Below are 71,413 nucleotides of genomic sequence, written 5' to 3'. Positions count from 1 at the left end.
AGGCACTATAGATGTCTTGCCACCTTTTGAGGATGGTTGATCACATAAAAATAAAAATTTAAAAAAAAAAAAAAACTCTTGGAATGGAATTGCTTGACCTTCATTTAAACAAAATTTCCAAGTACATTTGTCAAATAGATCTAAGAAAACGCTAGAAAATTAAATCCTATATGTAATTTTAATTTTGGACCATTGATCCAATAACGTGTTTGCTTTTGCATTGTACATAGAGAAACTCCTAGGCTGTGTTTGGTATGCATTCTTAGAACGCATTCTAGATTGATCGAAACACAGATTGGTATGCATTCCTGCTCTAAATTCCTAAAATGGGTTCAAGAACGAGCTTGTTCTTGAATACACGAAAAGCCCCATTCTATGTTCTAAAATGGAGTCGTTCTCTCAACTCGAATGCAATCAAATGAGCAAAAGTGAGAGTGCAAATCTGTAGGTGGCTACTGCCTTTTGAACCTTTTCTCCGCTCCCTTCTCCATCTTTGTCTCCAGTAACTAAAATCTCGATCACATTGCAGTCTTCCAGTACTCTCTCTTTCTGATTCCAAGGTTGGTGTGGCACCTACAACTGAAGATGCAGACAGAGGGATCAACAAGGGTGAAGAAGGCCTTGTGTTTGAGGATGTCCAGACAATGCCTCTTGCACCAGTATCAGATTGAACTACTTCAGGTACTCTCAAACATCTAGTCTGAAGTGTGAATGATTTTTCAATTATCAACTGCACTGGACACAGCTGAGCAGGGCTACCTATCCAAGTGGGTCAGTAAGAAGGAATCTACACACTACAACCAATGAGGGGCGAGAAAAGTAAGTGTGCGGGAGTCCCACTGTTTTTAATATGAGAGGAGGGTATAAAGGAAAAGGCTTATACAGACCAGATGATACAGGAAAAAAATAAATAAATAAAGGACATAAATAATTGTGGTATATATCCCTCTAATGTTAGATGCCATATATCTTCAGCGTTATTGCAAGTAATAATAGATTCAAAGTTCATCACCCCAAAAAAAAAAAAAAATAGATTGGAAGTTCAGATTAGTACACTTTGGTAAGCAATGCTACTGAATTGCTCTCTTTTCTAGGACTGCATGCATTACTTCCCTGGCATATTTAGAACCCATGAAATCCTCTGTTGGGTATCTCCTTAACTGACAAGTGCCAGAGAGAGGAGCCGTGGCAGATGCAGTCAACAAACCAACCCTACCATGAAAAATTCATAGCACTGTTTAATTAACAAGACAATGAACAACAGCAAAAATTTCAATGGGAAACACACAATCAAACTGAAACCTCTTAGGAAGAGAATATACAATAGTGCAGTCAATCAATTGAGGCTAGCCTCAAAGTTTTACCCATATCATATAACAAAACTTCAACAAATTAAAGTAAAAATAAAACACAAAATAAACTATAGGCCCTATTAAATAAATGTTACACACTTATTTTTTTCATTGATCCACGAATTTATTTTCCCTGTTTCTAAAACGAAGAAAGTTGTTGCTAGAGCATCGACATAACAGTTCTCCCCGAGTTGGCTTTGTTCGAAGAAGACGCTAACCAAAGCATTCTTGCGAAAAGTATCTAAGGCTTTCGTTATTTTCCCAATAAAACAGATATCCTTGAGCTTGAAAGTAGAGTTGTTACCCAGAGCTTCATTTACAATCCAGGCGGCAGAATTCTCACTCTTAACTTTGCTTGGTGCAGGGAATGAAGCATTTCGTTCTACGATATCTGTTGCACATTCATTCGCATCAAATTGCACCAACTTAAAAGGATTATGCATTATAAGATCCTTATCATAATAGCGAAGGATATTGTCACTCGGCACAAATTGAAGCTTGGTTGCAATGAAGTCAAACTTGAAATATTTCCCCTTCTTGTTAACGAAGGTTCGATTCATCCTGAGCAAAAACCCTAAGAAATCAGTCTTGCCACTTAAGACCCGAGAAGGGGCGAATTTGACATCTACTAGATTACCGTCTATCTTCGATTCAGGAGGACTTAAAGGCTCAATATTCTTTTCAAATATACCTGACCCACTGGCATTGACAAACCAAAACCTTTTATCATTAATAAGGTTGTGTTTGCTGCCTACTCGAAGTTTCACCATGATCTCATCCGGCAGGTTGAAATGAACTCTCGTCAAAACACCCTTGAACATCCCAACTGTTGGAATGTTGAAATACCCACAGAAGATGGAGTTTCTGTCGATGTTATCAATTGATTTCGCACCTATCTCCTTCTGCTTGAGCTCAGCCACATCTGCTGCAGAATCCCGAAAGATAACTGGGAGGTCATCCTCGTTAATCAGATGGAAATCCCTGACTATAACACTGCCATCAATAAAAAAGTGGGAATCCACCATAAAGCCTCTTAAGGTACTTAGACTCTTAATGAGAAGGGCTGGAGTACTCGGTGTACTATTCATTGTTTCCATGCCAATGCTTAAGCCAGTGCGTTTCTCAAATATTCTTGCAATCGAGGCCAATATCTCATTTGCGGCTACCAAAAAAGTGGCACCGATTTCCTGGTGAAGGATCAGATCATGTAACATCTCAAGAAATCTCAGCACAGATTGTGGATCTCCATTTGCTGGTGGTTCAAGACCATAGTCAACGAACATTCTCTTCATTGAGTTTGTGATTGCAACGATAGTCAGTCGGAACTGTTCAGGATTCCAGTCTTGATCAACCTTCCGTTTCATTAATTCATTAAATGCATCATTCTTCTTCGCCAATTCAGCCTTGGTATTGTCTAGAAGGCACTGCAATTCATTAAGTGCATCATTCTTCTTTGCCAATTCAGCCTTGGTATTGTCCAAGAGGCTTTGCAATTCATTCATCTCTTGCGGCTTTGGAATCACCATTTCTAGAACAAAGGAATCATACTGACATTCAAGAAATTCATCTTCGTCGTCCTCTAACTTTGCGTTCACAAAAAAATTATCATTCGACGACCAACTCATTTCCTATTAAAAAATAAACACAGTCAAGCAATCACAAAGCAATGGGATTGAAATACCTAAAGTAATGCTTAAACACCATGACCAATGTGTTCTGAAGTGAAGTGTGGGGAAGGCATTCTTGTATATAACAAAGTAACAACCAAAGGAGGAATAAAACCACCATGCAAAACAATGTAATCTTTTTTTTTTTTGGATTAAGAGCTTGTATAATAGAGGGGGGGGGGGAATTAGGGGATGGGGATAGGCCCCAAGGTGGTTTGAAAAAAAAACAATGTAATCTTATTCAAACCCAAGAACTAGTATTGGTAGATAATTTGTCACTTAATTTGTTGGCACATCAATTATTCTTTTGTAGTAGGCAAATGGTGCCAACGACTAGTGACTGTTATATGGGATTGTTTAAAACATTTAATATGGCTTGTAGATGATTAAAACAAATTATTTTCAATTAAATGATTGTAGATGACCGTCACATAATATTTTATGTACTTTTCATGTTTAATTGTTTATAAAGTAAGAAAAATTGATCAAAACAAGGAAAAGAACTGAACTCTCGGATCTATCAAGGAGATATGTATTAATATTGTTAACCAGTTGTAGGACCAATTTGACTCATAATTCCAAATTATTTCAACAACACACACATTCAAGATGGAAAATGATACATGCAACTAAGAATTGTGTAAGCTGATAGGAACACTCGACCTATATCTCAATCCATGGATCCAAGTCACATGCAAGATGGAAAATGATACATGCAATGACCAGACTAGGAACTGTGTAAGTTGATTTCATTTTATAAGTACAGATCTAATATTTTCATCTTAAATATTGGAATTTCAAAGTCCAAGATCTTATCTCTTACCCCTTCCTCAGCACCATCCTTTTTTCTGTTGGTCAAAGATCTTATCTCTTAATCTTGCACACTTAACTATTGTATTTTACCATGCAATTCACGCAACATGTGGGAGGAGCGACTCCCATTTGTGTTCCACTTTCATGTTCTTGTCGCGTACTAGGGTTTAACTAGCTGGATGATCAACTGGCCAGGGGTATCTATCTAAGATAGGACAAAACAACCCAGTAACCAAATTTATCAACAAACTCTATAGACACAAGAGAATAAATAAAACAACTGAGTGAGTTAGTACCTTGATGGAAATATTAAGAAAACTATGAGTTTTAGAACTTATCTATCATCTCTGCTACACAAAGCTTATCAATATGACACTTCTTACCTACCCAACATTCTGTCCCATACAGCATGGCCGGTCGAACAACAGTCCTATAGAACTTTCCTCTAAGCTTTAAAGGAATATGTCGGTCACACAGCACTCCAGACGCACCTCTCTACTTCAACCACCCCACTTCAATTCTCTGTGAAACATCATCCTCTATGTTACCATCTTTATTTATGATTGACCCTAGATATCTAAAATAGTCACTTTGTGGTATCTCTCTTTCCTCAATTCGCACCATATCAGTATCCAGCATTGTGTGACTAAGATTACACATCATATATTCCATCTTCGTTCTACTAATCTTAAAGCCTCTTGCTTCCAAGGTTGACCTCCAAAGCTCTAACTTAGAGTTAATCCCTTCTTTTGTTTTCATCCACTAAACGATATCATCGGCGAAGAGCATATACCTTGGGACCTCGTCTTGAATGCTCTAGGTTATATCGTCCATGATAAGCGCAAAAAGGTAAGGGCTTAAGGCTGAACCCTGATGTAATCCAATTGTAATTAGGAATTCCTTGCCCTGACCTCCCACACATCTCACACTAGTCAACACACTCCTATACATATCTTTAATGACATCCACATATTTACTTGACACCCCTCTCTTCACTAGAACATGTTGGATTAGATCTCTAGGGACTCAGTCATAGGCCTTTTCCAGGTCGATAAAGACCATATGGAGATCCTTTATGCTATTCCATATCTTTCCATGAGCCTTCTCAATATGTATTGAGCATTGTACTGTGCTACAAGGTGCTCCCTACAATGGTTGTCGTTAAATATTGTATTGAGCATTGTACTGTGGTAGGATTTGGGTTGTAGCCCAAGCTACCATTTGTACCATGGATGTAGGCACACTGCCGAACCATGTATGCCTTGTCTCTTTATTGTTGTGTGGATATGCATATCTGTGAAGTGCCCTACACGGTGGAATGAATATTGTGAATGTTTGGAAGACCTAACCACATGGTTACAAGTGCATGTGGTTGCGAGGTATGTGCTTGTGATTTGGTGGTTGTGTTGTGGTTATGCACCTGAGTGCTTGTGATGCCAACGAGTGAGTTGAGGAAACGAACGAGTTGGATTTAGTATTTGGACAACACTGATTCACCGCCCTTCAGTGGCCATCTTAGTTCATCAATTGATATCAGAGCTCGATGCTAGTGATAATTTGATCACCAGTTGGATCTCAGTGAACTCAAATGGAGTCAGAATATGATGAAGAAATCAAGGCAGAGGTTGACTTGGAACGAAAGCTTATTGCAGCTCTTGATGAACTGAGGTCCAAAGGAAGAAAGAACTAGAAGACCTCCAAAAGTCTAAGAGATACAACATAGTTCATCATGAAGTTCAAAGGGCAAGTGAAAGAGTCCAAAATTATATTTGAAGAACTTGAGGCTCATCTTGTCAAAAAGGATGAGAACTGCTGTAAATATGAATAGGACAGCACAAGCTTGAGAGTGCAAGAGAAGAGTCCAAGAAGATCTCTGAAGATCTTGAAGTACTCACCTCAAGTGTTGAGAGTTGCAGCAGACTAGAAGAAGAGATCGTCAGTCTGAGAGCACAGTTGGCAGAGTCTGAAAGGCCAAGCACCTCCCATGAGTTGTAAGGAAGAAGCAACAAGCTTGACAAAATTTTGAGCTATTAGAGACCACCTCACATCAAGTTTGGACTAGGCTTTGTTGGAGAAGCATTTACTAGCAAGGGTACAGATATGTTAGTAAAGAAAGAGCAGAAAGAAACAGGCACAGCTAAGAATTCTCTGAGAGCTTCAGAGAAGAGGTAACAACAAAGATAGGGAATGTGAGGCAGACAAAGACTGGCAATACATGGAAACGACAAAGGATGGACCACACTGACTACAATAGAGTTACCCCAAGAGACCAGAGAGAAATATATGGCTCCCACATCATGATAAAGGCTGCCGCTAAGGACCAACTCGCACTTTCATGGTTATTGCTTTAAGTGCAATACCTTAGGCCATAAGGTTTCAATTTGCAAGTTCAATGTGAAGCCAAGAAGTTTTGCATGTACATACTCCTCACCACTAATGGAGCTCTCAGTGAAATGCTACAATTGGCACAACTTTGGACATATAGCAAGGAATTGTAGAATAGTGTTTCCACATAGTATTTTTTTTTTTACAAGAATAGCATGTTTACTTTTCCTTTTTTGGGGCTAATGCATTTCAAGTTACCCTTACATGTTGGTATAGGACATATCATTATGAGAGAGTATTCGAAACCAAGCATCTAGTAGAAAGACTGCTTTAACCGGGCAAGGTCGGGTGCTAAAACCTTCCCATTCTCGTAACCTAACCACTTACCCAGACTCTCTGACCAGACCATATGGAATCAGGTAGCCCTTTCCATTCACTCTGGATAGGGCACTACTCATTGCGTCCTGAGTCCGAATCCTAGGTGGTGACTCTTTTTATTTTAATATATGGCATGAGCCCAAACTCCCATTTTAATAATGAATCTCAATAGTACACCAACCCCCTGTCGCCAAGGGACCCTGAAAGCCAAATGGATCCCGCCCACAAGGCGGATTAAACCCGCATCCCGGAGGTTGCGGTACCCACACATGTCAATTCAGTTGTTAGCAGCAAGCCAAGTGAACAGTAACCAGCACGCCGGCAGCAAGCCAAATGAATTCGGGCTGTTTTAAGGCCAATCACTTTAGGGTCTTATATGCCCTTGGCTCAATGAAGGAAGGTTAGGGAGAGTCTTTGAGTAAGAAGAAAGGGTTTTGGGTGTTTAAGAAGGAGAGAAAGCTCCAAAGAGGTGGAACCCAAGAATCTCCAAGCTTAAATGCTCCATTAATGGTTTCAAGCATTCAAGTGAAGCTTTAGTGAAGTTCATTCAAGAAGACATTCAAGGGTGTTGAATAAGGCTCAAGAAAGAGAAGAGAAGGAGAAGAAGAGGACAAACAAAATTAGGGTATGTGAGAAGCTTCAAGAATCTCAAAGTGACGACTTGGTTGATGCTTCATCAGCAAAGAAGCATCGAAGAGTGTGAGCCCCACAAGGGGAAATCAACATTGGTTGGAGGTAACAATTATAGTTTGTATTCCTACATTTATGTATACTAGTGCGTAGGCAAGATATATAATGAAATGCTTAGCCTAGTTTGAGCTTGTAATAGGGCCATTGTTATTGTCCATTTGTTTGTAAGCATTGAGTCTACCAAGTGGATGCTTGGTAGAGGGGTTGGTGCTCCTTGGTAGTGAGTGCTACCTAAATTGAGGGAGGGTGCTCCTTTATAGTTGTAGCTACATAATTTAGGGGTTGTAGCTCCTTTGTGGTGGGTACCATATAAACTAGGAGTCAATGCTCGTTGTGGTTGGTGTGTATTGTGCAATGTATTGCGGTGGGATTTGGGCATAGTTGTCACGGCGTCTAGACGACCCAAGGCGTTGGAGAGGGTCCAAAATCAAGGTGACACCAACTAGGCGACCAAGGCACCCGCCTAGGCGCCCAAGGCGCCTGGACACCTTGACAACTATGGATTTGGGTCATAACCCATGCTACCATTTGCACCGTAGATGTAGGCACACTGCCAAACTAAATATGACTTGTCTCCTTTATGGTTGTGTGGATATGCATAGGCCCAGCCTGCATCAGCATATCTGTGAAGTGCTCTGCAGGGTGGAATGGATGTTGTGAATGTTTGATAGACCTGGCCACATGGTTGTGAGTCGCATTTGGTTGTGAGGTATGTGAATGTGATTTGGTGGTTATGTTGTGGTTGTACACTTGAGTGCTTGTGTTGCCAACGAGTGAGTTGAAGGAATGAATGAATTGGATTTAGTTTTGGGCACCACTGATTAACAAATCACAACCCTCTCAGTGGCCATCTTATTACAACAAGGAGTACCAATAGGCATCGTCCTTAAGACCATAGACACCTCCTATGCTGAAACCAGGAATGTGTGAATTGCCCTCCAAGAAGCAACAACCTAATGGCTACCAGCAATAGTCGTGTACTCACCTACTACAAACCCCTTGAGAACTTCAAGGCAGTGCACAGGTTATGATGATAAGACAATAAATAGTAAGCGGCAAAGGTTCAAGGAAAAACTCATAAACAAAGCATATTTAGGTCTTCTCATGAGAGAGAGAATGGATGTTGGAATTGAGTGAATGAATTCTGGCCGACCCCTTTATAGAAGGGAGACATCCCTCCAGACAAGTCTGTCTGAAGAGATGCACCCATATCCCATTGTGTATCTATTGGAAATGACTCTCCCACAATACCTGAAGAGATATAGCTATTCAACCCAGATACGACCGCTAGTAAAACGGATACATCTATTCACCTATATCCGACCGTGAAAAAATAGGCATGCCCACATTCAACCTCAACCCAACAAAAGAACACAACCCCTCTGAATTAGAAAATAAAATCGACCGTTGTGGGCGCGTGTGAAAAGAAACCACTGACCCCCACCCCCCGAGACAAGAGAACATAGATAGCTATTCAACCCAGATACGACCGTTAGTAAAATGGATACATCTATTCACCTATATCTGACCGTTAAAAAATAGGCACGCCCACATTCAACCTCAACCCAACAAAAGAACACAACCCCTCTGAATTAGAAAATAAAATCAACCATTGTGGGCGCGTGTGAAAACAAACCACTGACACCCCCGCCCTGAGACAAGAGAACATAGATAGCCTCCCTTCTAGGAACCCTACCCTTATAATTCCTATTCTAATATATGAGCAACGCTCCGCTCTGTTCCACAAGCAATGTGGGACTAAAGAAAGTTCCCACAAGTTTAATTTACATCAATGTGGTCTTGGGTTCAACTCTTGTGGGAGACACACCAAGGAAAAACAATATTTTGAAACTTTATTATAAAAACCAATAAATCCAACAATTTCCCCACAAGTTTCAAAACATATCGGAAAAACAAAATACATAACCTAAGCACTTTAGAATGATAGGACACATCGTTGTAGATGTCTTTCGGACTTGAATCTACACTAGGTCTAACAAGCAATGCTACAGAGTACAGGTGAAGTCCGACTTCTTGAACCTTTTCTCATTGGTGTAGCCAACTGTCATACTAGCCATATCCTACCATCCGACCCTTCAGTCAACTTGGAGTCATGAATGTTTAGAGAATCCGCCCATAAAATTCTCATCAGAGACAGCTTCCCCTGACATCCACTTAGGTCAGCCCCCTAATATGCATCACAATTAACATACCCACATATATAATGAGCTTTTACTTATTAAGAGTTAGGGGCATCATAAATTAAACATTCAAACAGACCCTTCTTTATTCATATTAGTGTTGAGAATCAAAGATGCTCTTTTATTTCAAGAGGCATGTTTCAAGGATATTCACTTCCATGTTTCCTTTCAACTTGGTTATTTAGACTTCGTGAAGACTAATTAAGAAAGCATCTAACGAAATCTAATTGAAAGGTCTATGATTCCTAACGGCAGTCCAGCCATCACCCACTTGCCATTTGTTGTTCTTACTTATATCTATTGTGGGGCTCTGAATCATTGCAGATCAGGTCCAATGCCTTCATTATAGACAAGGCACTACAAGAGACCTGGGTTTTCCTCTAGCGGCCAATTATAAGACAAGTGTGAAGGACAGTCGACAGTGGTTGAAAGGATGGAGAAGCAGTTTGAGGGCTCGAAATGAGGTTAATAACTGCAAATGGATTTTATCTTCGGAAAGATGGAGGTAGAGAACCATCTTGTAGACTGTAGCAAGTATTCAAACCAAGAGATCAGAGGGATGGGCTTTGGACACTAAAATCAATGAAATAAATAATGTATATAAAATAGCTGTACGGGAAGGGGAACATAGCCTATGGAAAACAATCATTGCTCACAAGTAAAGAGTATGGACTTCTTAACTAGGAAATTCTCCATGTGAGATCCACTTGTGGTCCTGGAATGTGTAAGAACATTGTAAAGCACATTTCTTATGGGTGGCACTAGTTCACCAACAATTCAGATGTTTAGGTTTTCTTTTTAACAGATTATTTACTATACTTTTGCCATATTAATATCAATTATGAATGTGAGAAGAAATATTTCAAAATTATCAATAACAACCAAAATATAATTTCAGAAAAAAAAAAATCTAAGAATATTATGATAAGTAGCAGCAAAGAAGTTTATAAGTTTATTGGATGGTTGTTTTCTAAAACATCCCTCAGATGCCTTTTCCTTCTCGATGAATACAGGTAGGATTATCTCAGCATCATACATTCTAGAGAATCGAATCTGATCTAGATTTTTTTTTTGTGTTTTTAGGGCCTCAATCCACATTGCTTATATAATTGACCTTGTGTTGGACTTTCCTATTGTTCATGCTAAGAAATAGAGTTGCATTTCGTTAGCAATGCAGGGGAGTCTGTCATAATTCTTCAATACTTTCACTACACAAGACAAATAGAAGTTTGAGCGGGTGTATCAACGTGCATCAAATTTTAGGTCGGGACAAATGGTTGACAGGCCAAAGAATCTCCTATAGGTATATTTCAAGAACTAGTTGAGGCTTATGGGTACCATGCTGTGGCACCAATCCATCAGAAATTTTATGATAATTTAGAATACAATTATAGGTGAGCAATACAAATTGGAATATTGCTTAACTTTCACTTCATCTTCTAACATTTGCTCCAAACAACTGTTAAAGAATCATCACTGGATAAACAGTTCAATTTTCTGCAGATGAAGCCACAACTCACAAGTTATGCTAGTGTATGCACTTAAAAAGATCTTTCTCCCTAAAGGGGAAGCTGGATCCTTCTTCAAATCCCTCACTCTCAGCCAAAAGCAAGGTATGACAAACAAGAGGAGATCTGTCTTACCTTGCTACTTTTTCTTGCTATCGACTAATGTAATAGAAAGATCCCTAGAAAGTTCTTTTCTCTACAATGAGTCTTGTGATTGAAGGTGAAAATGTGATCTGCTCAATTCAGCAAGAATAGTAAATGTCTCTTCTTTACTAGGACAACTCAAGGTAATGAACTAACCGATTCTGAAGATTATTCTGTTATTTTAGTTTTCTGCTTTCGAAGTCAAAGTGAGACTCTTCACCTATTCTGGTTGATCAATCCAGTCAATGAACTGAGGAGTAGAAGACTACTAAAACCAAGTGACTCACCATTAGCTCCAGGCTTAGCAAGTTCAATCTTAGTGAATTGTTAATATGAGATGTAATGAAAAAATAAACCAACAGAGCCACGAAAAAAGAGACAGATATAGTAATAATATCAATATCTTCATATTTTACTTAAACCAACAGAATCAACGGAACCTCATCCACAGAGACAGATAAACAAAGAAGAGAGTTGAAATCATACCTATACTGTTCGTGCCACTGAAACCAAAATCTCCAACCAGATTGTTTGCAGACAACTGAAGAGAGAAGAGCAGGATATGATAAGAATAAGAAGCAGAGAGGGTTCGTGCGGGGCAGAGGGAGGAGGAGGGTTTGCAGCGATCGGAGGAGGATTTGGTGTTGGTTCCTGCTGGAAAGTAAAGTAACGCCTTTACTAATGGAGAATATACTTTTAGAAAGGCCTTTCCTTTTTATCTTTGTTTTTTTAAATCATAAAACCAAACAAGACTTAATGGGCCGGGTTTCAAAATCTTCAGAACAATGTAACATTTAGTCGAATTAAGTTACTTTTTTTGAGGACTGTTTGTAATATCCTTTTCTTCAATCTGAGGTTTTGTTTGTTTTCTTAAAGGTTCATGGATGTTACACTCTCAGGCTTTTCTTCTGTTCTTAATAGATTCCTTCCCTTGTCATCTCTTCCAACATTGATTTGTTTTTTAATGTGTGCTATAGTTCTTCTGTTTCTGACATATTTACAAAAACAAGAAAGAAACTGGTGAGGAAAAGGAAAACGGTTACACCCCTAAAGTGGATGGTCAAACTTGTTAATTCAAAAATCTGTTAAAAGGGAAGCACAAAATAACAAATGGGTTCCTAAGAGATGCCTCATTATATGAGAGATTGTTTTCCTAAATTTAAATCTGATAGATGGATGCATGATTCAGTGGTCTGGTGATCTTATGAAAAGTTAGAACTTATTGTTAGAAAAACAGCGCAGCAAAATGGAGATTTTGCAGAAGAAAACAAAGAGAAAGCACACACACACAAGACAGAGATTTTTACATGGTTCACCTCCAAGAAGGTAGGCTGCATCCATGGGCTGCGTTTGATGTGCATTCTTGAAATGCATTCTATGTCGATTTCAAATTCATAGATGATTTTTATTTTTTTTTTGGGTAGAACATTCTCAGATGATAAAAACTACTATTTTTATCACCCAAGAATGCTTAATTGACCTCGAATGTATTGCAAAAATGCATACCAAACACAACATAAGAGGCATCTGCATGACTTTTTAAACCCTAGAGCAATAAAAGCTGCAAAAATAAATCTAAACTCAAAACTAATGGGTTCAATCCCTTCCTGAAGATGCATAATTAGTGAAAATGATAAAGATCTAAGGTCATATCAACTTTAAGGGCCTAAACTATTTTAGTGTCATGTGAAAAGTGATGGGGTCTTCCATAAGCATTCCCCCTTATTGTTTTCTTTTTCTTTTCCATTTTTTTTTCCATCCCTCCCTCCCCTGCAGAACAATTTGATTCCTATACAAATTGTACGAGGCTCCCGCCACTGCAGAGTCTACGGAGGGTCATAATGTACGTAGCCTTACCCCTGTTTTCATAAAGAGGCTATTTCTAGATTCAAAACAATATTGTTATTTATTATAAATAAAATATTAGAATCCATTAATTTTGTCCAAGATATTTCCTTTCTCGATTGCCTACAATTTCCACGTGTAAGTTTACTAGTATATATAAAACATACGATAGAGAAATTACATCAAAGGACCACAACATGATGTGGTTTTTTTTTTTTTCTTTCTTTTTGGCAAGGGTTCTCTATTTTATTGCTTATTTTCAAGCTACTTTTTATTCCATAAGGATCAATCCAATTTGATAGTTGACCATGGTCACCTCAAACTTTTAGAATAAATAAGTAATAGTAGATCTGCTATTTTCTTATGGTGTGCAAGGATCTTGAACCCCTCCGTAGCTTGAGCCTTCATAATTTTACCTCTCTTTCATTTCTCGCCATTGGTGGACACCTCCACTAAAACTAAGTACACAACTCTATCTTGTTTCCATTAACTGTATTATGCATGTGAAGCAGAAGTTAAATTTTAAATCTATTTTTGCATTTTAACCTTTTTAAATTTACAATGCTAGTGGTAACCCTCCTTGATCTTATGGACTCATACCTAAATTCCTTCTTTGTAATCCTAATTCTTGGCCCCTTTTGTCTATATCTGGTTAACATGCTGGGGGAACTCTCCATGGTATATAGGCCTCTTCTTCATTAATATTTTCAATATAAGTGCTTAAGTTAAGTAAACACTTTTTTCTTTTGGATTTTAAATAGAATGTTCATTATGGCAGTATAGGAAGCTTTTTCCATGCACGTATCCAATGGCTCTGATTACCATTATCATATTTGGTCCAGAATGGTGATTGTGGAAATGTCTTACTTTTTACTTTAGTTGGAGGCTAAAGTAAAGAGAATTCTTTTGGGTCTCGATCATGCTTGTTCTCTAAGATGGAAGGTCGAAGAAGTTTGGAATGATAACAAGGAAATTTCAACTTTCCTTGCGACTCCATCACACAAAGCTTGGCCTTGACATTTAATTTTTCACCTTGTGAGGATATCTACTTATTTCTCTTGGAAATTTTTTAGTATTAAAGATGATTCAGAAACTATATATTCTTTTAGTTAGGCGTCTAGCTCATAAAAGTACGAGCAGGCAGCTAAATTTTGTGATCTCCTAAAACAGTGTAATATTTCTGAGGGAAAATATCATCCCCCTCCCCTCTAAGTTTGCCTAATATCAATCCAGTACCCAAGTTTTGAAAAATATCTACCCCCTCCCCTACTTTATAAAGATTATATCAACCGTATCCTAAGTATGTAACGGTGTTAAAAAAACATGTGTAAAGACAAAATTACCCTTTTCAATATCTATTGAAAGCATATGTCTTTCTCCCTTGCTAAAAAAAGACTATATTACCCTTTTACTTCTACCAAAAAAAAATCTTTTCCTTTCGCCGGATTGTTGAATGATCGAACTCCAATCCATTCGATCTTTCTTTTGCTTTTCTTTTGTTTATGGTTGGGGACTACAACTAGGAGGTTAATTAATTTGTTTTTTTTCTCTTTAATTACATCCTTTCCCTCAAATCGTTTCATAAGATTTGGATTCTTGGTTTTGTTTCTCTTCTTTTGTTTGGCCTTCCAATGTACTGGGCACGATGGATCTGTCAAATTTCAAGAGGAAGTGAGAGAAAGAAGGAGAGATTCCTCTGAAAAAGTCGAAGGTTTGAACTTTGAAGGTGCTGCAACTGCCTGGTGTTGCTAGTTAAAATCCGGTGTGCTTGGCTCGGGTGACGAAGTTGTGTATTATTTAATATAAGTTTGCAATTTTTTTCCGTTTGAAAATCTAGAAATCTGAATAATAGATTGGATTAGAAAAATGGAAGGCATATGGGTTTGGGATGGAATCAACGTGGGCTGAGGAAGGCTGAGGTCCCAACTTCCCAACTAAGATCTAGAATAAGTGGAGGTGTAGAAACTAGAAAGAGACGCCCTCTTTGAAGTTTGGTTTTTTGTCTTTTTTTTTCGGGGTGCGGTGGTTGTGGGATGGAAGAGATGAGGGTGAAACAGATGACAACGGCGTCAAAGGAAGAGATTAGGGCGAAGCAGGTGACAATGGCGTCGAGGCCTGCATAAACGATGCTTTTCACACATTCTCCTCTCCATGGCTCTTTTGGTTTTGGTTGGGTTTCGTTCCAAGATAAACGGAAACCCGGATCCGGATCTTCCAAAAAGAAACCCAGACGGAGAAACTTGTGAACGGAGAAGAAGAAGAAGAAGTCGGAGAAACCAGCACTCCGCAACGAAGAAGAAACATGTGAACAAAGAAGAAGAAAAATAGAAAAAATAAAGAAAATGGGATTTTATTTTGAGGGAAAAACGAAAAAAAAAAGGGATTTTGGGATTGGAGGGGTAAAATTGAAATTAAAATAACTTAAGGGTAATTTGGGGTTTTAGATAAATTAGACCTGTCCACATCATCAGTTAATGGTCATTTTTAACGGTTAGGGTACGGTTGATATAATCTTTATAAAGTAGGGGAGGGGGTAGATATTTTTCAAAACTTGGGTATTGGATTGATATTAGGCAAACTTAGAGGGGAGGGGGATGATATTTTCCCTATTTCTGATATATCTATTTAAAGCTTTTCTTTGGGGATTGATGTGTGGTTTGTGTGATTACACTTTCATTAAAAAAAAAACATGGCATGAGGCCATTGGGCCTTTAATATTTCTGAAGGGCAAAAGTTGTCCTAGTTCCAACACCTTCCCACCATGGTATGGCACCGATCCTTCAATCAATTAAAATCAAGAGCTGGCATTTGCTAGGAAGTACTTTTTTGTCCGAGAGTGTGGCCTAAGCCAGCACTTCTATATGTCTATCTTTCTCCTCCTTAAAAGAAGGTGGCAGAAGTATTTTTTCATATCGGGAGGAGAGAGACTTTTCATATCGGGAGGAGAGAGATAAACTCATGGGAGTACTAATGTATGCTAAACTCTTGGACAGAGTTATTTTTCTCATTATATATATATATTGGGAAAAGAAACGTAAATTGATCACGCAGCATGGTGTGTACCTACACTGCACAAACAGTGTGAATGACCGGTGTACCCCTGGTCCTTTCCACCTTTCTATGGTGCGCCGATCATTTTGAATGGTTGTGTCCGGGTGTAGGTATACAACGCACTACACGATTGATTATCGTTCTTTATCCCATATATTTTTTAAAAAAATAACTTTGTTCGGATGAATCTGTTTCTGTCTTCATTAAGAAAAAGACATCTCTGCCCCTTGTTATGAAGGGGAGAAAGGGAGATAGACAAAAACTGCTACAATTTTTTTGTCAAAATTTAGATATAGTATACATCTGACTACTGGAGTTGTATCATTGATGGTAATTATACCCATGGTATAAAATCTCGCGAAATATCGGCGAAATATCGCCATATTTCGTGAATCTCGACATGACCGAGATACGAAACACTGCCGAAATATAAAAGTACAATATCTCGTCGATATATCGTGATATTTCGACGATATATCGTGATATTTCGACGATATATCGTGATATTTCGACGATATATCGTGGAACTCACGATATATCGCGAGATATCACGATATATCGCGAGATATTGTAAAGTGACAAATAGTGTCACATTCAAAGGCCTTATAAATTCCATATTTCGCAGCTCTTGGTCGATATTTCGACCGAGAGCTGCTGAAAATCAAATTTTCTCTCTTCTTCCTCATTTTTTGCTTTTCTTCCTCCCTTCCAAGCCTCATCCAAGCATTGTTGAAGCTCCTTGTCGCCGGGAAGACGTCGGAGGGTCATCTAAGCTCATCATCCAAGCCTATTTTCATTATTTAAGGTAAATTATATTTCTCTAAAACTATTTTTTTTAAAAAAACTTTGTACAAATGTTGTTGGATGTTGATGATATTAATATATGTTAGACACCGGAGGCCGATCTACAGCCTCACGGTGTCGAAATTTTTTTCCCATATGTATTTTTTTTATTTTTTTTCTGCTTTTAAAAATTCATTTTCCTACAACTAAAATAGAAAATAATTAGGGGTAATATGACTTAGATGGTAATGAATTAAATATATGTTAGACACCAATGGCCGATCTACGGCTTCACAGTGTCGGATTTATTTTTCTGCTCTTAAATAATTATTTTAATTTTCAAAAATTAAGAAAAATATATAAAAAATTAAAAAAACAGAAATAAATAAGGAAAAATATGAGTTTTAAGTTTAAAAAATAAAGAAAAAATATGAAAGTTATTTCTATATGTTTTGAGATGCATTACATGTATATTATGTTTACTAATTCATAGTTTTGTTGTGTTAGGTCAATACTTATATTAACATTATATATAAAAAATTGGTTTTAATTATGTGAAAAATATAAGGGTTAGGGGAAAAATATTAAATAACTATACAAGTGTATTAGTAATCTAAAAGTGTCAATTGAAGTGCATCTACATTAAGTTTTTTAATTATTTGTGTTACTTACATTGCGATAAACAAGTATCATTATGGCGGATCGTGATAGACAACGTGCGAGGGGCAAGCAAAAGGTGGGGAAAGTAGTCAACAAAGGGGCGGAGGGAACAAAGAGAACAGAGGGAACAAGAGAGACCACCAACATAGATAGGGTGACATTGCATGGTTACATGGTACTCCCATTGATGGGGATAAGAGAAAATCTATATGTAATTATTGTCACATGCAATTTATGGGAGGTGGGTCCAGTAGACTTAAACAACATCCACGTGGAGGATCTAAAGATGTTGTAGGTTGTCATATGGTCCCTACTGAAGTAGCCGAGGAGATTGGTGATAGTTTGAGGGGAAGAAAGAAGAGGAAGGCTGACAAGCAAAGGATAAGAGAACAACTTGAGGATACAGTGAGGAGTTCGATGGGAGGAGGAAGACGATACAGTGATGATGATGACTCCTCCTCCTCCTCGATGATGACATTGCGATGCACTGATGACATACAAACAAGCAGAGGAGGCTAGGGATTTTAGGCGAATGTTTCAAGGAGTAGAGGAAGTTTTCAAGATGATCGCAGAGCAAAGAGTAGGGGGTAGTGGAGGAGCTGGCAGTTCTGGAGGTCCTAGAACTTTGAATCCTTTTAAAAGATCACAAAGTGTGAGGGCAACCCCAACACCTCTACCAGTACCAGTACCACCATCAACATCTGATCCTAAATTGCATAAGAAGAAAGGAAGCAGTCAACCCAGAATCAAAGGAGCATGGAAGGGGATGAAGGGATTGGTTAAAGAATCAATAGCTAAGTGGATGCTATACCATACCATCCCAGCAAACACTGCACAAGGCCCCCATTATGATACCATGATAGATACCATTGCAGAGGCTGGCCCAGGATTCAAGGGCCCCACCCCATATGAGGTAATGAATGTTTATCTACCTCAACAAAAGAGTGAGATTGATGAGTACATTAGTGAGATGAGGAATATGTGGGAGACATATGGGGTGACTATAATGGCAGATGGATGGACTGGGCCTACAAGAAAGTCCATCATCAATTTCATGGTTTATTGTGATGGGAGGACAGTGTTCCTCAAATCTGTGGATGCATCCAAAGAGATAAAGGATGCAAAATATATTTACAGATTGTTAAAGGAAGTAGTGGAAAAAGATGTGGGTATTGAGAATGTTGTCCAGATTGTAACGGACAATGGAAGTAACTTCAAGCTGGCCGGTGAGAAGATGATGAACAATAGTAAGTACCGGCTCTTCTGGACTCCTTATGCAGCCCATTGCATTGACTTAATGCTAAAAGATATGGGAAAGTTAAAGTTGGTGAAGACTGTGGTTGAAAGTGCAAGACAAGTCACCAACTTTGTATACAACCACTCCTATGCACTCAATCTATTGAGGGAAAAATGTGGGGGTGACTTGGTTAGGCCTGGCATCACAAGATTTGCCACCAACTACATTGCCCTCAAAAGCATTGAGACAAAGAAGGCCGGTGAGAAGCATGTTTGCTTCGAGGAGTGGTTTGAATGGAAGGGTTCCAAGACTCGCAAATGGGAGGGAAGCACAAACAACGATGTCATCCGAGGATTTACCGGACCAAACTAAGCAAAGTGGTGAAAGTTTTAGAGCCAGAGTTAAAGTTCTACATGTTGCGACTCTGCTCGAAGGGCCCAACCATGCCAGTCCTATATCTTGCAATAGACTTGATGAAAGATAGTGTCTATAGTGTGGGTCCTCGTAGTAGCAAACACTTCTTAGATATCATAAATGCTCGCTGGGAGAATCAACTTATGCATCCACTGCATAAGGCTGGTGAGTAAATTTGTTTTATGTTTATTAATTCATAGTATTATTATTTACTAATTACCTATGCATTTGACAATACCTCTATTCTATATGTCATATTTCAGCATACTACTTGAACCCTAAGTATCAATATAACAATAGGCTTGGGTTGGGAACTCAACTTATTGATGCTGTGAAACAAGTAGTGAAGAAGTTGGAGCTAGATGGTGCACTACAAGCAATTTGCAACAATGAAGTGAGTTCATTTGGAAACTCAACTTATTGATGCTTTCAAATAAGTAGTGAAGAAGTACTTACTAGTTTTCCACATGGGTGTAGATCAAGGTATTTAGGGATGCATTGGGAAGTTTTGGAACTGAGGCTGCGATACAAGGCAGAGCACGTGGTGATGCTGGTAATTCTTTTAAGTTTTAAATTACATATGTATTGAAATTTGAAAGTTGACGAGTATATACAACATTTGACACATGTCTTTTTTGTTGTAAACTTGTAATGCAGCTGAATGGTGGGTGTTGTATGGGGAATCATGAAAACTTAAGAAGAATAGCAATTAAAGTCCTTGCCCAAACATGTTCTCGCATTTGGTTGTGAGAGGAACCGAGTACCTTTGCACTCATCCACTCCAAGAGGCGCAATGCATTGGGGTCTCAACGTTATCCGACATGGTGTATGTGCACTACAACTTGAGGTTGAAACGCAACACATACGCATGGGACATGAGGGACAGAGGGGCACCATTGATCTAGCGACATCTTTCAAGTTGACTCGGCGATGAGGACCCTATTGTGGATTGGGTGAGGGATAGAGGTGAGCCAGTGTTGGATGAGGAGGGAGGTAGGCCCGACCCCATGATAGCTTCTGAGATTGGTGCTGATGTGGACGAGTATATGGCTGACGAGGGTCAGATACATGCAAGGGAAGCCTCACCCATACCATTCCAGCCACCTGGTGGCAATGTTGCTGATGATGAAGACTGGTCTAAGTCCTCAAATGATGATGATGGTGATGATGATGGTGATGCTGGTGGTGGTGATGGTGATGCTGGTGGTGGTGATGTTGGTGGTGGTGATGCTGGTGAAGAATATGACGGCATGCGAGAGCGTTATGTGGTAGGCCAGGAGGCCCAGGATACGGCACCTGTAGACCCACTCCGATTCACTGGAGAGACACAGTTTGATCATGCCACACAAGATACGGACCACGGAGCACGTGCCCCCGCACCCCCACCCTCGAGAGGCCCCCTACATACATACAACAGGAAGCGTAGGGGTCGACAAATACGTTTTGAACCTTGATCACATGGACATTGATAACCTATCTAGCTCTGTTGGTGGTTTGAGTATGGGTGATAGGGAGGGAGGACCGACTGGACATTGGCGTGCCCCATCTTTTGACGCACATGCCACTCCATTGGCATCGGATTATGGTGCATCACAACCTTACGGTGGATATGGATATGGATCATCATCATATGGGCAGTTAGTGGGGTAGGGGACTATGACTACCGTCCCAGTCCCAGGGGACATCTTGGATCATCTTTTGTAGATAACATCTTTGCATACCCTAGCGGACCTAGCTACCAACCTCACCGCCATACATGCGACCAATGCCATCGCCTCTTGCGCCGGCGCCAACATCATATCACAAAGGATCATCTTCTTCACTGAATTTGGATCGATTGGTAACCCTAGTTTATATCCTAGGATAGGTTACCTACGATATGTTGATGATTCCATTTACGTGACATTTGTGGATGACTACACTCGTTTCTTCTCCGATTCTATACCGTGGTCCACATATGTCCTTCAAACAGAGAGCAATGGACGTCGACTCCATCGAGGCATGAGTGGGATTGATCCAGGGAGGCACAAAAACTACTATTAGCGAGCTTTAGCACTTGTAATTTGTAACTTAAGTTGTGATTTCATTAATCTATGTGTATTTAACTATTTATACATTAGGGTCGGCGACCGTATGTCAATCAAGGGTGCAAGCCCAAAACACCAATTTGAATTCACATTTTACAATTTTATGGTTTAAATGTGTTTATTAAAACTTAAATAAATTTGTACGTCACTGAAGTTTCGCCTAAATATGGCCAAATACCCCCCGAGATGGACCCCCGAAATATTGCAGAAAAAATGCAGTATTTCGGGAATATTTCGCGATATCTCGGATATTTCGGATATCTCGGTAGGCTCGAGATACCGATATATCGCGAGATATAGTACCTTGATTATACCAATAAAAGCAATTCCAAAAATTATACCAATAAAAGGAAGAAAGAAAAAGTTAAAAATGGAGAAGATAATATTTTAGTGGTGGAAAGCAACTGTGTGGATTCCCGGTATCTCATAGCCACACGCCTTATTACTCCCATTCTGGATTTTATTTTTCTTCCTGGTAACTTCGATAATGTTTTACCATAGTGGAGAGAAGAGCGAATTTTGACTGACATCGAAGAGAGTTTCCTCGTTTTCTCTGTCTCTCTCTGATTTCTGGTTCAGTTGTTGAACTCTCTTTGTTTTACATCTCTCTCTTAAAGAATAATATGTCAGCTCTGGGACCGTTTTTCGGAGGGGCTTTCCTCTCTGCTTTCCTTCAGGTGGCCTTCGACAGGTTGGCCACCCCTGAGTTCATGGGTTTCGTTCGACGATGGAAGATTGACTTGGATGAAGTGGAGTCACTGAAGCAGACCTCAGCCATGATTCAAGCCTTATCTGATGAAGCTGAGGTGAAGCAGTTCACCAACGTTCCTGTGAAACTGTGGCTTGATCGCCTCAAACAACTCCTCTACGATGCGGAGGACATTCTGGATGAGTATGCTATTGAAGTTCTGCGGCTGAAATTGGAATCTGAATATCAGATCAACCCCAACCAAACCCAGCAGGTACGCAACCTTGTTTCTCTCACTCCAAGTGAAAGTAGTGTTTCATCTTTGTTGAAATCTGGTATAGAATCTGCTGTTAAGGGTATCAATGAAATGTTAGAAGGAATGAAAAGAATCGGGCCTAAGGTCTACAACTTTGCCGAAGATCTGCAAGTAATTAAAAAGTTTGGATCAAAAGAGCTAAGGGATATCGACGAGAGGTTAAAAAGTGTGGCACAAGAAGGCGTTGCTCTAGCTTTGAACTCTAGCAACGGATCTGGGTCCTCCAGAGTATTCAGTGAAAGGACACAGACGAGTTCTTTGGTGAATAGATCTAATGTTTTTGGCAGAGAGGAAGATCTGAAGAAGATTCTTGAATGGTTGGTATCAGACAGATCTCCAAGTCCAAGTGACAATGACAACAATTTCTCAGTGCTACCCATAGTCGGCATGGGTGGAGCTGGAAAGACAACTCTTGCTCAGCTTGTTTATAGCGATAAGAAAGTTACTGAACATTTTGGTCTGAAAGCTTGGGTTTGTGTCTCGGATGACTTTGATGTGGTGAGGTTAACCAAAGAAATTCTCGAGTCAGCCACTGGGTCATCCGCTCCTTCTAATTCACTGGACCTGCTACAGGTGAAACTTCAATAAGAATTGAGAGGGAAGCGATTTTTATTGGTTTTGGATGACATGTGGAACGAGATCTATGACCGATGGGATGCCTTAAGCACTGCTTTTGCATTCGGTTCACCAGGAAGCAAGATATTGGTTACAACACGGAACAGAGGTGTTGCATCTATCGTGCGCACTGTGGAGAACAATCATGATCTAACAGGTCTGTCAGATGAGGCTTGTTTTGCACTAGTTAGAAGGCACGCTTTCAAGAATGGAGATTCATCTGATGCAAACCAAAAGTTGGAAGTATTTGGACAAGAAATTGTTAAGAAATGTAAGGGTTTACCTTTGGCATTGAAGACACTTGTTGGCCTCCGGCGAGATAAAAAGGAGAACAGTGAGTGGAAAGCTATTTTAGAGAATGAAATATGGGATTTAGGTGAGAGAACCGAGATCCTTCCATCGCTTATGTTGAGCTATCATCATCTTCCGTCTGTTCTGAAGAGATGTTTCACATATTGTGCTTTGTTTCCCAAAGACTACGTCTTTAACAAGATTGAGTTAGTTATGTTGTGGATGGCCGAAGGTATTGTCCAACAGAAAGGAAGGAAACGACTAGAAGATATAGGGGCTTGGTATTTTGATGAACTATTTATGAGATCCTTCTTTGAGTTATCTGATCGAAGTCCTTTTACTTGGGCATCCCCTTTTGTTAAGCCGATCGGAATTTTTGAATATGAAAAGTTGTTCTATAACTTATCAGATGTACTTTACATCAGGTCATTTTTTGAGTTATCTGATCATCGTCCTTCTAACAAGGCATCATCCCCTTCTCCATTTGAGGAGTCGCTATGTGGGATTAGCTCCAAATCATTTTTTGAGCCATCCAGTGATACGGGATCAGGATTTGTGATGCATGATCTAATCCATGATTTAGCACAATTTGTTTCGGGTGGAATATATTGCAGGAGAGAGTACAATAAGCCATCAGAAGTCTTTACAACAAGCCGTCACTTGTCCTACCTCACAAACAATTGTAATGTTCAGGTGAGAGAATCTGAGGCCATGAAAAGCTTACGCACCCTTCTAGATGTAAAAGACCGTGGCATCTTTAGGCAGAGCAGGCAGTTTCTTCCCACCATTCAATTCCAATTCCCACGCGTGCTACATTTCAGAAATTGCCGTATTTGTGAGGTGCCTGATTCAATTGGCAAATTGAAACATCTAAGGCTTATTGATCTCTCGTTTTCTGATATTGTGAGTTTACCCAACTCAATTACAAGGCTTTACAATCTACAAACGTTGGTCCTAACTGGTTGTTGGAGCCTTAGAGAGTTGCCTGAAGATATGGGTAAACTCATAAACCTTCGACATCTTTTTCTCCCTGTAAATTCGTCATGGGGTTCTAGTCAAATGACATTGTGTTCCTATAAAATGCCATTGGGAGTGGGTAACTTCACTAGTCTTCAAACGTTGAGCAGATTTGTTGTGGGGCCAAAAAATATTAGCGAGTTGAGGGACTTCTCCCAACTCCGTGGGACTTTGGAAATTTCAAATTTGGAAAATGTAAGCAATAATGGGACAGAATCCATGGTGGCCAATTTAAAGAACATGATGCACCTTCTTGGGCTACGGCTGCGTTGGAGTGAGTATAAAAGCAATGATTGTTTTCCTGATTTGGGGAGAAATGAAAAAGTAGAGGAGGATGCACTTGACCAACTACAACCTCATACCAATCTTGAAGCACTATGGATTGAAAACTATGGTGGTATGAGATTCCCAAGCTGGATAGAGCATCCCTCCTTCTCCAATTTACAGGCTGTGAGTCTCGTTCGTTGTTGCAAATGTAGGTTTCTCCTTCATCTTTGGCAATTGCCCATGCTCAAACACCTAATGATTCAAGGCTGCAATGCTACAAAAATTTTGGGAAGTGAGTACTTATATGGGGATGGTTCATCGTCAACTAATATGCACTTTCGATCATTGGAAACACTACATATTGGAGGAATGGAAGAGTGGGAGGAGTGGCCTGAAGTGGTTGAAGAAGAAGTAGGTGAAGGACAATTCCCTCGTCTCCGTCAGCTGTTTTTACACAGCTGCCCAAAGCTAAGGATGTTCTCTCACCACTTTCCTGGTTTGGTGATACTGAAAATTGACAATTGTTGCAACCTAATAGAAATACCGAGGCGTCTTCTTGTATTACAAAACCTCTATATTGATGACTGTCCAAACTTGGTGGTACTTCCAAATCTTCCATCCATTAAGCATTTGAATTTGGAGACATGTCAACAGATAACAACATTATCCAACTCTGACCACCCATCACCATCAACATCATCAACAGTAGCAGCTGCACCACCACCACCACCACCACGTTTAGATAACTCATTCCCTTATCTCAGGAATCTTTGGATTTTGTCCTGTTCCAATTTGAGAGAATTACCACGCATTCTTCCTTCCTTGGAGGCACTCGAAATCTATGGTTGCAAACAACTTTGTTTCCTTCCCATGCTTCCATCTATCAAACGGTTGATATTGATTGAATGTAAGGGGATAGTACTCAACAACAACATGACGGTGTCAGATCAAGAATTGCTACCCAATGGATTTTTGCGACATCTGACAACACTTCAAATATTGTTTATCACTTGTTGTACAGAGCTTACAGTTAAGAGTGTGGTGCTGCAAAACCTCAAGTCTCTCCAAGTTCTTATAATATCAAACTGTGAGAATGTTGAGTCACTACCCAAGGAGCTGAACACTCTAACGTCTCTCCAAAAATTTGCAATCCGAAGTTGCCCAGCTCTTGTGTCTTTCCAGGAAACAGTGTTACCCATTGGGCTTCAAGAAATGAAGATCATCAATTGCAAGAATCTGGAGTCCTTGCCCATGGGACTACTAGACAACCTCACGTCCCTCCGAGGATTACAACTTTGTGGATATCCAAACCTAAGTTCCCTGCCGGAGGGACTGCACAAACTCACGTCCCTACAAAGATTAAAAATCACAGAGTGCCCTGTTCTTGAGTCCTTTCCCGATATGGGGTTACCCACTGCGCTTCAGCATCTATTGATTTCAAATTGTGCAAAGCTGAATTCCTTGCCCAAGGGGCTGCACAAACTCACAAATCTTAAAAACCTGGAGATTGTGAAATGCTCTTTTCTTATGGCGTGCAAGGATCTTGAACCCCTCCGTAGCTTGGGCCTTCATAATTTTACCTCTCTTTCATCTCTCACCATTGGTGGATATCCTGTTCTCGTGTCCATTGCAAGGGGCCTGCTTCCTACCAATCTTAAGGAATTTTCTATCAGAGACTGCCCAATTCTTGAATCCCTACATGACATACTCTGTGACCTAACCTCTCTTGAAAGTTTGTGGATCTTGAATTGTCCAATGCTAACACAACAGTACCAAAAGAAGGAAGGGGAAGAGTGGTCCAAGATTGCACAAATCCCTCATGTAACAATAGATTACAACAGCATTTGAAGGAAAGATGCATTGCAACCAAAATTAGGTGAGATATTCCTTTTACAATTAAGAAATAAATGATTTCTATTCCTAGCTACTTTATGTTATGACACTTGTGAATTTAATTTAATTTCTCTTTGTAGGAGAATGACAAGATGTGAAGAGCATGAGTACAGGATGCAGTGTCATGAAAGGTAAATTATTATCATTATGGAAATATTTCTCCATAGAATGATTTCCTTTGAAAATTTCAGCTAATTAGTGCTACTAACACATCTATCTTAAGTAACCTCTTTTCAGCTTCCCTTTAGTTTCTGCCAACCTTCAAGATTCAATTTGTCACCAAAATAGTGGAAGCTCTGTACAAGAGAAATCCGTTCTACAAGTCACAGGGGATACACTTCAACTATTCAATTTCCATATCTCTCTCTCACTACACTTCAACAGGTGGGTAGGTTTAAACTATCTCTGTCTTCAAATTCTGTACAAGAGAAATCTGTTCTACTAACTCATCTGTAAGTTATCTTTTTTCAGCTCTTTGCAGAATTATTGGAAAGTCAGAACTATGGAGTTTATTAATTCTGTTCTCACTTGCTTCCTCCACTAAAAGTAAGTACACAACTCTATCTTCTTTCCATTAACTGTTTCTTTGCTTTACTGTATTATGAATGTGAGGCAGAAGTTAAATGTTAAATCTATTTTTGCCTTTGAACTTTTCTAAATTCACAATTTAAGTGGTAACCCTCCTTGATCTTATGGAATCATACCTAAATTCCTTCTTATTTGTAATCTTAATTCTTGGCCCCTTTTGTCTATATCTGGTTGACAGGCTGGGGAACTCTCCATGGTATATAGGCCTCTTCTTCATTAATATTTTCAATATAATTGCTTAAGTTAAGTAACCTCTTTTTCATTTTGGATTTTAAATAAAATGTTCATTGTGGCAGTATAGGAAGCTTTTTCAATGCACTTATCCAATGGCTCTTATTTCCATTGTGATATTTAGACCAGAATGATGGTGATTATGGCAATGTCCTACTCTGATTCTGTGAGTCTCCCTCTCTCTCTCCGCAACATGCGGAGACAAATCTCCCTTCCCCAAGTCTTTGGATAGGTTTGACTTCAATTTTACTTGTTGCAGATAGAAACTACTTGAAAAAGGAAAGGCACAGATCATTGAACCCTAAACAGTTCTTTGTAAGTAACAGACCACATGTTTTTTTGGACAACTATATTTATAAAGACCTTGCCACTCCTTACATTTGCTTATATGTTTTAAAATAACTTCGACGTTTATTTTTGTTTTGTGACAATAACATCAGGAGTACATATCTTGCACAACACATTAGAGGTGGTTGTATTGTAGAAACTGAAGTTGAAGCAATGGAGATGGTTACAAGATGCTTGAATGTAATTTCTTGAGTTCATCTCTCACTTCTGGACTTCAAATTGGTGGAAACAAAAGCAGACCCACATTAATTGTCAAAGTGTAGGACATAATGTTACGTTTGTCCCCAATTCTTGTACCCGTTTCGAAGATTGGCCTTCTCCGACATTTTTTGTGAAGACCCGTTTGAGTTTTTTTTTTTTCCTCCCAAGGTCTAGGATTTATTTATGGTGGTGACCCAACCCGGTGGATCAACTTGATTTGGAGGAGTATTTATTTGTCTTATTGTCTTGTTGTGTAAGTAAGAGAAAGGCGTGAGATTTGGGTTTTTCGAATTGGGTTTTCTGGGGGGGAGTTCTTGCTGCAACTTTTGGTGTTCTGGAGAGATCTACACTGTACTTTCTTCATACTTTCTTCCATTACATAGTGAATCATCTTCAGCTTCACCCGTGGATGTAGCACATTATATTGGTGTGTGAACCACGTTAAATCTCTGTGTCATTTTTGCTCTATTTTATTTCTTCGTATTTCTTTGTGTTTGTTTTAACACATAACTATATATTATTTGGTTCCGATTGAGTTTATAGCATCTAATCTGACAACAGAAATCTTTCTTCCACCAAAAACTTTTAACCTGTCAGAATCTCAATTCTTCTGAAATGGTATTCTGCTCTATGACTTACATGTGCCATATGTGTTCTATTTCATCGTCCATTTGTAGTGATACAAAAGATCAGGTATCATTCTAGTTGTCTAAATATTATGAACTTGTTCTTCCCAATGTTTTTTCTTTAAACACTTTTGAATACTCAAGATGTATTGATTCACATTCCACAACAGAATGTAGAAAACTTATATGGGTGAAAAATAAACATGGACAACATATGGATGAGTTTTGTAAATTGAAAATGGAGCATTTGAGGATATGCAGTACTCTGCAAATATTTATAATTTTAAAGATTTTCAATGATCGAGGTTCTTTAACATCTTCCTTTCACAGAGTTTTTGTTGTTTCTCCACCAATGTTCTGAAACCTGTCCACATAACTAGCAATATCATTTTTTCAGTTGATATTGCTTTCTGTGAATTAGTATTAGAAAAAGCATGAGGAAACTAGCAAAGTGTAAATACTGATGGTTCTGATATATATTCTAAAGAAAATCACTTTAGAATTTTTAGGTTAAGTTGACATTGATGTGATGGTCTCTATAACAATTCACTAATGATAGTTTCTGCATTGCATGCTCTTCATCGCAAATGATTTCAGTAATTTTTTTTTCTTGGATGATAGTATCATTTCATATGTATATTAGAAAAATGTGTATTATAAATTATTTTTGAAACCCTTTTATATCTTTATCTTAAAGAATTTTTTGAAATAAAATAAAAAATAATTAAAAAAAGGTGTCAAGTTCTAAATACACCTATAGAGGTCAAGTATTCCTTTTTTTATTACATGCTAAATACAATTGGGCTCTAATGCACTATTTCTAGAACAATAACCGTGTCGATCTTAGGGTAATGGTAAAGAATATTTGGTTTGGAATTCCGAATTTTGGCACAATTAAAAAACATGTGTTGATTCAAGATGATATTAATCTCTTTTTTTTCTTTTTCTTTTTCCTTCCGGTAATTGATTATTAAAAAAAAATAAAAATCAAATGGATGCAACGGAGCACTTACACCATCTTATAGTTCAATGTATACCTAAGCTGAATGATTCTTTTCAGTTTTTATGCCGATTAGACCTAATTTGGTTAATATTTTGATCAGTAAGAAATATTTTGTGACTCATAAAGGAAAATTAATACTTGATCAACTTAATAAACTTTGTAAATAATTTGGTTGATCTCTCCAAACTAATTTTGAATTCAACCATAAATCTTTGATAAAAACATCCAAACAAAAATCTTGGATTGATCTATTACAAATCCAATATAACACTCATTCACTCCCCCCAATCAAAAAGTCAGGGAGGTGGTTTTCCTTCGCCACAGTGAAGGAGGCATTCCTTCATCGTGGCCTATCATTGCGATAGGATGAACGTCAAAAAGTAAAAAGGAGAATTTCAGACCTTCAACTAGTAAAGGAGATTAATAAATGACGCAAAGATTTTGGATGAACCCTTTTACACGGCAAAAGAAATTTTCCTCCAAAAAACCTAAACCTCAAGAGATAGAAGGACCTAGAGGTAGGGGGCACCAATTGGCGTATGAGAACCACACGAGTGACTATATAATTAAACATTAGAAGGAAAATTAGAGCGGCGAAGGACAAGAAATTATATTGTAATGACGTAAAAGCAACAGTGTGGGCCAAGGGGAATGCGAAAACAAAAAGTGTGGAAAGAAAAGAAGTGAAAAGGACAAGAAAATTGAAATTTAATGAAGCATAAGCACTCGTGTGGGCCACATGAGAAAAAAAAATCCGAGGCATCCAATAAGAGTGAGATTTTTCATTTCACGGGAGACGGAGCGGTCATTTCAACCTTCCTATGTCTGAACGCGGACATAAACCTATTTGTCTTTTTGATAGAGTTTAACCATATTTTAGCATAATAATGACATATTATAGCAGATCACATTACTGTGTTTATTGATTTATGGACTAAGATGCCGCCATTGTATCTAGAAGTTACATGAAGAAAATATTTTTATCTGATTGCCCAAAACATGATATGAAGCAAAGTCTACGAAACCCAATTTTGATGGAAGGTGGTAGATTTCATACTCCTTTGTCATATTTTTTCAGGCTACAAAATAAGGATTCAAAAATCTATAACTATGGGAGATTTTATGGTAATGGACAGAGTTACCATAAATGTGCATGAACATACATGGGATGCATGCGAGGATAAGAAGGGAGCATATGGCTGAATTTGAGTATGAAATTGAACAAATAACCTATCTAGATTATCCACTATCTAACCATCAGTTGAAATTGACATATCATGTATTCCGTTGCATGGAAAAGATTTGTGGATAATCAAGGGAAGCATATCTCAACTGGATTTTGAAGTAGAATTTATTCCTAGAAACTAAAAAATATTATTTTACAAGTATTAAAAGAAAAAACTGTTTTGCACATGGATAAGTAATATACGTATTTTCTTACCCAAAAAAAAATGATACAAGTATTTTGAGTGCTGGATAGAGAGAATATGGTCTAGAGGTAGCTATATGTCAAATTTAAAACTCAAATTCAATCAAATATCTTCCATTTATTTCCATGCGCACATATCTATAATATTCCAACCACTAGTATATAGTATGCAATAATCTATTTAGCCACTTGAAAACATCTATTTTAGTCAAAATTAGGGATGCGAACAAGTACCCAAAAATTTAAATTCAATTCGCATCCATATTCCTTTAGGGGTATCCAAATTTTTATTCAAATAATCTAAAAATAAAGTATCCGATCTGAATAGATATCCAACTGATGATATAGACTTATAGAAGATTTTTGAAGATTCAACAGATTCTTAAAGAATAAGGAAATGAAAATTATGAGATAATGGATAGTCAAAATCTGAAATTGATTCGCATCGGTATCCGGATAGGGAATATCCGATCCAATCCATCCTATCTCGAGTCTAATAAGTAATAAGTCCTATCTGGAGTCCATTAAGTGTTCTTCTGGTTTGTCATGTTGGTCCCGAGGAATGGTTTTTTCAAAGCACAAATTCATTTCATTAGTTTCTTTATTGATCTTTTACTCTATCTTCCAACAAGCCAATATCGACTAGCGTTTCCTGACTTCCCTCTTCTTCCTCTCACTCTCTCTCACAATTCTGGTCCTGCTGTCGAACTCTCTTTTCTTTACATCTTTTTGCTTTCTCTGAAAGAAGATGCCAGTTGTGGGACAGGTTTTCGGAGGGTCCTTCCTTCAGGTGGCCTTCGAGAGGTTGGCAACCCCTGAGTTCATGGACTTCGTTCGCCGATGGAAGATGGATTTGGATGAACTGGAGTCCCTAAAGCAGACCTCAGCCATGATTCAGGCCTTATCTGATGACGCTAAAATGAAGTAGTTCAACAACGATGCTGTGAAACTGTGGCTCAACCGCCTCAAACAACTCTTCTATGATGCTGAGGACACACTGGATGAGTATGCAACTGAACTTCTACGCCTGAAATTGGAATCTGAATATCAAACCCACCCTCATCAAACCCAACAGGTACGAAACCCTATTCAAACACTTCAAGTGAAAGTAGTTTTTCATTTTTGTTGAATTCTTGTCCAGAATATTTGGTTAAGGGCATCAATGAAACATCAGAAGGGATAAAAGGCATTGGGCCTGGAATTAAAAAGTTTGGATCCAATGTAACGGATATCAATGAGAGATTAAAAAGTGTAGCACAAGAAGGTTTTGCTCTTGGTTTGAACTCAACCATGGTATCCGGGTCCTCAAGGCCCAAGGTATTCAATCAAAGGCCACCGACAAGTTCTTTAGTGAATAAATCTAAAGTATTTGGCAGAGAGGAAGATATGTGGGAGATTGTTAGGTGGTTGCTATCTCCAAGTCCCAGTAACAATGATGATAATTTCTCAGTGCTGCCCATAGTCGGCGTCGGCATGGGCTGAATTGGAAAGACTACCCTTGCTCAACTTGTTTATAATGATGAAAGAGTTAAGAAGCATTTTGGTCTGAAGGCTTGGGTCTCTGTATCGGAGGACTTTGATGTGGTGAGGTTAACCAAAGGAATTCTTGAGTCAGCCATTGGATTATCCCCTAATTCTGATTCATTGGACCTGCTACAAGTGAAACTTAAAAAAGAATTGAGCAAGAAAATATTCTTATTGGTTCTGGATGATATGTGGAATGAGAACTATGAGAGATGGGATGACTTAAGCATGGCTTTTGCATTCGGTAAACCAGGAAGCAAGATATTAGTTACAACACGGAACAAAAGTGTTTCATCAATCGTGCGCTCTGTTCCGAATGATCATGATCTGAAAGGTCTGTCAGAGGAGGCTTGTTTTGCACTTGTTAGAAGGCACGCTTTTATGCATTCATCTGAATTGGAAGAATCCCTACATCTCTTTAAAAAAGAACAAAAACTTAAGGTATTTGGAGAAGAAATTGTGAAGAAATGTAAAGGTTTATCTTTGGCTGTGAAGACACTTGCTGGTCTCTTGCGAGATAAAAGGGAGGACAGTGAGTGAAAAGCTATTTTGGAGAATGAAATATGGGATTTAAGAGGGGAGTGAGATTCTTCCATCGCTCCTATTGAGCTACCATCATCTTCCGCCACTTCTCAAGAGATGCTTCGCATACTGTGCTTTGTTTCCTAAAAACTACGTTTTTTGCAAGATTGAATTAGTCATCTTGTGGATGGCCGAAGGTATTGTTCAACCAAGAGGAGATATATGGCTGGAGGTTATACGGGTTGGGTATTTTGATGAACTGTTTATGAGGTCCTTCTTTGAGTTATCGTATTGTCGTCCTTCTAATGAGACATATGCGCAAGCATACCCTTTGGTTCCGCCACATTATCAAACATTTTATTATTTATCAAAAGAACTTGACATCAGGTCGTTTTTTGATTCATCCAATAAGTCATCTGAGACTTCCAGTCAGTTAGAGTCATCCAGTAACACGGGATCAGGTTTTGTGATGCATGATCTGATCCATGATTTGGCAAAATTTGTTTCGGGTGGAATACATTGTAATAGAGAGTCTGATAAGCCATCTGATGTTCTTACAACCACCCGTCACTTGTCCTACCATTTAAGGAATGGTAATATTGAGGTGATAGAATCCCAAAGATTATGAACCTTTTTAATTCAATTTCAATGTGGTATATCATGTTATCGTGTGCAGATTTTTGTCCACCATGCAATTCCAATTCTTGTGAGTGCTACTTCTTACAAATTGTCACAACTGTGAGTTGCCTGATTCAATTGGCAGTTTGAAACACCTAAGGCTTATTGATCTCTCATTTACTTATATTGAGAGGTTACCCAACTCAATTGGAAGACTTCACAATCTACAAACATTGGTGCTAACTGGCTCTTTTTTTTTTTTTTTTTTTTGACAAAACAACAAAGTGATGTGTAATCACACAAACCACACACCAATCCCAAAAGGTTAACTGACTTTTGGAACCGTGGAATGGCGGATATACACAACACATACACCACACACACACCCGATGTGGGACTAAACCCACCCCTTTTTCTTTTGATGAAAGCTAACTGGCTGTTTTAGTCTTACAAAGTTGCCTCAAGATATGAGTAAACTTGTGAACCTTCGACATCCCCCTGGGCCATGGGATTCCTATGAAATGCCATTAGGAGTGGGTAACTTAACTGGCCTTCAAACGTTGAGCATATTTTTTGTGGGTCAAAAAAATATTTGCGATTTGAGAAACTTGTCCCAACTCCATGGGACTCTAGAGATTTCAAATTTGGAAAATATAGGCAGTAATGGGACAGAAGCCATGGCAGCCAATTTAAACAACAAGCCACATCTTCTTGGGCTACGGTTGCGTTGGAGTCATTATGAAAGCGATAATAGTTTTCCTGATTTGGGGAGAGATGAAAAAATGGAGGAGGATGTGCTTGACCAACTACAACCTCATACAAATCCTGAAGCTCTATTGATTGAAAACTATGGTGGTATGAAATTCCCAAGCTGGATAAAGGATCCTTCCTTCTCTAATTTAGAGACTGTGAGTCTCATTGATTGTCGCAAATGCAGGTTTCTGCCTCATCTTATGCAATTGCCCTTGCTCAAACACCAAGTAATCTATGGCTGCAGTGCTATAAAAATTGTGGGAAGTGACATATATGGCTTATCATCAGCTAATAAGGAATTTCTATCATTGGAGATACTACGTTTTGAAAAGATGGAAGAGTGGGAGGAATGGCCCAAAGTAGAAGAAAATGAAGGAAAAGAATATAAAGAACAATTCCCTTGTCTTCCTCAGTTGGTTATAATAAATTGTCCCAAGCTAAGGATGTTCTCTGATCATTGCTTTCCTAACTTGGTGGAACTGGTAGTTGCAACATGTGATGTCCTAAGAGAACTACCAAGGTTTTTTCCTTTATTACAAGAGCTGCGTATCAGAGAATGTCCAAAATTGGTGGTACTTCCATTTCTTCAAAAAATTGAGAGCTTGCATTTGGAGGACTGTGATCAGATAACAACATTGTCATCATCATCACAATCATCATCATCATCATCAGCTCGACGTGTACATGACTCATTCTTCTCCCTCCTTCAGCTAGTAATTGTGTGTTGTCCGAATTTGAGAGAATTAAGACCCATCCTTTCTAATTTAAAGTCACTTGAGATATCAAATTGAGAAGAACTTTGTTCCCTACCCATTCTTCCATCTATCAAGGAGTTGAGGTTGGAGAAATGTAAGGGGATGGTACTCAACAAGAGAACAATGTCTTCTCTCTATTTAGTTTTCTCCTTGACTATTGATGATATGCTAGATCTCGAATCCTTACCCAATGGATCTGTGCAACATTTGACAACACTTCAAAAATTAGAGACCTCTCATTGTACCAAGCTTACGGCTCTTCTGCAGAATGAGATTGAGGCTGATCTCCTTCCTTCAAGCCTTCAACATTTGTGCATCCGTGAATGTGACAACCTAGGGAAGCTACCACAGAGCATGAGCAATCTCCATTGTCTTAAAGAATTAATAATTGAAGGGGCTAGAGGACTCGAATACTTGCCTGAGGGGCTGCACAACCTCATGTCTCTCCGAATTCTTCGAATATCACAGTGTGAGAATCTGAAGTCGCTACCTAAGGAGCTGCACACTCTCCCGTCTCTCCAATAATTTGTAATCGAAAGTTGCCTTGCTCTTGTGTCCTTCCAGGAAACAGGGTTACCCATTACGCTTCAAGAATTGAAGATCGTCAATTGCATGAATCTGCAATCCCTGCCCATGGGACTATTCGACAACCTCACGTCCGTTCAAGTATTAGAACTCCGTGGATATCGAAACCTAAAGTCCCTACCAGAGGGACTACACAAACTCACATCACTCCAAAGATTAAAAATCACAGAGTGCCCTGCTTTTGAATCCTTTCCAGATATGGGGTTGCCGATTGCGCTTCGGTATCTATCGATTTCAAATTGTGGGAAGTTGAATACCTTGCCCAAGGGGCTGCACAAACTCACAAATCTTTACCTGGAAATTTTGGAATGCTCTTTTCTTATGGATTGCAAGAATCAAGCACCCCTCCTTTATTGGGGGCTTCGTGATCTCACCTCTCTTTCATCTCTTGCCATTGGTGGATGTCCTGCTCTCGTGTCCATTCCAAAGGGTCTGCTTCACACCAATCTTGCAGATCTTTGCATCAAGAACTGCCCAATTCTTGAATCCTTACATGATGGACTCTGTGACCTAACTTCTCTTAAACGTTTGGAGACCCAGAATTGTCCAATGCTGACACAACGGTACCAAAAGAAGGAAGGAGAAGAGTGGTCCAAAATTGCCAAAATCCCAGAGGTAAGAATGGATGGCCAATGGCAATAAGCCTAACCACCACCTGCGTGCCTGTTCACTCGTAATAAAACTCAGGAATGGAGTACTACAGACAGACAGTTTCTATCTTACAAAAACATAATTAAAGCAGAGATGTATTGCTGCTGAAAATTAAGTGAGGTATTTCTTCTACAATCAGAAATGTAAGATTTCAATCTCTACCCTATGCCATGTGTGAATTTAATTTAATTTCTCTTCGCAGGAGAATGACAAAAGAGCATGCATGCATGATGCAACTGACATGCAGTACAGATTATGATTATTATGAGAATCATGATTTCTCTTTGATGGAATGCTCCTCTTTGAAAATGCTCAAGAATCGACACAAAGTGACAAGGAAATTGAATGATATTTTCACCTAATTGGTTCTGCCCAGTATTGCATAACTAAGGTATCACTTATCAGCATCGATCCCATTAGTTTCTGCCAACCATTAAGCTTCCATTGGTTATGAAAAATAATAATGGAAGTTCTGTACTCTAGGATCCAGTTCTAGAAGTCAGCAGTTTATATTATGCTAGGGGTACACTTCCTCTCTCTCTCACATTACTCTATTTTTCAGCTCTTTGCAGAATTATTGAAAAGTCAGAATTGTGGGGTTAATTAATTCTATTCTCACTTGCATCATCCACTCAAAGTAAGTACACAACTCTCTCCTTGTTTGACTAGCTTTTGTGTGTGAGACAAAGGTTAAATGCTCAATATATTTTTGGCTTCTAACTTTTCGAAGTTTACCATGCTACTGGTAACCCTCCCTTATCTTATGAACTCCTACCTAAATTCCGTAATTCTAATTGATAGGTCCCTTTCCTCTATGTCTGTTTGACATACTGGGCAGCTCTCCATGAAGCAACTGAAATGCGAAATGCAGGGTGTATTATTATTATTATTATTAAGGGTATTTTTCTAAGATGGAATACTTTTCTTTGAAAATGCTCAAGAATTGATGCAAAGCAACATGAATTTTTTTTAACTAATTAACGATGCCTAGCACTTACTTCCATAAGTTATCATTTATCATCATCCTTATCAGTTTCTGGCAACCTTAAAGCTTCAATTGGTCATAAAAATCATGGAAGATCTATGCAGGAGGAATCTGTTCTACAAGTCAGTAGATTGGAGTACATTTCCAAAGGTGGGTAGGTTCTCTCTCTCTCTCTCATTAATTTATTTTTCAGCTCTTTATAGAACAGTCAGAACTATTGAAAAGCCAAAATTGCAGGGTTAATTAATTCTATTTGTTTTGGGTTATAATTGATGGGAATTTGTAAATTCCATCTCTACTGTAGAACCAGACATGAGAGTTTCTTCTCATCCAGCTCCTCACGAATGAAATGATTCAAACTCACTTGCATCATCCACTTGAAGTAAGCACACAACTTTATCTTGTTTCCATCACCTTTCCCCTTTCTTTATTTTGTTATGCATGTGAGACAGAGGTTAAATGCTTAATATATTTTGCTTTTCGACCTTCATTAATTTACCATTCTATTGGTAACCCTCCTTGATCTTATGGGACTCCTACCTAAATTCCCTATCTGTAATCTTAATTCAAGTACCTTGCCTCTATACCTGATTGACATTCTAGGAAACTCTCCATGGTATACAGTCCTTTATTTCATTAGGATTTTCCATTGAAATTTCATAATTTAAATAACCTCTTTTTCAATGTGAATTTTAAATAACATGTCGATTGTGACATTATAGGCAACTGTTCTATGTGAAACTGTGACTCATTCTATTTTATTCATTAAAAACAGGGCAAAGGTTTCCCATGATGCTAGAGTGGGAAACCACACCAATGATAGAGCGGAAGACGGATTCATTCAGTAGGGGGCCTACATATTGATTGAGGAGAGAGTATTACTGTAGGTCCAATGGTTCATTATGTGAGAGGGTGTACAAAGGAATCCACACTCCGGCGTCGTGGGAATCTTTTTCCGGCACCATTTTACTTGTTACGGATAGAAATTCTTGAGAAAGGAAACACACAAATTGTTGAGCGCTGAATAGTTTCCTCTGTAAGCAGAAGACCGCATTTATTTTTTCCTTTTGATAACTATGTATTTATCAAGCCCCTGCTAATCCTTACATTTGCTTACATCATTTAAAATTACTTTTAAGCTTTATTTATGTCCTGTGGCAGTATCATCAAGAGTACACATTTGGCACAACAAATCAGATGTGGTTGTATTGAACATTTGAAATGTCTAAATTGTGTCATTATCAGTTTGGAAGATTTTTTGTATTGCAGCATGAAGCATTCAGTAAAAATTGAAGCAGTGGAGATGGTTGCAAGATTCTTGATGTAATTTGTTGAGCTCATTGCTCACTTCTAGACTTCAAATAACCCTAATCCCTAAACGAAAGCATTAATCGTCAATCTGTAGGACACAAATATCTTGTTTGGTAAATGTCCAAAACAGCATCCAACATCGAAATCTGCCAAATATGTGTTCTATTTTCATGTCCATTTGTGCAAAAGATTAGTTAGTATTTTTATTATCATAATTGTATGAACCTTTTCTCCCATGTACACTTTTTAAGTAGTAGATGTGTTGAATTCACTGCTAAATATAATCACCCATATGTGTGAAAAATAAACAAGGGCAATATATGGATGAGTTCTGTTGTTTGAAGTCCGAAATGAGATTGTAGTACTATGCAAATACTTATAGTTTTGAAGGTTTTCAATGAGGTACTTCAACATCTTCCTTTCATAGAGTTGTTTCTCTATTGATGTTCTCAAAATTTGTTCAGACTGAGATTTTGCTTGTGTAAAGGGTACGGAAAGTTGGCAATGGATTTCACAGGTACACTTCCAAGCACGATAGAAAGATTGTACAAAGCATTGAAGATAGAGTTCATGGTTTTCTCAAAGCTGAGGATTGTATCTTTGAAAGTTCTATCAACACTTAGAATCATAATTCCTTTCCCCCTTTTAAATCTATCTGGAGAGCGAAAAGCTTTACTACAATTCTATTATAGATAAAAATCAAATGAAGTCACCAGAGCAGACCAAAAAGAAAGGAAAAAAAAAGAGACTATACTGGCGTGAAAATTAGGCTTGGGTGAGCCCAATGCCTCAATCCTAGCTCAACCAAGCCTTAACTTTGGGCTCTGATTGCTTAACCCTAACCTGGCCCAAGGGCTCACGATCCCAATCCAAGTCATGGTTTTAGCAATTGGTATTGGGGATGGTACCGGTCTCTGCCGATACCGATCTGATACTGACTTGGATTGGCCCATATCAGTCCGAATCAGCTTATAAGTTTATACGAATGAAATGCCATGTGTTTGGCCCAACTTCTGACACAATATTATCTGTTTTGACAGGTATGCCTCATGGTTTTAAAATGCATCGTCCCATGTAATGGAGACCATAGCATATATACGCATTTCATGACACATCCTTAGATAATGTGCAATTTTTCGTGGTTCTACATGTGGCACTCTTACCGGTAACTTCACCGGGTGGCAGGTTCGGGGTGTTAAGGGAAGGATCAAATTTACTTTATCGATCTTTTATGTACCAATAAAAACAGAAAAATATAATAGAGAAAAGATCGGTTAAACAGAACAGTCAAAGGGTAAGAAGAGTTGATGAATGTTTAAGAAGGTTAGGTACTACGTTTACTTCACAGTGCTAAAACTCATACAGTCATGAGATGGTCAACAAACTTGGTGAAAATGAAATCATTCAAAACCCAATGGCAAGGCTCATTTATTCATTTATCTGCTGTAAAGCGCGCGCATCGTGCGGTGCCGCAGCGCCATGGCAAGGGACCCCACTGTGCATACATGGTCATTGCACGCCCGATGCCACAAAGCGCTCCAGTTACAGCGAGATAAAAGTCCATTTGTTCTTACAAATTACAAATTAAAAAATAATAAATAAATTAAAAATAAGTTTTGATCATGTAAGCAATACAATAATTAAACTCCATGTGATTAGCAGGTCCATTGCCTCGTTTTTTTTATTTTTTTTTGGGGGGGGGGGGTGTTAGGTTCATTGGCTAACCTCCTCTGTTCATTTCCATCATCTTGGAGTCTTAGAAATCTGGATAGGCCATTGCAGATTTGCAGTAAACTAGAATTACTCAGAGATGGTTAGTGTGCCTGAGATAATCCTGAACTCTGGTCATACCATGCCTCTGCTAGGTATGGGCACAGCAGTCTACCCCTTTGTGGGATCAAATGCTGTAACCTCAGCAATACTCCGGGCAATCGAGCTCGGTTACCGGCACTTCGATACAGCTGCTCTTTACCAGACTGAGCAGTCTCTTGGTGAAGCCATAGCTCAAGCTCGTCACCAAGGCCTCATCAAATCTCGAGAAGAGCTCTTCATAACCTCCAAGCTATGGTGCAGTGATGCCCATGCTGATCTAGTCCTCCCTGCTCTTCACAAGACTCTCCGGTAACAAACCATGGTGGGCTAGCTGACAAGTTTAATTATGTATATTTGCATTCTTAATTGCTTATAACTATAGATAATCTCTGCAGGAATCTTCAATTGGATTACCTTGATCTCTATCTCATACATTTCCCAGTAAGCTTAAAGCCAGGAAAGTTTGAAGCTCCACCTCCAAAGGAGGACCTTATGCCTATGGACATCAAGTCTGTTTGGGGAGCCATGGAAGAATGCCAGAGACTTGGTCTCACTAGGTCAATTGGTGTCAGCAATTTCTCTTGCAAAAAGCTCAGTGATTTGCTTCTTAATGTGACAATCCCTCCTGCAGTTAATCAAGTGAGTCAATTTCTCAGCCAGATCTTTGATCTGTTTTTTATCCCTTAATGCTTAATTGTTGGAACCATGAAATTAAGGTGGAGATGAACCCAGTTTGGCAGCAGAAGAAGCTGAGGGAGTTTTGTAAGAGCAAAGGTATCCATGTGGCAGGTTACTCTCCTTTGGGCGCCAAAGGAACAATTTGGGGTACCAACCGAGTTATTGAGTGTAAGGTTCTTGAAGAGATAGCCAAGGCTAGAGGAAAGACTATTGCTCAGGTTCTTGTAATCTCATACTCTAATTTTCATTCTCAAGGGTCCAACACTGTATATGGTTTTCAAGTTTTGTTTTTGGGAGTGCAGGTTTGTCTGAGATGGGTTCATGAGAAAGGGGTAATCGTTTTGGTTAAGAGCTTTAACGAGGAGAGGATGAAAGAGAACCTGGACATATTTGACTGGGCATTGAGCGAAGAGGACTCCCAGAAGATCAGTCAGATCCAGCAGTTTAGAGCATTCCCTACAGATGATTTTGTGTCAGTAGATGGGCCCTTCAAGTCTGCTGAGGAGTTTTGGGATGGAGAGATCTAACTCAGCCCTAGTGATGCTCATGACTTAGACCTTTGAAGTGGCAAATTTTCTTGCTATTGATAATAAAGAAAAGGGGGGAGAGGGGTTGGCAATCTGGTGTGATTCAGTTTACCTGCCCTTGTTGTATTTTACTATGTGATTATATTCATGTAACTTGTTGGAGGAGTGATTCAATTTACGTTTCACTTGTCAGTTGAGTAGGAGTTTAACTGCTAACCGCATAACCACCTTGATGGGAGGTAGTTATGTTGGGGGAAATGGATTTCCTCTAGCCATAGCGGGAGTTGGAGGGTCCAGCCCTGTTAAACGATAGCAAAAACAGGGGTGGGCTGGTCATTTCACAGGTGGGGCCCAGGTGGGACCCATCTGTGAAATAACCAATCCTTGTCATTGGTGAAGCCTAATTTTCGTTCCAGATGTGCCATTGGGATCTTCGGAGGGCCATTTCAGCCTCGAAATGATCTCGGATTGCCGAAAAATGGCGTACATCCCCGCCAAAGGCTGAAAGTTGTGTTGGGCTCGTTGAGATCTTTGAAACGGTATATTTTGGGATATACGTTTTGTTTTGGTCCAATCTTGTCCGGTTTGGCAATTTCTAGGTCTAGAGGTTTTCTTGTACTTCTTTGGGTTAGGGCTTCTCTATATAATGTTCTTATCTCTGACAAGGCTGCATAAGAGGTTTTGTAACATTTCCAAAAGATAATGAAATTTGTTCTATTGCTCGATCGTGGACGTAGCTTCCTATCTTGGGGGTGAACCACATAAATCTTTGGTGTTGTATTGTGTGTTTCTCGTTTTCTTCTGCAAATTGCTATTCTGAGCGTTGTTTTTTTAATACCCCCTTGTTTTTTGGGTGATTTCCAAGCGCTAGACTCTCCAGCTCCTGCCACGGCTGGAGGAGGCCAAATCCTATGTTGGGAGGTTTTCATTTTTCAAGTACTTTCTTATATTAAAAAAAAAAAACAAAAACCCTTATTTTAAAGCAATCCCACGCAAGAGGCCGAGTACCCAAAAGATCAAAGTTGAGGTCCAATGTAGGTCCAAATGCACCCCTTACTGCAAAGGCAAAGTTACCAAATAATGTTAAACCGTTAAATTGTGTCTTGAATTTTTAGGGGCTATTTTCTTAGGGTCTACAATGCCTAGGAATACAAAGATCAACAAATTTCAAAGTATATATACAAAATCCTACACCATTGCGGTGTCATTCATTTGATAAAATCTTGATAGTATATTTTGATTGAATCTCGTGATCCAGTGAGCTTCATCATCATGCCACAATGATGGACTTTCTTAGTTCCAATGATACAGTCACCACATGCCACAGGTGGACTTACTAAAATGTAGAATACTTCAATCTAGAGGAAGTGGGCTTACCCAAGGGCATATACGATCACAATGAAGTTATCACTTACTGCCACACATGGGAAGGCCACCCTCTTGATTGAAGCTTGATCATCCAAAGAACCATTTTAAAAACAAACATTTTGCACACAAGGAAACTTAAGAAAGCGGTTAGATATACCAATTATACTTTTTCACTTTCGAATACAAGTAAGAAATCACCAAAAACACTCATAGACATACAATGTCTCAACAATATGAATTCACCCATACCTAATGTGTGTTGAACTTTTACGCTTAACTTTGGGAAAGGTTAACATTCACTAAGGTTGATGAATTTGTAGAAGTCAATGATGCAGGTCAAGTCCAAACATGTATGGTACATCAGATTTATGAGCACTTGGACTACCCAAAACCTCTAAGGAGGTCAGCCTGTATCACGGCCCAAGTCCATCAAGTTAAGTCTAAGACCATCAGACCAAAAAAGAATCAATCCAAGATCAACAAAAGCCTTGCTAGTGGAGAATCTCTACAATGCCTCTTGAACTTTTTAGTGTTTGATGATGTGACACCCACTTTCAAATTGTATTTGACTAAGTTCTTCTCCTCTTGAGTCTTCTCTTGAAGATGAGTTGAGTCGTCTCCAGGGAGACGTGCACCCAGGGTGCTGCCAGGGGGCATCCAACGGCTGAGCTGTGCAGACACATTTCGGTGCACCCCTAGGGATGTGTGCAGCACAACCAAACGGTTTGCAACGTCCTGGCAATTCCCTGCTCCCTAAAGACGATCCTAATCCCTTGAAGATAGCATCAAGACTCCTCAAAAGAATAACCAAGGAACTTTGAAACAAAATCAAAACATAGTATTTATGCTTGGAGCAACCAACAAAAAAGTAGAGAAGAAATTTTAGAATTTTCCTAAAGCAAGATGTAATCTCAACCCTTGAAACTCAATGTAATTCAACGGCTGAGATGTCGTAAGAACTTTTCGATTTTCTTTTCCTTTGCCTATAAAAGACCTACCTATCTTATTTATAAAAGACTTGAGTTTCGAATGAAAATTGCTTTGAACATTTGTTAGAACCCTGATGAGTTCTCCTTTTGAACCTAAAAGAGTTCATTCTTTGAAACCCTGAAGAGTTTCTCACCATCTTTGATGAGTTGGTGTTTTCTATTGTGTTCCTTGCATACTAGAAGAGTTACAACAACACTCTTGGTACTGCTGCACATCCTAGAAGAGAAGTATTTCAGTCCCATATTTATCCTTATACTTTGAATGACCCTGATTTTTGCTAGGGCTTGGTTGGCCCCTACTTGCCGGATCGAGATCCTCTCCAGCACACATTGTGCGACTGGGGGGCTTCCACCGCACACATCTTGGTGCAGTGGCGTGTGGATCGAGGCCTCCCCAGTCGGACAATGTGTGCTGGACATCGTCCTACGCGGGAGAGGATCTCAATCCCTACTTGCCCTGCTTTTTTGCTATGTACATCGTCTTATGCATTAAAAAAATGAGACACATGTGATTGGGTATTTGTCTGTTTCATACTCATTGCATGTCAGACTTTTCTTTGGGTTAAAAGACTTAGTCCAATCTTAAAATTGTAAATATTTTTATTCAATAGATAATTAGTCTTTTTTTGGTAAATCAATAGATAATTAGATACTAAACAAAAATTACAAAATGTAAACAATAAATTGTAAAGCATAACCTAACACAAGGTCGGACCGGGCTGGGCTTAGCCCGAGGCCTCAACCCTGGCCCAGCAAGACCTTGACCCAGGGCCTGAAAATTTCAACCCTAGTGGCCTAACCTACCCTCAGAGTTGAAAAATCCAACCCAGACTCTGTTCAGGGGTCCAAACTTACACCCCTAGTGTAGACCCCATATTTCTGAATGAACCGAGTTTTCTTTAAGCCACAGTGAAGGGAATCACTTTATGACCGCCGTTTTCGAATGAATGGGAGACGGTATCATGCAACAAGAGAAAGGTATTATGGACTTCATCCACTTAGGAGATGTCTTAGGACACTAGAATGGTGGGTGAACCCTAAACTATACGTACATGAAAAAACTTTCTACTTTTGGATATCTAAGTTTATTTTGACTTTTTTGTTATTGGTGAACTTCTTGGGTATGATTGAACTTTTATCTACTTTTAAGACAATTACTAAGTAAGGTAACATGGGTCTTAAGTAGAGCTCGTGGGATCAACTGTCCTACTTCTCTAAGTGGGGGAGTTGAGGGGGTTAAGTATAATATATTTTTTACTTTTAAAAAAAAAAGTAAAATATAGCAGAAAAAGGGGTCGGTCAAATAGTACAATTACATGTCACAACAAAGAGTAGATAATCGTTTTAGAAGGATACGTGTGACTCTGGCATGAAATTCTTCCTCATTATCTAGACTGAACAGAACCCAACACCTGAAAGATCTAAGCTCAAGGAGAACCATTGAGGAAATAACTTTACAAAAATGGTGAAGAAAGCAACATCTCCACCACCATAACCATTAACTAGAAAATTAATGAATAATATAAAATGGGTCGGTGTTATTGTGGGGGGAATCTGACTTCTGTACGTACATCGAACCAATGAGAACACACGTTGACATCATGGATCGAGATTTCCATCTTCCATGGGGACAAGACAATCTTTTTCCCTCTCATTCTTCCATATAAAATAATTAAATAAGTAAACCAATACAATAATTGAGCTCCATGTGATGAGAAAGTCCATTGTCTTTTTTATTTTTTTGGGGGATTTGGTAGTAGATTCATTGACTTTTTTTATGAGATTAGGTTCATTGACTTTCCTCCTTTGGGCATTTCCTATCTTCTTGAAGTCATATAAAACTGGACAAAGCCATAAGCCATTGCACAATTCCACAATTGCAGAAAGCTAGAATTACTAAGAGAAATGGTGAGTGTGCCTGAGATAACCCTAAACTCTAGCTATACCATGCCTTTGCTAGGTATGGGCACAGCAGTCTACCCCTTTGTGGGCTCAAATGCTATCACCTCAGCCTTACTCCGGGCAATCGAGCTTGGTTATCGACATTTCGACACAGCTGCTGTTTACATGACTGAGCAATCTCTTGGTGAAGCCATAGCTAAAGCTCTTGACCAAGGCCTAATTAAATCTCGACAAGAGCTCTTCATAACCTCAAAGCTATGGTGCAGTGATTCTCATGCTGATCTAGTCCTCCCTGCTCTTCACAAGACTCTTAGGTAACAAACCATAGTGGGCTTTTGTACTTTACAAGTTTGTGTCTATTTTTTTGGCTTAATTAATTAATTAATTGCTTACAATTATAGATAATCTCTGTAGGAATCTTCAGTTGGATTACCTTGATCTCTATCTCATACATCTCCCATTAAGCTTAAAGCCAGGACAGTTTAAAGCTCCACCACCAAAGGAGGACCTTATGGCTATGGACTTCAAATCTGTTTGGGCGGCCATGGAAGAATGTCAGAGGCTTGGTCTCACAAGGTCCATTGGTGTCAGCAATTTCTCCTGCAAAAAGCTCAGTGATTTGCTTCTTAATGCCACAATCCCTCCTGCAGTTAATCAAGTGAGTCAATTTCATTCTATGCCAGATCTTTAATCTTTTTGTTCCCTCTTATACTAAATTGAGCTAAATTTGGAACAATGAAAGGTGGAGATGAACCCAACTTGGCAGCAGAAGAAGCTGAGGGAGTTCTGTAAGAACAAAGGTATTCATGTGGCTGGTTACTCTCCTTTGGGTGCCAGAGGTACAATGTGGGGGACCAACCAAGTTATGGAGAGTAAGGAGCTTGAAGAGATTGCAAAGGCTAGAGGAAAAACTATTGCTCAGGTTCTTATAATTTCTTTCCCTAATTTCTGTTCTCCAGGGTCCAACATTGTATTTATGTGTTTTTCAAGTTCTGTTTTTGGGATTGCAGGTTTGTCTGAAATGGATTAATGAGCAAGGGGCAATCGTTATAGTTAAGAGCTTCAATGAAGAGAGGATGAAAGAGAATCTGGACATATTTGACTGGGCATTGAGGGAGGAAGATTTCCAGAAGATCAGTCAGATCCAACAGTGTAGATCATTCAAGACAGAAACTTTGGTGTCAGAAGATGGGCCTTTCAAGTCGGTTGAGGAATTTTGGGATGGAGAGAACTAACTCACCTTTATTAAAGTTGCATTTCCAAGAATGATTTAATTTTGCTTGGTTTACTTTGTGACAAATGTTTTTAACCAATTAATAAACCAAAGCTATGGATTGGAAATGATTTTAAAACTGGTCCAGATCAAAGAGAAAGAGAACCAGTTTTGGCTTCTTTTTTTTTTTGGGGGGGGTGGGGTTTAATCATATATAAAAACAAGAAATTTGCTAGCAATTGAAAAGGAAGCTGCAGCATTCCTATTGAAATTTAGCAGTAAGAATGACTAGCTGAATGAGGAGTACTACAAGCAAGAAGGATAGATAGGACAGCAGCAGATTATGGCTTTGTTTGGTGTGCATTCTTGGAATGCATTCTGCAACAAGAATACATTTTGAAATGTTAAAACAAAAAATCATTTGGTATATCTCTAGGATCAATGATCATGCTATTTAGAGGAAGCAGTCTTCCAAAGGATTGCAGTACTTCAACACTCTACTCATCCATGGTTTTAGTGCACGGTATTGGAATGGGTATCGGCAACATGCAAAACCGATACGATCCTGATATGGTATCGACCTAGATCGGCTGTATCGGACAAAATTATCCCTAAAATTCTTTTAAAAATGAGTTTTCTGATCCATACCATATTATCAATACGATATCGGCACGGTATCAGTATCGGTGACTTACAAAACCGATACGTATCGTCCAATACAAGTGATACGATACCGATACTTAGAACCATGTACTCATCACAAGAGAGGAGATTGTTGCAACAGAGAAGCCATTCCTCAAATTAGGATTTCTCAAACTCTAGCTTTCAATCAACAAGGACAAGAGGAAGAGTAGACGGTACTTATCTGCTTAAATCATGGGCACACTCTCTCAAGCACAACCTCGAATCTAGTAGATTTTTTATCCCCACAATCCCATGTTGCAAATTACTAATTGTATTATTTATTAGTAAACAAATTTATTTACCTAAAGTACAACTTTAATTGGATATAACATATAAACCCTCAAGAGATAGAATTGTATTACATTTAAGTTCTACTTTAACAATATTACAAAGCTGATTTATAGGTATGGATCAGGATATAATAAAAAATCCAATTCTGTTGTAGCAATCAATACAAAGAATCTCAACCATGGATTGGATTGGACATAAAATATTTTAAAATATAATTATTTAAAAATAATTAAATACATTTGTAAACAATTTACAAACCTACCACCAAACTTGAAATTTCGTTCAATCATAATCAGAAAAATCTACTAGGATATTATCCCTATTCGGGAAGTGGATTTGTGTTGAGTATCTCTTTTATTCACAAATGCACATCCAGGCTTCCAGCATACCAATGTATAACTAGTATAGGCATCAACAATTGGTACACTAAAACACAAAGTACAACTGCAACAATAAGAACCTCTCAGGTATAGGACCAAATTAAAATAACTACCAAAAAGCCTTTCTCCATAAACAATTGACAATGATCTATACATAACTCTCAAATAATACAGTTAAATACACATACAAAATAAATACTCATGTCTATATTCTTGAATCATATTTTGATAAATATACAATGTGATAACTATTAGTGATACATGTCATCATATGTCCAGCTGTCCTTACTTTATTATTTCTTATTAGGTTTTTTGCTCTGACGAGCTCTTTTTTCAGGGTAGCCATGGCTTCCCCTGCCAGATGGGGTCCACCCCTTCCCCACCCTTTCTATTAGAGGCACTGGGGAATTGGGCCTAACAGGGAACTAGAGGAGATAATTTTCCAAGAGAAAGAGAGAGAGAGAGTTGTAAAAGTGCATAGTGGGAACGTGGAATGGATTAAAAGTGCGTTACAGAAATGACCTTCATTCTTCGAGGCATTCCAGATTTAGAACAAGAATGTATACCAAATGATTTTTTTTTCACATTTGAAAATGTATTCGTGTTTCCTTCTTGCTTGTAATACTCCTCATTCAGCTAGGCATTCTTACTACTAAATTTCTATAGGAATGCTGCAGCTTCCTTTTACTAGCAAATTTCTTATTTTATATATGATTACACCCAAAAAAAAAAAAAAAAGAAGCCAAAACTGGTTCTCTTTCTCCTTGATCTGGACCGGTTTTAAAACCATTTCCAATCCATAAGTTTCGTTTATTAATTGGTAAAAACATTTGTCACATAAGTAAACCAAGAAAACATAAATCATTCTTGGAAATGCAACTTTAAGGGTGAATTAGTTCTCTCCATCCCAAAATTCCTCAACAGACTTGAAGGGCCCATCTTCTGACACAAAAGTTTTTGACTTGAATGATCTACACTGTTGGATCTGACTGATCTTCTGGTAGTCCTCCTCCCTCAATGCCCACTCGAATATGTCCAGATTCTCTTTCATCCTCTCTTCATTGAAGCTCTTAACTATAACAATTACCTCTTGCTCATTAATCCATTTCAGGGAAACCTGCAATCCCAAAAACAGAACCTTTTTTTTTTTATCAGATCCCAAAAACAGAACTTGAAGAGCACATACATACAGTGTTGGATCCTGGAGAACAAAAATTAGGGAAAGAAATTATAAGAACCTGAGCAATAGTCTTTCCTCTAGCCTTTGCAATCTCTTCAACTCCTTACACTCCATAACTTGGTTGGTCCCCCAAATTGTACCTATGGCACCCAAAGGAGAGTAACCTGCCACATGAATACCTGTGCTCTTACAGAACTCCCTCAGCTTCTTCTGCTGCCAAGTTGGGTTCATCCCCACCTTTCATTGTTCCAAATTTAGCTTAACTTAGTATAAGAGGGAACAAAAAGATTAAAGATCTGGCATAGAATGAAATTGACCCACTTGATTAACTGCAGGAGGGATTGTGGCATTTAGAAGCAAATCACTGAGCTTTTTGCAGGAGAAATTGCTGACACCAATGGACTTTGTGAGACCAAGCCTCTGGCATTCTTCCATTGCTGCTCAAACTGATTTGATGTCCATAGGCATAAGGTCCTCCTTTGATGGTGGAACTTTAAACTGTCCTGGCTTCTAGCTTACTGGATGATGCATGAGATAGAGATCAAGGTAATCCAACTGAAGATTCCTACAGAGATTATCTATAGTTGTAAGCAATTAATTAATTAAGCCAAAAAAATAGACACAAACTTGTAAAGTAAAGCCCACTATGGTTTGTTACCTAAGAGTCTTGTGAAGAGCAGGGAGAACTAGATCAGAATGAGAATCACTGCCCCATAGCTTTGAGGTTATGAAGAGCTCTTGTCGAGATTTAATGAGGCTTTGGTCAAGAGCTTTAGCTATGGCTTCACCAAGAGATTGCTCTGTCATGTAAATAGCAGCTGTGTCAAAGTGTCGATAACCAAGCTCGATTGCCCGGAGTAAGGCTGAGGTGCTAGCATTTGAGCCCACTAAGGGGTAGACTGCTGTACCCATACCTAGCAAAGGCATGGTATGACCAGAGTTTAGGGTTATCTCAGGCACACTAACCATTTCTCTTATTAGTAATTCTAGCTTTCTGCAATAGTGAAATGGCTTATGGCTTTGTCCAGTTTTATATGACTTCAAGAAGATGGAAATGCCCAAAGGAGCAAAGTCAACGAACCTAATCTCATAAAAAAGTCAATGAATCTACTACCAAATTCCCACCCCCCTCTTCCCCCAAAAAAAGACAGTGGACTTTTTCATCATATGGAGCTCAATTATTGTATTGGTTTACTTATTTGTTTATTTTATATGAAAGAAAGATTGGGTAAAAGATTGCCTCTCCCATGAAAGGTGGAAATCCCGCTCCTTGATATCAACATGTACGTTTTCATTGACCCCTGTGCATACAGAAGTCACACTCCCCACCCCTCACAAAGAACATCGACCCATTTTGTATTCCTTTTATTTCTCCAAGTAAAGCCCTTCGCGTTGCGATGTCTATTGTATCTGCTTGACCTTTCATAAGCGGAGATAGAATAAAACGCCCATAATAAAGACGTTTACTATCTATTCTTGATTCAACGCATTTCCACTCTAATGTACGAGTAGAAACTGCTACGTCCTCTCGAACCATAGTAATATTATTTGATCAAATCATTAAATCATTTTTTTCTCTTGAAATATCTTGATTTTCTATTTTTACACAAGGGAGGTCTATTCATTAATTTGCTAGGTGGTGGAGGTGTTGCTTTCTTCAATAAAAAATATATTATACTTAACCCCCTCAACTCCCCCACTTAGAGAATTAGGACAGTTGATCCCACGAACTCTACTTAACCCGTGTTACCTAATTACTAGTAATTGTCTTATTAAAGAAGAAAAAAAAGTTCATTCACGCCCAAGAAGTTCACCAATAACATAAAGGGTAAAGCTGTTTGTAGCTTTTCCTCAAATTAAGGTTTCACAAAGACACAAACCCTACTTCTCAATCAACAAGGAGGAGGATAGAGAATACCTATGATTTTTTAATCAATATATTTGGTTTTTATTATCAAAAAAAAAAAGAGAAGAGGATAGAGAGTATGTATCTGGTAAAATCAATGACACTCTCTCAAGCTCAAACTCAATTCTTGTAGATATTTGATCCCCACAATCCTATGTTGAATCAACATGCCATGTGATATGATCGTACTTGATGATTTCCTAAAGCGATGGCGGTGGTGATGTTGGTGGAAACGGTGGTGGTGAGACCATTAGGAGAAGAAGATGAGTGGTGTTTTATTTTTATCATAGAATTACTACTTTACCCATCAAATTAACCATGTGCTCATTAAAGAGCAAGAGTACAATCAAATGAAATAGAAATTCTGAAAGACCTCCTCAGCTATTTCAGAATTTCTAATTCATTTGATTTTTATTTCACTGAAATAAGATGTAAAAATCAAACCAAACAATTTCAGAAATAGAAATCATCCTGTGAAATTGAAATAGAAATCATACCAAATCAAGCCTAAAATTCAATCAAATATCATTTTTCTATATCCATGCATATAAGCATATCTATTGCTCCCATCTTGGTTTCAGTGTATGGTATCGACACCGCATCGGTACCAATCACCGCTGATACCAATATTAATACAGGTTTAGCTGTATCAGGTCCAAATTTTTTACTGATATGAATCTGTCACTACAACCGATCTGAGATCAAAACTAAAATCGTATCTCTAATATGCAATTTTATTACTTGACAAACTCCATTTAATTGGAATTTGATGTATGGTAAAGAAACATCAGGATCAATCTATACTAGGCCCAATGTATTTTCCATCCTCTAGCTCAGAGGTAAAGTGGGAGCCACCAAACCAACTGCCCATCTGTCCCTCATTTCATTGTTGGATCTTCACACAAAATGTAAGGACAGTGTCGAAGAAAAATTAGAGTGAAAAAACAATGACAGAAAATTGAATTTTTAATACAATTTGGATCCTCTAAGCCGTCTGCTCGTCCTGCGGGTGTGTTTCCTAACACAGGCAGGGTGTAATGACCGCCTTTCCCCACCTGGGTAGGGAGCCAGGTGCCAGGTGGGGTAGGGCGCGCCTGCAGGTCAGGCAGCGGCAGTAGAAGAGAAGCAAAAGCAACCGTGTAGGCCATGCGAGGTGATTAACATAAGAAAAGAAGACTTAAAAGAAAGGAAATTATACAGAAGTAGCCGTGTGAGGCCAACGGGAAAAAAAAAATTTGTGGACGGAAAAGAAGGGTGAAAAGAAAATTCAAAATCAAACGCGTTGGCCAAGTGAGACGAACAGCAGAAACGTGTGGACTATGGACCCAGAAATCCCATACGGACAAGAACAGCAATTTTATGAAAGCCTTTCCTCACTTAACCCTCCTTCTTCTTCTCCTGTTCAGTTGTTGAACTCTCTTTGCTTTACATCTTTTCTTCTCTCTGAAAGGAGAAGATGTCAGATCTGGGCCAATTTTTCGGAAAAGCCATCCTCTCAGCCTTCCTGCAAGTGGCCTTCAATAGATTTTCCTCTCCTGAGTTGCTGGACTTCTTATTCCGATGGAAAATCGACATAGATGAAGTGGAATCACTAAAGCGGACATCAGCCATGATTCAGGCCTTATATGATAAAGCTGAAGTAGAGCAATTCACCAACGATGCTGTGAAATTGTGGCTTGATCACCTCAACCAACTCCTCCATGATGCAGAGGACACAATGGATGAGTATGCCAGTGAACTTCTACGGCTGAAATTGAAATCTGAATCTCAGATCCACCCTCACCAAACCCAACAGGTAAGCAACCCTGTTTCTCTAACTCCAAGTGAAAGTAGTGTTTTTTCTTTGCTGAAGGCTGGTACAGAAGGGATAAAAGGCATTTGCCCTGAAGAGCTGGAGGGAATTAAAAGGATTAGATCAGAAGTAAGGGATATCAATGAGAGGTTAAAAAGTGTAGCACAAGAAGGTGTTGCTCTGGGTTTGAACTCAAGCATCAGATCTGGGTCCGATAGGGTATTCAATCAAAGACCACCGACGAGTTCTTTGGTGAATAGATCTAAAGTTTTTGGCAGAGACGAAGATATGTCGAATATTGTTAGATGGTTACTATCACACAGAACTCCAAATCGTCTCAGTAACAAAGATAATAACTTCTCCGTCATGCCCATGGTCGGCATGGCTGGAGTTGGAAAGACAACGCTGGCTCAACTTGTTTATAACGACGTGAGAGTTCAGAAGCATTTTGATCTGAAAACTTGGGTCTGTGTATCGAAAGACTTTGATGTGGTGAGGTTAACCAAAGAAATTCTCGAGTCAGCCACTGGGTCATCTTCTTCTAATTCACTAGACGTTGTACAAGTGAAACTTAAAGAAGCATTGAGCAGGAAAAGATTCTTACTGGTTCTAGATGACTTGTGGAACGAGAATTACGAGAGATGGGATGCCTTGAGCACTGTTTTTGCATTTGGTAAACAAGGAAGCAAGATGTTGGTTACAACACAAAGGAAAGGTGTTGCATCAGTGGTGCGCACTGTTCCAAACGATTATGATCTAGAAGGTCTATCAGACGAAGCTTGTTTTGCACTTTTTAGAAGGCACGCTTTCATGAATGGAAATTCATCTGAAGCAAATGAAAAGTTGAAAGAAATTGTGAGGATATGTAAAGGTTTGCCTTTAGTTGTAAAAATACTTGCTGGTCTTTTGCGAGATAAAAGAGAGAACTGTGAGTGGAATGAAATTCTGGAGAGTGAGGTAGAACCCAATATTCATCCTTCTTCCTCCCAATCAGAAAATGGTTCTACCTCATCCTCTTCTTCTTCTTATTATTAACAAAAATATCCTTCAAAAGTTTTGTACATGGTAGCAATCCTCAAATTTCACCTCATTTTTACAATGCTCAAGCGTATGTGTCCATGTAGTTAATATGCTTGTGAAGATTCGATTAATAATTGTGTTTGAAGATCTTCTTATTTATGGTTAAAGGATCTCTGCCCAATGTCTAGTTTATTGTTTTCTAGTTTCTCTTCTTAATTAAACTAGTGCAAGGCTTCTCTGTCTCCCCCTTTTCCAAGTATATATTTCGAATATTCATCAAGCTATCATCATCTCCAAAGAGATGCTTTGCATATTGTACTTTGATTCTCAAAGATTATGTGTTTAACAAGATTCAATTAGTCGTGTTGTGGATGACAAAAGGTATTGTTCAACCAAAAGGAAGGAAATGACTGGAAGATATTGGATATTTGATAAACTATTTATGATGTCCTTCGAGTTATCTAATTGTCTTCTTAAATGGTGTGGGTTATATGGACATACACAAAGAGTATGGCTTCAAATGGGAGGGTAAATGACTGAAGTTGAAACTGAAATTTGACATGTGACCTAATCAAACCATTTCGTAGATATACAATTTTGTCACATCAATAATCCATGTGGAAATTCAGGAGATCCTCTAGGAAATGGTTGTAGGAAAACTTTTCACTAATGATTATGTAACTAACTAAAAACTTTCTACAATTAGTAACTAAATTTTTTCACTTTACAACAACATTCTTTGGATTTGAATGGAAAAATAAAGATTGCACACTTTTAAATTTATATAGCCACAAGTGATGTGATCTAAATTAGTTACATAATCATTGTTACAAAATTTTATATTTTCAATTTAACTTTAATATCACTTTCCTTCGTACCCCTTTACTTTTTTTTTTTTTAAACCTGAATATTATCTGGGACCTGGGCTAGCCCCTATCATTTTATTAATAATCTAATCAAATCAAATCAAGAAATACAGAGTGGGGGGGGGGGGGGAGGGGGAGGGGGAGGGAGACATATCCCGCCTTACCCCAACCCGTAGATACAAAAATCTCACTCACTCATCAAGAAAATCTGCACACTATACACCTCCACCCCAAGAAAGCAGACCAGGTGTATATAAACAGAAAATTCTTTCAGTTGGTCTTGATAGTAGTTCTGATAGTTGGCTTTTTTACTTATTTATTTATTTATTCATTCATTTTATTTAGATATTTATATGTGAATAGAGAGTAGATAGAAAATTATCACTGCACAACCTACATTCTTTGGTTTGGTTGGACTCACTATCAGTCATAACAGAAGCAAAAGTAGTCTTCAACTAAGTTGACTTATTGAAGGAATTAGGAAATAAAACAAAGTGGCCTTGCATTCAGTTTTAGATTTTTAAGCTTTGAACTATATAAAAGAATCACTGTAGAAGTAATGCAGGTGAATGTGCTACTCAAAGATCTAAGAAGCATTACAATCAACACTATTCTATTTATGAACAATGAAAGGTTAATCAAAAGGAGGGACAAGTTGCTTGCTCTTTACAGCCAAAGGAAGAGGATTCTAAAGAGAACCTTACTACAGAAAGAAGCCTCAGAGGATTCAGATTCTTTGTCAATAGGGAAGGTAGGATACGAGCTCAAGAGAGAAAGAATAGCACAAATTGTATTCAATAGGGAAGGTCTCCTTCGGGAATTTCCCAGTTATCTTCTTCTTCATCCACATCCTTCTTGTTCTTCGATGATTCCTGCTTCTCAGGTGGTGGAGTTTTCGATGATTGGCGTCTGAAAACAGACAGCAATTGTGAGAAACCTAAATAATCATTACCCAACAGAAAGCAAAATTGCAGTAACAGAAGTACATACTGGATACAAGTGCCCTTCTGTCTAAACACAGTAAAAGGGATACAACACTTAAAACATATAAATTGGAACTGGAGATGCAATAAGAGTTATGAGATTTCAGATGGATGAGAGGCAAACCAACCAGAACTCACAACGCCCATCTCATCAAACTAGAAAAACAAGAGAAAACAATAAAACCTCACACCCAAATGAGAGACAGAAGGTATTCCTATAACAAAATTAGAAATAGAACTACATAGAAATAAAATTCTCTCTGCGGCTCTGCCCAATTACAGAACAGAGAGATTGATTTATTGACGCAATGGATTCTGGGTTGTAAAGCAAAACAATCCCTTACATGCGAAGAGAGAAAGAAATAACAAGGAAACCACTACCCCCCAACCCCCCCCCCCCTCCCCAAACCAAAAAAAAAATACCTTCTTCGATTCCGCCTAGCTGCTTCTTTGGTCTTCCTTTTCCTCTCATTCCGCTTGTTCTCAAAATGTCTTCTCCTCTTGCATTCTTGAATAATTCCAGCCTTCATTACTTTCTTCCGAAACCTATAAAGCAAATCCTCTTCAGATTCATTTTCACCCACATTTACCTGAACGTTGTACGCAGATTTAAAGAAGAGGGTATTCGCGTAAAGAAGAGAAGGGTATAATACAGACAATAAATCAGACAAATAAAGAGGCTCGTTAGCTACTACTGGAACTAACCCATCTCTGTATTTACACTGAAACGATCTGAAAGAAGACGAAGAGACAGAAAAAAGTGAACCAGAAGTAACAGACGAAGAAGAGGAACAAAAGATGAGTTGGATTCCAGTTTTCTTGGTGGGAAATCTTTGTGATGGTACTGGGAAAGAAAGAAAATTGCTTATAGACGAAGCAGCCATGGACAGAGTAGAGAGACCCAGTGACTTTGCAAGCTTTGCTCCTCAACCATCGAACTAATTTTTGATTAGGTTTTGTGGAACCCTCGTATTAAGGAAGGTTCTCCAAAAAATAGGCGTATGCCGCTTTGTGCGGCGAGCACACGGTATTCTTTAGTAAAAGGCGAAAGAATAGTTCGCTATGTGCTCACCGCGCGGCTGCGTAATCTGTTAAGGAGATTATTTTGGATTTATATAGTTTTGTTTAAGGGAGGAATTGTTCTTATCTTTTCGATGTGGGATTATTTCCCAAATTATCAATTATTCTATCTTTAACCTCGAGTTTAAGCCCAAGCCAAATCCGGCTTTGAGGTCACAATGAGATATCTCAGCCCAGACCCAAATCTGTCGGGTTCAGCCCAGCGGCCCATCCTAGCACAGTCGTGATTGACCCTAATCAGGCTGAATTTATCCTAATTGGCCTTGATTGACCCTGATTGGCTGTGTTATTTTTCCACTTGTGTTCTTATATGAATTATAAAAAAAATAAAAAGACAGAAATGAAACATAATCAACATCAATCATTCTTAAAAACAATCCTAAAGAATCAAAGCCTCAAACATAATATGTAATCATTTATATAGTTATAGAAAACCAAGGTTGGACTGGGCAAGCTCAACCCAAGGCTTCAGCCCTAGCCCGCCCGGCCTCAAGCTTGAAAATCCCAGCTTACGCCATATCCAGGATTGGGTTCACACCCCTAGAACATACTATATAAGGTTGGCCACCAAATCTGACCGGTTATGCATTGATAGGATTCCTCATCTAGGTTCAAATAACCAATCTATGTTACATAAATTCGGAGTGAGGGAGCTGAAAAAGACTCTCAACCAGCATAATATGATTCTTGAAAAAACCAGTCACCTTGTCCGATAAGGTTTTTGTTGTTTTTCATATATTTTCCATCCCCTTTTTCGTAACCCAAAAAACCTAGCAAACAAACAGGGTCTAATGTTTGAGAGGGAAGGGTCTGTGTTTAAATCTTATTAATGAGTTAACCTTAAAAACAAAGTTTATGTTATAATTAATTGGACCCCTCCTATAAAGGAAGGCCCTCCAAAAATAGGCGTATGCCGCTTTGTACGGCGAGCACACGGTATTCTTTAGTAAAAGGCGAAAGAATAGTTCGCTCTGTGCTCACCGTGCGGCTGCGTGATTTTCATCATAGATAATCTGGGAGTTATATAATTCTGTTGAGGGGAGATGTTGTTTCCACCTTTCCGATGTGGGATTATTACCCAAGTGAATGCTTCACCCTCACACTGCTCAAGTCTCAACAGATCATACCACTTAGCCATGAACTATAGGTACATTTGGATGCCTGTGTGGATTGCTTGCAAGTTCTTCTTCATACATCAGTACTCTGTCTCTCAGCCAAATCTACAGTCTATTTGATGAGCTTATTTAGTATAAAATCTTAGGAAGTAATTCTCCCTAGAAAATCTTACTATAATGTCCTTTATTAAGCCATTTTATTAGCCAAAATTCAATGAAACATTTTGATTAAGAGGTAAGATTGGCTTTTAACCAGTTACATAGCGCGAGATGGGCTTCACGTCCTTTTTACTATTGCTTAGATAGGTTGATTTGTTGTCTAATTTAACATAGTCAGCCTGTAAGGTGTCAATTTGGCATTGGGGTCCTCTACTGCTGAGCTGCCCCTACTATTGTATGTGCTCCAGACACAGCAAGGCGGCAAAAAGACCACCCTACCCCTGCCCGAGCACCTTGCCCGAGTGGGGGTAAGGCGATCTTTACTGCCTTGCTATGTCTGGGGCGCATGGCAGTAGGGGCAGCTCGGAAATAGAGGATCCGGATCTGTCAATTTGTGCTCCAAAATTTATTATTTGAATATAGAAACCATTTAAGCAAGAGGAACGCTCTATAATGGAGAGAACATAACATAAGGTAGGCCACCAAATTTAACATGTTACACATTTACGGAATTCTCCATCTAATGGTTGTAATGACCAAATAATCAATCTATTTGACATAACTTTTGAGTCAGGGAGCCCCAACATCATTCACCTTTGGTCAATTCATCCCCTCCCCCCCTCCCCTCCAAAAAAAAAAAAAAAAAAACAAAAAGAGGTTTTATATTCTTGACAAATAGCATATGTGGGTGGATTTAAGTGATAGAAGAACCACACACATTTCATTGGTCAATTTTCAACTCGAAACATATAAAGAGTTAGTTAATTAGTTTCATAAAACTACAAAAATCCAACCTCAAGCTCAATGATAGATTTAGGAGACTGATGGATTGTAGGTCTTGAAAGTAATAGGGGTTCTTCAATAAAAGTTAATTGAAGCTCATGCCATAAGAGAGAGCTTGATTATTGGACAAACTTTGTTTCATGGTATTACTATTGTTGAAGTTTTGTTGTCTTCGTGACTTCCGTCAACAAATTTTTCATTTTTACCAAATTAATAATCAATAGAGGACAGCGGTTAGTGCAGCTAGCTTGAGGCAAAGGCAATAGAGCCTAATCCCAGGAACTTTCGAGTTCAAGACCTCTTATTCCTCATCTAATCTAAGATCCACCCCCTTCCCACCATACCACCAAAAAAAAGTTAAAGGACCAATAGAGTCGGTGGAGAGCACTAGAAACTAATCATATCATTGAATCTTGCCAATTTGTTGGAAGTGGTTTATAATGTGAAAAGCTAAAGTTTATGCTCTTTTCTGATGTCCATTTGTAGCCACATGCTAGTTAGTATCTCCACTACGCATTTAATACCTCTGAATGCCGCGATGAGACCTTCAAAGAATAGCTTAACTACATTTTTATCAAGTATGAGGATATTCCAAACAAAACAAATTTTGATATCATTTGGTCTTCTCGTTTGTGGCTGCCCATTGCAGGGTATAGTTTCTCTGTTGCTACTAAGGCCGAAGCCATCTGACATGGCCTCCTTTTTGCCTATCAATCTGTTGGGTAGTCCTCGCATTTGATGGTCCTCACCACCTTCTTTCCTTGTATCTCCAGTTCGATCGAGCTCCTCTCCTGTGACCACCCAGGGACTGTCTGGTGAGGCATCCAACGACACTGGATTGCTGGACTCGTCAGGATGCCTGCCAAGCCCCACGCAGGCACAGATGCCCACACATCCAGCCGTCCAGTGTCGTTGGATGCCTCATTGAACACTCCCTGAGCGCTGGGCTCGTAGGAGAGGACCCGAATCCTCTCCAACTCTCTTGAGGAGGAGGTTTGACTCTTCCTCTTTTGCTTAATAAAGTTTTGGTAGAAAGAACGCTAATCATCCCTATAGTCCCTACGCCTAGACTCATGGGGGTACGAAATGATTGCTCCATCTCATGGAAAGGTGAAAATCCCATCCCATGATGCCTCCGTGTAAGCTCTCATTGGTCACCGAGCATATGCAGACTCTAGAGGGACGGTTAGCATTCTCTATCCCTATAATTTTAATGAAAATATAGAGATGCCAAAACAAAAACAAAAACAAATACAAAAAACTTTTTCCATTTTTTGGGAGGCGATGCACATATAATAACTGGATGATCAGATCTTAGCCACATTTAATGAAAATATAGAGATAGTCGAAAATCGCTTTAGTGGAATGAAAATACAATCCATAGAGTCCTTACAGAATATACTACCAAAACAAAAAACAAAAAAAAAATACTAACAGATTACAGAAATTTACTTGCACAACCGATAATATCACACCGTCAGAGAGTTGGTAGCTTCTCACTTGCATCATTCCAAACAAGGAGTAAAGAAGAAAATATCACCGAGCCTATCGTTACTAGGTGAGTTTCCGCCGTACACTAACAATCCCTCCTTCCCATCTCGCTTTCCCGCAGAAAATGCACACCATCCACGTGGCCCCGGATGCTCCTTTGAATTTGACACATCCTCCCATCGGCTCCACATCTTCGTCTCCGTGTCCAACGTGTAAGGCTCATCCGAAAACATCCCAGCTCCCATGTGCCCCAGATCACTAGGGTCCACCTCTCCACCATAGATAAATATGGATTGTCCAATCACAGCCGTTGAAAACACGCTCCTAGCCGTGGGCTTCTCACCTGTCGTTTCTACTTGGGACCATTCCCCTTTGACCAAGTCAAAACAATGTACATCGTCCGCCTCTTTCCCGGCGAATCCATAAACGACCCAGATCTTCCCACCACACACCGCCAAACCAGGCCCACCTCTACCAGGGCAAGAGTCCCCGGGAACCGGAAACTTGACCCACTTGTGGTCCTTGACTTCGAACGCCCAGAGGTCGTTTAAGCGGCCGGCAACACCGCAGCCACCGAAGACGTACACATGGCTATCATCGGCGATCATGGAATGGTAGCTGCGGTGTTCGGGCCCGGCGTCCCCACTAGAGAGGAGGGTCCACTCATTGGTACACGTGTCGAAAGAGTAGAGCTCGCTGAGTTCGGTGTGCTTGGCGTCCCTACCACCGAAGACGTAGATCGTGTCACCCACAGCAGACATAGTGACACCGACACGTGGCGGAGGGATGTCACCGGTGGCATTGGCAATAGACCAGGTTAGGTCTTGTAGGTCGAAGACGTGGACTTTGTTGTCCACTGGGACACGTGGCGAGTGCTCACCCCCGAACACGTAAGCCTTCTGTCCTACTACTGCGATGGCGTGGGAACTTCTTTCCCCAGGTCCTAACCCCTTCTGCTCCAACTGAAACAAACAGAAACGACGGTTGTACAACTTTGAAATTGCAACATACAACCATTAATTCACTAAACTTTTTCAGTTGGGTTTCGGTCGGTTCAAGAGATAACATGTAGAAACTGAACCCAAATAGGAACATGTGTTTTCAAATTGGAATCGAACCGACACGATTTTGTTAGAGCCATAATTCACTAAACTTTTTCCAAACATTAAAATGGAATAAAATTTATCATCCATGTTACTTAAAATATTTAGAAAAAAATAAAATACGATTTATTCGGTTTGAAAATGCTTAATTCGATTGGGTTTAACCATTTCAATCATGAAAATATGAAATGACACTAAATTGAAACAATGAAAGATTTCAGATTTTGAAACCAAAATCAAACCGATTTAATTCGGTTTGGTTCAATTTAGTTCACACCGGCCGGTTTTGGTTTCTGTTTTCGGTTTCAGTTCTAAATTGGCTCACCCTTACATTATAGTAGACTATAGACATTGTACAGATATTGGGCCTTCTCAATTGAACATTCAGAAAGAACTGGGGTGGGCTTCAAGAGCCAAATTGGAATGTTGGGCTTGGGTTATTGGACCATTTCATTTGATAAAATGGTATTTTGGGCTTGCCCTATTGGGCCCTTTCATTTGACAAAGTACTTTTTGGGCTGGGCTGGGAGACCCAAAGTGGTATGTTGGGCTTGGGCTATTATTGGGTCCTTCCATTATCTTCTAGTTTGGAAATGGTGTTTATGTAAATATCTTTCAAGTACGGATATCAGTGGAGGTGCTAAAGTAAAAGTAGCCAAGTAGCCTTTCTTTCTAAACTGTAGTTTGAGCCTCTGACTCTGAGTCTCTGAGTCTCTGAGTGCTCGTTGGGATTGGGAAATGTAATCTAAATAATTATTTTATGGGAATTTATTAATTATTATTTTTTCCCCTGCTAAACCAGTGTAAGTAGTATCTGAGGAGGGCTCTCAGGAGAAAACACCTACAGGCATGGTTCAAGTAACGGAATCGGCGATCATGGATTCCCCGGAACCCTAGAAATCAGGTATAGATCCACCAATTCGAATAGACTATAGTCAGAATTGGCCGACCGGAATCGACAATTTGATTCCGATTCCTCAAACCATGTCTACAGATGATCTGAGTAGATAAGCTTAAACCAACCAATCGGAAATAATGAAGATGAGAGAGAGAGAGAGAGATTTGCACTAAATATAGCAGAGAAAGGAGAGGAAGAAGGAAAGAAAAAACTAACCTTGATCCATTTGCCTTGAAATACAGCCATTGAGAAAAAGTCGCAGAACCCACAGAAGAACACCACCACTACCTGAATTACTTTTTGTTTTAGGGTTAGAGCACCGGAATGACTTTTTGAGTGCTTTGAATGGTTGAGAGAGCGAGGTTCTTAACTTCTTTATATGCAGTAGTACCGCACTATGCTCAGTCTATTGGTGTTTTGTTCCTTCGTCAATAAATTTTTTTATTAAAATTCTTTTTTGATTAATTAAGGGGGCGTAAGAGAATGTTATAAAATATAGTTTGATTCTTTCTGCCATTAAGACCGAATTACCCTTGGTGAATATGTCATGACTCATGAATCATGAAATTTTTTTTTTTTTGGCAAAAGACTTCATGGACAGTCATGCATGGTGCACGATCATGCCTACAATCGTCAAATGGGGATGAAGGATAATGTATATAGTACACGATCATGCCCATCCATTGATTGAAAAAAATTATTTAATTAAAGTTTGTAAATATTTTAAAATTTTGAATTAGTTACTCCTCAAATTATTATCAACATGCTTCTATGGAGCCTGAAATTATACACTGAATTATCTATTCCTTGAATATTAAGGAATTATTCACAATATCCTCCCCATCCCCCTCCCACTTCGCCCCCTCAAAAAAAAAAAAATAAAAGGAAGTAAAATTTCACAAAATATTCACAAATGTTCTGTTAAACCTAATTCCAATTCAATTATTAAAAGTAGACACCTCATTGATTCAATTAAAAAAAATGGGAATGAGAGTGCTACTTGGGCATGTGTGGTACGTTGTCCCTGTGCCCAAACTTAGTTGTGGGTGAAATGACTATTGTGTCCTCAAAAAATTCCACCATTCCATGACGATGCGACGATCATTTTGCTTGCCCTTGTGTCTGAGTACAAGGGCAGTGCACCACACGTGCCCAGGCAATTTAATCTTCAATCAATAGGGTACATTAATTATTTTAGTTTACATTGCTCTATTTTTAGTCTAAATATTCTAGATCCAGCCTTAGACGACGGACCTTGGTGCAATAGTAAAAGTTGTTCCATTGTGATCAAGTGATCACGAGTTTGAGTATGAAAACAGCCTCTCTGTGAAATTAGTACTTGGTACACCCTTTTTATCCATCCAGCCTTATTGTTCATATTTTCCAACAAGCCCAAAGGTCTATTTAAGCAATCTTGTCTTTGTAAGAGTGATTATGCGCAATGACAAAGAAAAGTTGTAGATAAGCCCTTGTTTATTAGTGATAATAACTTCTCACCTGCCCAAAGGTTAATGTATGCATTTATTTGTCCTTTATGGTAATAACAATTTAGGGTCTACTTAGATAATCTTTTCTAATTTTATTGAAGAAAGTCATATATGCATTTGTCTTCTATAGAAATAACAATTTATGATCTTCTTAGATGATCTTTTCTTAACCAAGTCTGAAGTTGTGGCCATTAGGCATCCTCACAATTGCCTAATCAGAAGTAATCTTAAATCATTTGAACCTATCTCTATACCACTAACACTAAACAAGTCTACAATATATCAACTGTGAAGGATGAAGCAAATCAAACACAATATTGAAGAGTTGCCATGTAAATTAAGATATAGATACTATGAATATGATAAGCTTACATGTCTAAGAGAAGAGCATTAGGTGTTACATTGGTTCCAAATGAACCATCACTATCACTACTATATTCTATCTAAAATTGCTAAACCTCCTTTTAAGTAGGGTCCATTGAGGCATCACTATGCCTGATGAAGAGGATCCCACATCCATTGCAGTAAGGGTGTCTATTTAAAATCGAAACCAAAACTGGTCATTTAAAATTGAACCGGTTCAATTTAAGTTTAAAAGTTTAAATCTTTTCTTGGTTTGGTTTGGTTTTCGTTTTTGGACTATTAAATCAAACCAAACAATCCATTTTTAACCAAAATCGAACCGGAGAAATTTATGTTCTTTTTTAAAGGGAAGAGTTCTCTATGGGAAAGTGTGGTCTTTGCATGCACATGAGAGCCAATGAAGCATGTGAAGAAACATCAGTAGAGCTGGCATTTCCGCCTTTCATGGTGTGGGGGGGGGGTCATTTAGCCCCCTCTGCGTCTGGGGGTGCAAGGGCCATGCTATGCACTAAGGTAGAATAATCCCTTGTATTCGTCAGTCAATCAATAGTGGAATAGAAAAGTTCCAGTCATAGTCTCGTCTAATTACAAGCGTAGGCTTAATGCACTTCCCTATCTCAGTCCTCATTCTCAACGCCAACAATATAGTTCATGCGTCAAACAAACAAACAATGAAATAGGGTTGTGGATGGGTTAATAGATACTTGGACACCTTTTCTTAACCACTAGCTTTTGAAAATGAGTTCTACCAAAATCCCTAAAAAATCTAGACTAAAAAAAAATCATAAAAAAAATACCTTTTTGGGACTTTTCTTTCATTTAAAATGTGTTTTAAACCCTTCCCACCCCTAACTAAGGGTGTCAATTTGGGATTGGAACCGGGAACCGTCCCAATACCATCCTGTTAAAACTCGATATCGAACCGTCCCATTTACTAATGGGACGGTACTGGTATCTGATTTTGGTACCGAATGATAAATGGGACGGGACGGTTCTGGGATGGAATTCCCAATGGTACCAGTACCGAAATACCAATTAGGTACCAAACCTATTAGCACCATTTAAAAAGAAAGAGTGTATAAGATCTTTTAAAAAAAAAAGAAAAAGAATAAAGGGTATAAGAATTACGACTCATTAGAGTTTCACTAATTGCCTTTTGAATACGAAAAGGAACAACAAGTCAACAGCCGTAGCTTGAAGTCTCGCTTCACAGAACCTGCTACAGTGCTCCTCCCTCCTCCCTCCTCCCTCCTCCCTCGTTCCTCGTTCCTCGACCAACTATATCTACCAGGTTCTTCCTTTTTGCACTTCGTACTTCATACCATACTATCATGTGACATGTGTGATAAATAGAGTTTTGTTTGAGAAAATCAAAGAGGAAACACAACGGGATTCTTCTATTTTATAGGATTTCTCTAGATTTAAAAAAATGAGAAGCTTATTACATGTGATCTTAGGGAGTTTGAAGAAGTAAAACTATGATTTCATAATTTAAGTTGCTTTATAAAAAACAGTAGATAACTTAGATTTCATGATAGTGAAAAAATTCCACAACACTAATAAACCCGCTTTGTTAGAAACAATTAAACTTCTTCTCCCTTTTTCTACAGTGCCTAGAACCGTTTAAGAACCAGTACCATCCCGTTCCGCTAGTAATCGGGACTAGGATCTAGGTTTGGTCCCGTTAACTAAATGGGACGGTACTGGGACTGGCACTTTTGGTACCAGTACCGATACCGTTCCATCTCAAATACCGGGAACCATCCCAATTGACACCCTTACCCCTAACATATTAGACAATTTTTTATACACATTTTACTTTAAAATGGATCCCCTACCCCACCCCGAACAAAATAGTTTAGGACCAGTTGTATCCGACCGATTTGTTGGATCGTACCGATTCAGACTGATTCGGATCAGAATCGGCTCTGAACGATTCTATCCCCGTTCACATTTTTTAAAGCCTGCATATAAAGGACCTGAAATGTCTCTCTCTCTCTCGCACGCACTGTGCTTTTAGCTTTGCAGGGAATCAGAGAATAGCCCATGAAGCTGTTAGTTTTTCAGTGTCTGGAGGGTGCTGACTGTTGCAAGTAGAAGTCGAAAGTAGAGACCGGTGCAGGCGATTGTAGGACATGGAAAACCTAATGGTTGGGAGTGGAGGAGGAGTTCCACCTGGCTTCCGCTTTCTCGTGATGGCCGTGGGAGTGAAGCCCAAGAGAAACCACCTTCAAGTCCAAGACATGTCTCCCTCTCCCTCTCCTAAAATTTCTGGCACCCAGGTACCCTGATTCTTTCTATGCTTCCCCAATATTCTTTTTTGTATTTATTGGTTCTCTGTTATTGATTTTGCAGATAACAATTTAGATGAAGACATTCGGGTGTTCTCATAATCAGGCAAGGTTGTTCTTAAATTTATTTTCTTTCATGCTTCCCCCTCCTATCCTCCCCCTTCTTCTTCCTATGAATTGATGGTTCCTTTAAATTCATGTTTCACGGCTCTCAAACAGAATGATCCCTGAGAAAAACATATGCAGATTATGAATGAGTGTTATGTAGTCCAACCGATTTTTAATCAACCCCACACACTCCAAAATCAAAGTAAAGAGAGCCTATATAAAACAAGTCTCCATTGCAATGGATTTATTTATATATTTGGTGATGGAGAAATATATGAATAGGATTACATGTGGGTATAAATGCATTTTGCTGCATCTTGGATAATAAACTCAAGAAGGGTAGCAGGAAATTCATTTGGATACTACAGAATCTCATGGAGATAAGCACAATGCTACAATAGGAAGCTCAGCTATTTGCACTTTTGTGGGGCTGGCTTTCTGCTCTTTGCAAATAAAAAGCCTCAGGGAACTCAAATTGGCTACCATACTTCAGTGATGCTCCCTTTGTTTCAAAGGAAAATATTTCCCAGAAAATAAGCTTTTAGTAACAAAACCTATTTGAAATTTCTTTGCCACTTGTCCTATTCCCTTTTCACATTAGAAGGGCACATATATAGAATGGGAAACAGAGGAAAATAATTCAATCATATGATGGGGGTGGTGCCCATGTGTCACAATTTTATAATTGAGCTAGATTCAAGTAAATTTTTTGCCACAGTGGCTAGGCAACCCAAGGCTGCGCCAACAAGGCGACCAAGGTGTCCAAGGCACTCACCTAGGCAATGCCTTGACAACTATGTTCTGTATCTCTACTCTGGATTTTGCTTTCCCTGCCAAAGTTACTCATTAGAAATAAAAATAGTTTGAGAGATCTCTATTTTTGTAATTCTGTATATATCCCTTTCAAATTAAGCATGTTTTCTGTTATTAAAAAAAAGAGTGTTGCAGTGGGGGGAGGGAGAGATAGAGAGAGGAGGCTTACCTGTGTGAGTCAAGGGGAGGTCAAAGACGAATTGCAGTGGACAGGGAGGCTTTGATCATGAAAAAAAAATCCATGAATTTTTTGTTTACTAATACTCCACGTGCTCATTAATCAAAGGGTGCACGCTGTAAGAAATGGTTTTCTGAGAAATTTGATCCCATTCTCAGGATGAGAAATTTGTGGGGGGGAGGGGGTGGTCTAGAACAGGTGCCGAATGACCAGTTTTGGGCTTTAGAACAGTTTCTGGGCCAGAAATGGATTTTTAGAATGGTTACCAATGACACCCTGGATCTTTACAACTAGGCACTAGCTAAAGGGGGGAAAAAAAGAAAAAAAGAAAACTCAGTATACAATTCTTTATTTTGACCTAATATTACAAGGGCTGTAGTGACTACTATCCATACCATATACCTTTACTTCACAACTATACTAAATGAAAGTTAACTTATTCAATACCCTGATTTTGTTAAATAGGTTGATTGACGAGATCCTACATATAACAAGCTGTAAAGGAAGGTGTTTGAGTTTGGAAGATAGAGATTTTAGTACAAAGGCTGTCAGCAATCAGCATAAAACCCACATCAACATCCTACTAAATGAAAGCCTAACTTATTGAATGCGTTGATTTTGTTAAATTTATTGATGAGATTCTGCTAATAATAAATGGTGTATTACAAGGCAAACCTTTATTTTCATGTGATTCCTACACAATAGTGGGTATTTACACCAATATATATTACCAAAGTAATGTTTTCATGTCTTTCCGGTATTACAAGTTTACAACCAATTTCTAGTACCAAAGTTATTTTTGCTATATTATAAAAAATTTTCCAAGGCAGGTATTTGTAGGCTATACCTTTGACGCAATGTCTATAAGTATCACCATATGCATTTACAATACAATTCTTCTTAATAAAGCCTAATTTATCTAACCTTTCTTTTGTTAAATATGGAATAATGCAATGAGATCCTACCAGTAGTAGACTGTAAAGTGAGGTGTTATCTCATCGCAGTCCTAATAAATGCAAGCCTAATTTAGCGAATGCCTTGTTTTGTTGGATAGATTGGCTGATAAGGTCTTATTGGTAACAGATACTATATTAGAAACCTTTTTTTCATATCTTTCCTAAACAAGTACTAGATATTACAAGCGAGATATGGTACCAGATTGATGTTCCTATGTTAGCAATCAACTCTAAAAGGGAGTTGATCGAATTTTTAACCAATATATGGTAGGTATCAAAGCTTGATTCTTGAATGCCTTGATTTTTGTTAACTGATTTGATTGATGGGATCCTATTACTAATAAAAAAAAAAAATTAGAAACAAAGCAGATATACTGGGTGTGACAACCATTATTATATCATACCAAAGTAATGCTTGTGCTGGAATATGTTAAATATGGTTATTTCAGTTGTTGATATTGTATTGTGGATCCAGGCACTCCGTGCGCAACGATGAAAAAAAGTTCCAAGTCATGTACTTAAGAATCGGAGTTGTGAAATAACTTCTGTTTTTGAAGCATTCTCTCCTAATCTCCTTAATCAAGGAATGGAAGGCCAAATGGAGAAGTTATGGATAGCAGAAATTGCCACTGATGGAGTTCACTTGGTAAGACAAACTGTTTAAATCTTTATACACATTTGACTTCATGATCTATAGGTTTTAGGTTTGTAAACGTAACACCTTCAACGTCACAGGATGAGTCACACAAGGACTCTATCACTGAGAAACGCAAGAACTCTTCCGCTGAAGAAACTTCTCAATCGTTATCTCATCTGTTGTAACTAACCTTCTAAAGGTTATCCTTATCCTGTGATCAACTCTTATCTACAGTTACGTGTAAACCAAGTGTAAAAATACTTATAAATACAAACCTTCAAAACACCAATTGGTGTAGAAGAATTTCAAATAATTTTGAAGTCTTACAAGGTTGACCTTTATGCTGCAATACTGACTTCATATGCAGTTTACACACCAGTGGAGTGGAAAGGATACATTAGTGTCGTATACCCAAACAAGATGCTTATGCATGTTAACTCATGATAGTGATGTTGCAATAATCTTAAGTTGATTCTAAGCATTATCAGCTTTCTAGAGATCCCTGTTTTGTTCTTACCATGTAGTGTGCTATTTGTGTTGATGTTTTCCTCTAATTTTTTTCCGTCTTGTTTTTCCTCCCTTGTGACTCAAGGTGGCCATACCAATGGATATATGCATGTGCTTGCTGGTCCTGAAAGCATGCTGGGGACTTCAACTGATTTGAAGATCATATCCATTGAAGGTGGTCAGTGTTTGCTGAGGTGATTCAGACTCCTGGTCGAACAAAAGAGAACACTAATTCCATTGGAAACAAATCTATCCACAACAAATATCTTCCAAGCTGTGACTTGAGACAACAGCTGTATTTGTTCAAATGACCATGAACCATATTATTGTGTTGTTCAAAGCTGTGAAAGACGATATTGTATATGCTAAAGCACCACCAAAGTGGACATCACTTGGCTGGAAGATCACAACAGAAGAAATGCCATTGGGTCATCAAGGCAGCGAAAAGTCCATGGAGCAGAAAAGATGGAGAAAGAACATCTTTTAGGATCAAAGGAGAAGCAAGCTGTAGAAGCATATGGTTGTACGGATTGGGCTCTACTAGGTGGGATGATTTTAAGCTCCCCAACAATTGGAGCTTTACTGTTGCTTCTGGGTTTGTGGATGCTGTCATCAAAATGGAGAGCATGTTGAGTGTATTGTAACATCATTAATCTGAGGCATTTTTTTGACTGGGATTACAGTATTACACTGATATAAAGCTGCAATTTTGGACTTAATATTGTAATAGTTGCCATGTGTAAATTTGCTTCTATTTGATTCTGATCTAAATGCATATTGATGCTCTTATTTAATTGTGTAATAATGGATCCCTTGTTGTGAACATTTCAAAATACCCTTTGATGCAAAAACAATTTCTTTTTTTGGTGTGCATGTGCAGGCGTTTACTACTAAATAAATTTATGGGAAAAACAAGGCTGCTTGGTTGCGCCCCTATGCCGAGACACATGGGTGGTGAAATGACCACCCTGCCTCTTATATTGGATGCTTGGGCGTGTACTCCCATTGGTCTCCGTGCTGGTGCAGGGGCCACGCGATCAAGTAGCATTCTCTCTCCCTAAATTTATTTATTTCTCTCTACTACTGTGAGAACCCGGGCCAGCCCAACAATTTCTGACAAAAGTCCAATTGGACTCGTCATTACAGCTAGCTAACAAACCACTGGAGATTCTTGAGTAAGAGCCAAAAAGAAAATTTGGTTTCATTGGTTGGGAAGAAAGAAAGAAAGGTAAGATATGCATGTTAGGAGAAGTGGAGATTCCTCTCGAAGCGAGTGAGTTAGTAGAAAAGGTTCTGTTTTTTTATCATTCAACTAGACAGATTCGGTGGGTACCTGAAGAATTAACAAATAATAACATGTTTGTAAACAAAAGTCTTATTTTCAGAGAAGCATGTCTGTCTTGGCAGGCAACCTCTTGTAGAAATTGAAAGGTACAGAGGGCATCTTGCTTCTAAACCTTGGGTGTCGTAGCAGGTAGAGC

General features: G+C 38.8%; 5 protein-coding genes, 2 long non-coding RNA genes, 2 other non-coding genes and 2 pseudogenes across 13 annotated transcripts in view; 4 read left to right on the top strand and 7 right to left on the bottom strand.

Annotated features, from left to right (window-relative positions):
• The first annotated feature begins 21,778 nt into the window (after positions 1-21,778).
• LOC122663267 lies at positions 21,779-32,858 on the top strand (annotated as a pseudogene).
• Positions 32,859-32,901: 43 nt separating this feature from the next.
• LOC122663266 (putative disease resistance protein At3g14460) lies at positions 32,902-36,335 on the top strand. The gene is made up of 5 exons (XM_043858952.1): positions 32,902-33,318; positions 33,391-33,452; positions 33,778-34,798; positions 35,405-36,040; positions 36,279-36,335. The coding sequence occupies exons 1-5, from the start codon at positions 32,902-32,904 to the stop codon at positions 36,333-36,335; spliced, it is 2,193 nt and encodes a 730-aa protein (XP_043714887.1).
• Positions 36,336-36,614: 279 nt separating this feature from the next.
• LOC122661415 lies at positions 36,615-58,196 on the bottom strand. The gene is made up of 4 exons (XR_006332883.1): positions 58,186-58,196; positions 52,685-52,691; positions 44,880-44,885; positions 36,615-36,694 (listed from the first exon to the last, which is right to left on the bottom strand). It is a non-coding gene; the product is annotated as an uncharacterized LOC122661415 (long non-coding RNA).
• LOC122661411 (non-functional NADPH-dependent codeinone reductase 2-like) lies at positions 40,075-46,975 on the top strand. Of its 5 annotated transcripts, none has more exons than XM_043856791.1 (5): positions 40,075-40,493; positions 40,580-40,823; positions 40,901-41,080; positions 41,165-41,426; positions 46,899-46,975. In XM_043856791.1, exons 1-4 carry the CDS (start codon positions 40,183-40,185, stop codon positions 41,387-41,389), a joined length of 960 nt encoding a protein of 319 aa, XP_043712726.1. In that variant the 5' UTR covers positions 40,075-40,182; the 3' UTR covers positions 41,390-41,426; positions 46,899-46,975. The 5 variants fall into 5 exon arrangements, with proteins under 5 accessions (XP_043712726.1, XP_043712728.1, XP_043712731.1 ...); XM_043856793.1 differs by lacking the exons at positions 40,580-40,823; positions 40,901-41,080; positions 41,165-41,426; positions 46,899-46,975 and adding exons at positions 45,707-45,962; positions 46,063-46,306; positions 46,391-46,570; positions 46,659-46,886 and having other exon boundaries at positions 40,075-40,237; XM_043856796.1 differs by lacking the exon at positions 40,901-41,080.
• On the bottom strand, positions 49,015-50,474 carry LOC122661414 (annotated as a pseudogene).
• Positions 55,766-56,866, bottom strand: LOC122661413 (30S ribosomal protein S21, chloroplastic-like). The gene is made up of 2 exons (XM_043856798.1): positions 56,387-56,866; positions 55,766-55,889 (listed from the first exon to the last, which is right to left on the bottom strand). The coding sequence occupies exons 1-2, from the start codon at positions 56,845-56,847 to the stop codon at positions 55,775-55,777; spliced, it is 576 nt and encodes a 191-aa protein (XP_043712733.1). The 5' UTR covers positions 56,848-56,866; the 3' UTR covers positions 55,766-55,774.
• LOC122663490 lies at positions 56,926-57,044 on the bottom strand. The gene has a single exon (XR_006333157.1). It is a non-coding gene; the product is annotated as a U5 spliceosomal RNA (small nuclear RNA).
• LOC122663491 lies at positions 57,916-58,033 on the bottom strand. The gene has a single exon (XR_006333158.1). It is a non-coding gene; the product is annotated as a U5 spliceosomal RNA (small nuclear RNA).
• A 2,364-nt stretch (positions 58,197-60,560) lies between the features above and the next one.
• On the bottom strand, positions 60,561-62,875 carry LOC122663415 (nitrile-specifier protein 5). Its single transcript, XM_043859095.1, has 2 exons — positions 62,809-62,875; positions 60,561-61,553 (listed from the first exon to the last, which is right to left on the bottom strand). Exons 1-2 carry the CDS (start codon positions 62,836-62,838, stop codon positions 60,606-60,608), a joined length of 978 nt encoding a protein of 325 aa, XP_043715030.1. The 5' UTR covers positions 62,839-62,875; the 3' UTR covers positions 60,561-60,605.
• A 6,524-nt stretch (positions 62,876-69,399) lies between these two features.
• Positions 69,400-70,719, top strand: LOC122662334. The gene is made up of 2 exons (XR_006333005.1): positions 69,400-69,434; positions 70,018-70,719. It is a non-coding gene; the product is annotated as an uncharacterized LOC122662334 (long non-coding RNA).
• A 491-nt stretch (positions 70,720-71,210) lies between these two features.
• LOC122661805 (FT-interacting protein 7-like) overlaps positions 71,211-71,413 on the bottom strand; it is a 3,320-nt gene continuing 3,117 nt past the window's right edge. The window contains exon 1 of the mRNA XM_043857319.1: positions 71,211-71,413. This exon is cut by the window's right edge and continues 3,117 nt beyond it. Coding sequence (XP_043713254.1) covers positions 71,314-71,413 — 100 coding nt within the window. The 3' untranslated portion in view covers positions 71,211-71,313.

This window comes from Telopea speciosissima, chromosome 5 (assembly GCF_018873765.1).
Source record: "Telopea speciosissima isolate NSW1024214 ecotype Mountain lineage chromosome 5, Tspe_v1, whole genome shotgun sequence".
Taxonomy (NCBI): Eukaryota; Viridiplantae; Streptophyta; class Magnoliopsida; order Proteales; family Proteaceae; genus Telopea; species Telopea speciosissima.
This window is presented reverse-complemented; position numbering and strand designations above follow the sequence as displayed.

Coding starts and splice junctions, on each gene's coding strand:
- LOC122663266 (XM_043858952.1), top strand. CDS start 32,902: ATGGCCGAAGGTATTGTTCAACCAAGAGGAGATATATGGCTGGAGGTT. Junction 33,319..33,390: donor TAAGGAATGGTAATATTGAG/GTGATAGAATCC, acceptor TATCGTGTGCAG/ATTTTTGTCCACCATGCAAT. Junction 36,041..36,278: donor AAATTGCCAAAATCCCAGAG/GTAAGAATGGAT, acceptor TTCTCTTCGCAG/GAGAATGACAAAAGAGCATG.
- LOC122661411 (XM_043856791.1), top strand. CDS start 40,183: ATGGTTAGTGTGCCTGAGATAATCCTGAACTCTGGTCATACCATGCCT. Junction 40,824..40,900: donor TCCCTCCTGCAGTTAATCAA/GTGAGTCAATTT, acceptor CATGAAATTAAG/GTGGAGATGAACCCAGTTTG. Junction 41,081..41,164: donor GAGGAAAGACTATTGCTCAG/GTTCTTGTAATC, acceptor TTGGGAGTGCAG/GTTTGTCTGAGATGGGTTCA.
- LOC122661413 (XM_043856798.1), bottom strand. CDS start 56,847: ATGGCTGCTTCGTCTATAAGCAATTTTCTTTCTTTCCCAGTACCATCA. Junction 55,890..56,386: donor GCTAGGCGGAATCGAAGAAG/GTATTTTTTTTT, acceptor GTCTGTTTTCAG/ACGCCAATCATCGAAAACTC.
- LOC122663415 (XM_043859095.1), bottom strand. CDS start 62,838: ATGGCTGTATTTCAAGGCAAATGGATCAAG. Junction 61,554..62,808: donor TTCAAGGCAAATGGATCAAG/GTTAGTTTTTTC, acceptor TGTTTGTTTCAG/TTGGAGCAGAAGGGGTTAGG.